Source organism: Colius striatus, chromosome Z, assembly GCF_028858725.1.
Source record: "Colius striatus isolate bColStr4 chromosome Z, bColStr4.1.hap1, whole genome shotgun sequence".
Taxonomy (NCBI): Eukaryota; Metazoa; Chordata; class Aves; order Coliiformes; family Coliidae; genus Colius; species Colius striatus.
The window spans coordinates 41,170,634-41,242,722 of NC_084790.1; positions in this window are offsets into that span (position 1 = coordinate 41,170,634).

The following is a 72,089-nucleotide window of genomic DNA, read 5'->3' on the forward strand; positions in this document are numbered from 1 at the left end:
AGATGAAACATTATGTTTGAAATGAAATATAATATTTTAGTATAGTAAAATACATCTAAAATCTTTTGAGTAATAGTGTTGTAGCATTGTAAACAACCATTTTAATCATTATCGGAATATTTCCTTTGTAGCATCGTAAACAACCATTTTAATCATTATCGGAATATTTCCTTATATGTATATAGTATGTGAAGCATCACTGTCATTTAATTATCCCATAAATTTTGATTTGAATTCTCCAAGCCCAGAAGAACTCAGGGGTAAGAATTTTCCATAACCATCCTGTTCTCAAACTCTGAACTACTTTGCTACTCTTATTTCTAGCAGTCCATAATAACAGCAGGTAACATTATTTTGTTGGCTTCTCACTTTGATTTTTAGTTCCAATCAAATGGTACCAGATTCTCTAAAAACACTTTTATGGTTATTTACTTTTCATTCATGTCACCTCATATATTAACAGTTCTGTGCAGCTCTTTCAAACTACAAAGCTTTGTCTACCTTGTATGTATTTTTGAAGTCCTACATTGTGTATAATTTATTAATGACTCTGCTTTTTGTATGCACAGAATGTATTCTCAGTGCAGGTCGTTCCTAAAGAGACCATATTTCAAAAACATTGATGAGCAATGCCTCCTTCTTATCAATACAGATCTTATATGAACTTCAGTATTAGCTGATTTAGCATAAGCTAATAGTATTCTGCAAATAGAAGAGTTTGAATGTGTTTTGTCACCAAGACAAGTTAACTGGATTGCTGCAAGTCAAGCACATGACTGGATCAAACGTAATTCAGAGAAGAATGAAACCTAGGGTGTGGAAACTGATCTCATCATCATCACGGTACGTCTAATGCTACCTCTAGCCTGGATGTTTTCTGCAGACATTTTCTGCACTAAGTACAACAATATGCTCTAATGCATCTCAGCAATAAAATGCTAGGACAAGAGACAATTTCAGATGAAAACTGCATTTTTACTCCTGTGGCAAAAAAAGGAAAATATATTAAATTATTAAATTATGGTATTTAATACCCAACTAGTAAAACCTTTTGGAAGAGACCACTATCACTATATGCCACTCAGACTCTTTACAGATATGCTAAGAACAATTCTATGGCACTCATGTGAGCTCTTGTTTGTTACTGAACTCTGCTTTGTTAATAGATTCTGTTTTTAATAGCTGTCATAGTTACCAGAATAATGGCATTTTCTCCTCATCCTGGTTTACTCCTGCTGGAGGTGAATGTGGTCTCAGTGTACATGAGGAAGCTTAACAGAGGTGCAATATTGACAAACATAACCTTTCTCATGTTATGATAATGAGAAAGAGCAACCAGTCTAGGAACAGGAACAGAATTCTGTAGAACTCACATGTCATCCCCTGATAAAAATATCTCCAAGAACCTGTTTCATTACTTGCATTATTCTCTCCATAACTTTGTAATCACTGAGCAGCCGTCTTATAGAAGTATTTCTTTTGTAACAAGACTAAAGTACTAGAGAAAAGAGATTATGATATACTCAATACCCTTTAAGTATGACATTTTGCCTAATAAAATGTCTCTATACCAGACAATTTCCTTAAGTGACCCCAAGTTGTGTTATGTCTCAATATGAATCTCTCAAACTTCCTTATTGTCTTGAAAAAGATATTCTACATTTTTTCTCTTCTGGGTTTTGACACCTCTGGAATTGTTTTGTAAGTATCCAGAGAAAATCTAAAATATGCAAAACTAGTAGTTTAGGTACTTTATTTTAACTGTTGTTAGGTTTGTGTCATGTAACAAATTATCTGATGAAACTGCTTCCTTTACTGTTTGTCTGTAAATTTTTAGTTTAATAAGAACTCCTAAGTCACAGAATAAACAGCTCACTAATCTAAGACATATTCTTGATTAATTATTACAGGCTTGCTATCCTTTAATCCAATTATCGTACAAAAATAAAACTGTAGGTCAGTATCTGCCTCTTATTGTGGAGTCTCAGTGAGTAATAGGAGCCATCCACATACATACTGAAGAACACAACTACTTTTAAGAATGAATCTATCTCAAAAATGTAACATGAACAAGTGGTAGAAATAACATCTCCATAAATTCTTCCTTGCTCAATATTTAACTTTCCAAGTCCTTAGAACCTGTAGTTTGTGCTTTTACTTGTCATCTCCTGAACAGAATAATATTATACTGTGCTAATAAAAAGGTACCTCAGGGAGTTTTGGTGAGTAATGCTTTGGATGAAATTGCACAATTTTTAGAAAAAACATGGATAATGCCAGGACATGGCGTGAACAAATTTGTTTTCAAAGAAAAGTACAAGGAAAATGTCTATGTCTCTTTTTATTTTAAATCTATAAAGACACTGATGGTTCTTACACACTATTAATGTCTCTGAGATTTCTTTATTCAATATTTCACAGAAAGACCTGAGTGCATCTCTGTGTCTACCTATGGTACAATACCACTAACTCCAGACACATTCAAGTCCTAAGTGAATAAAACAGTTGGAAGAGTAGTTAAAACTATATTAAAGGGACTACACTTTATTAATCAGTAATATTTATGACTCTAAGTCAGTGCTGCAAATTTTTATTCAACCACTTACCCTGTGCTTTAAAAAAAAAATTGACAAGATTATAAAACACCACTAGAGATTTTTAATTAGTATTAATCAAAATGGTAAAAGGTCAATCAGGTATGATAAATTTTAGTGACAGCTGTGTGAAGCTGAGTTAAGATGACTACTATTCAAAGATTATTTGCAAAATTACTTTTCAATGAATTTTCTCTGCTTTTTAATGAGCACATTAATTTGTGAATGTATTGTCTGGTTACCCTAGAGAGATAACATCAGTTAATATTCCTCTTTCCTAATTCTTGTGCTATTTTTCCTATCAAGTAGATTGATTAATTTCCTGCTTTTATGTAGTGTGTTCTGCCTTTTTTTGTTTTTTGTATGAAAATCGGAATCTGAGTTTATCATATACCACAGAGAAAGTATGTTATGTTTTCTCCATGTGCCATTGGCAACAATGTTTCAGATGGTTTTAGCAAATGCTAGTGAGTTTTAGGAGCTTCTGGCACCAGCAGTGTCACAGCCTGGCAGGGAGACAGCTTAGTCCTGGATTTGCTTAAGTAGCTGCATGGTTTCTCTTGTGTTCTGCAAAATACAGTGAAGAGAGTTTTCCTCTTCCTCTTCCTCTTCCTCTTCCTCTTCCTCTTCCTCTTCCTCTTCCTCTTCCTCTTCCTCTTCCTCTTCCTCTTCCTCTTCCTCTTCCTCTTCCTCTTCCTCTTCCTCTTCCTCTTCCTCCTCCTCCTCCTCCTCTTCCTCTTCCTTTTCCCTTTTCCTTTTCCTTTTCCTTTTCTCTTGTTCTTTTTCTTTTTCTCTTTTTTCTTTTTTTCTTATTCTTTATCATTTGTCTATTTTTTTTCCCCGATGAATAATTTATCCTACATTTAATGCTGTAAATTAGCCTCTAGGTCCCAGCCTGGCCCCCCTCAAAAGATACCGTTTCACTTCAACATAAACTGAAGACTCTTATCTTGTCATCTCCTAACATTCCAGTTTTAATTGGCCTCCCTTGACTTCTCTCCTGGATGGTGTTGATAAGATATGCAACTTACAGGTGGCTAATGCATAGTGAGAGATGAAGCTTGCCTCTGGAGTCTCTTAGAAATCATAAAAAGACATGTAACATGATGTAACTGGTTTTTAGCTTGCAACTGATTAATAATACAGTTCAAGTATGGCTTGAGTATAGCTTATCCTAATGAGATGTTCCAATGTTGTAACTATTTTCCTGGCTTTGGATTCCATTCTCACCTTCCCAAGCTGTAGTGGTCATCTCAGAACATAAAGGCAGTCAGTTCTCAAAAGGTGGTAGTGAAAACACTGAATTAAAAAGCTACAGGAATGTTTCTCAGGAAAACAAAATAATGGGAATAGTTTCTCTACTGTACAATAGCTTTAGTACAAGTTTACATGAGTTACCTGCATATCTGCTTTCATTTGGAGCAAATTCCTATTTATTGCCAAATTAATTTACCACGTCCCTCTCCCTCCCCTTCTCTTTCTCTCTTTCATTTCAGTGACACAGGGGCCATGAGTGACATCTCAGTGTGCACTCTCTCTGGGGCCTGGGGTCTGCTGTAGGCACAGGTGAAGCTTCCTGTGCTTGCATGACAGGCAGCTGCACTGCCTGTTTCATGATTCATTTTATCAGCATTATTTCTATCATTGCATAACACAGATGATATACCAAAAGCCACTGCATGTGATGGTGGCTTTTAGATCAGATGACTTGATCCTAGACAGAAGAGAGGTTGAAGCTTTCTAGTGAGCTGTTTGCTTTTCTTCTGATATTTTTTCCTTCTTTTCCATGTGATTGTACCTCAGCCACTTGTAGTACAGTTTCTGGTGTGAGTTAATATTGTTGAACTTCTGTTCTTGTACAGACGTTGATGAAATTTACTATTACTCTGGTCTATTCAAAATGAGGAATCTACATTATGAGTCATGTTAAAATCTCCTTTTCATATATAAAACTTTATGAAAAAAAAATCTTCATTACAGTTTTATTATGTTTGCTAAGTTATATGGAAACAGAAATGCACAGATAAGTGATACAATACATTAAAACAAATGACACATTGACTTTTAAAGCTGAAAGAATTAAAATAGAGAGATATAAAGTAGCTCTGAATGCAGCCTGATGCTGCAGGTGCTGTAGTGAGGGAGGTGAAATAAACACTTAAACACGCAGAGAAATTGTAAACTCTTTGAGAAAATAATCTCATCTTCCAGAATCTCACCTTCATTTTTCAGGGTCTCTTACTGTAGGTTTATTGTATTTTGTAGCAGTTGCAAGAGGGTGAAAATAAATCCAGTACAGACGAGAGATTACTTCTGAATGTGGTACAGTAGATCACAGTTCTATTTAAACTCCATTACTTACCATACACAATAAAGGGGATGTTTAAAAATGAGATGCTCATGGTTAGTCTATGCTTGGATTTCTCACATCTGCTCCATGTCACAAAGACACTCTACCCCTGGTTACACCTGAGTATTCCCTTTGAAATCACTGTGACAGTCACGTGTGTAATTGAGAATAGAATTTGGCCCCCTATGTTGAAGTTGCTCCTTTGAAAGCTGTTCCACCTCCTTTGGCTTAATCCTGCCCCATTAGGGGAATGTAATCCCATTCTTGTATAAGTGTAATGTGACTCGAGTTGCAGTCTGATAACTGAAGGGGGGAAACCAGAGGCAGTGTAGCTTAAATTCAAAGCCTCATTATATGTTTCTCCTATGGAAATTACATGAACAGTTGAGTCAGATAAAGAGCACGTTCTCATTTTTCTTTCACGTATCCCTTTCATACTTTTGCCAATCCAGTGGAAGGACTGAACATCAAGACAGCACACAAATTTACTTTCTCATGTACTTTAAATACTTTTTGGATTTTAGAAAACAAATGTAATTTTGGGAGAAAGATAAGGTTTTCAGAGTGGAGCAAGAATAACAAAGAAAAGAAAAACAGAATCATTCAACAGTCATTAAAAGTTTGGAAGGGACTGCTGGAGATCACCTAGTCCGACCTTCTGTTGAAAGCACAGTTTAGATTAGGTTTTCCAGGGCCTTGTTAAGTCATGTCTTCAATACTTCGGGCAAGGGAGTTTCCACTTCTTTGAGCAGCCTACTCCAAGGTTTAATTGTTCTCACATCAAGGACGAGAATTTATCCCTATGCAATTTCTTCCCATTGTCTTGTTGTCATGCTTCCTTGCAAAGAGAATCCATCTGTCTTCTCTATAAATATACTTAAGGTATTGGTGGATTAAGTTTCCCCTGAACTTTCTGTCCTTTAGGTTGAACAAATTCAATTTGATCAACAAATCTTTGTATGTCAAGTTACTGTTCTGTAACCATCTTGGTGTCCCTTCATTGGACTATCTCAATTTTTTCAATGACTGTCCTGAATTTAGGGATGAAAGCTGAATACTTTTCAAGGTGTGGCCTAAAATGCTGAGTGGAATGGAATAATCATATCCCTTGATCTAGTGATTCTCTTCCTACTGCACCACAGGATGTTGCTGGCCTTTGCTGCTGCCAAGCCCATAGTGGCTCCAGGGAAGCTTACTGTCTCCCAGCTATTATGGTTTTTTTTTTTTTAAATATGAATCATATAAACTGTGTTGGCCATACAAACCATGATAGATTTTTATTCACTAGCGATTCACACATAATTAAACGTTTGAATCTAGTGGAGAAAAGAAATTCCTTTTGTTCAAACCTGCTTCAGCTAACATTATTGGAAAAGATAGACAAAAATAATTTTTTACTAACTTGTAAGAAATTTAATTTTTATGGGATTTAGATGCCTTAGTCATTTCAGTACTAAAGGATGACCAGAATTACAGTAAAATGAGTGAATATGAACTCAATCTGGCTGCTTCAGGCTATGAAAACGTATGAAAATGGCATAATGATGTGTGGGTGTTCTTATGCACTTACGTTTTTTGCAAGTGAACATTACATCTCTGCAATTTTTTTTTTCTATACAAATTGTTTGCAACCAAATAATTTGATAGTAGATTTAAGGCAAAATACACCCAGGCTGAGGATTGGGAAGTCTTTTAAAAGTTTCAGTGACCTCACAAACAGGGTTGAATAGATCAATTAATAGGTATTATTATAACAGTAGGAACATGCATAACATTGTAAACATGTTTAAATATTCCCTTATGATTGGAGTGAATGGTAAAGAACAGGACCTGCATGGTTCAGAAGTAGGAACTCAGATCTCATCCCTTTTCTTCCGTCTGCTGTTCCCAGCTGATCACCTTATAAAGAACTGTTTTGTTGTTGAAACTGATTTAATTTGGCACAATGCCAGTTACTTTATTTGGTTTTATTCCATTTGTTATAGAAATTGTTCTTACTTGCTGTGACTTACCAAGCATCAGGGAATTTTAGTTATAGTTTTATCATGCTTTCTTCTTTATAAGCCGAAGGTGAATTAAAGAAAAAAAAATATTCCTTTTAGAAAAAGTATGTAAAAATTATTTACTTGTTTCACTGTTGCACTGTAAAAGCTGTTTTTCTAAGATTTTAATTTTGTTAGGTTAAGTGATTATTTCTGTCCACTTTTTTTTTTTTAAAGCAATATTTACTTTATGCAAATCATCATAAAGAATTTCTATAAAGATGAGGTTATGTTGTGTTATCAGAATCAAGCTGTGAAAGTAAAGGAACTTCTGTAATTGAATAAATTTAGAGGTATTTTTTTTTGTGGGGTTTCTCTGTGGGGATTTTTTGTTTTCTTTTTTTGTTAAAAAAAGGAATCTCTATCTTATTTTATCTGACTGATTTTTTGAAGGAGGAAATTATCTCTGTTCAAGGTGTTATATTTGACCCTTGCACAAGGCCAAAGGCAGGTCAGTATTATGACGTTCCTTTGTTTGAAATGAAATTTCGCTTGAGGCTATGTATGAAGGACAATACATCAGTGGTGGCATTGACAGAATCTGCAAAATGACCTGAGACCCGGGCTAAAGAATCCACTTTTTAAATTAGATTCAACCTGACCCATACGTTCTGCAGAATATAACTTTGTCTGGAAGACTGACATGTTTACTATCACTTGATTATCAGGGGACTATCAGCCCAATATTTTTAATATTTTGTCAGTTTAAAATGCTGCCAGTTAAGGCAGCACTTATGTGAATAACAGTTTTATGGACTTCAGGGGTGGAGCCTCACTAATCTTACAGTGATATCACGTCTTGCAAGATTCAAAGTTTTTTTTTAAACATCCAGGTGCTTTATGCAATTTCCCAAGTATTTACCACTCAGTCAATTAGTTGAGCAAACAGTCATAAAAGCTTCCAGTTTCTGGTACTTACGGCTGCAGAAAAAAAATCTAAACCAAAACAACATGTGATGTGTATAAACACAAAGAAAATAACTTCATTTGCTGAAAAAAAAAAAGGTGGTGATTTTTAATGGTAAGTCGAGACTTGAGAAGCTTAGGCTCATGTTTTCTGATGGTTTTGAGTTGGATGAGGTTAAACATTAATCGTATCCTGGATTAAACTTCAGATAAATGCACTCCAGAACTTGATATTTTGCGTATCTGAGTTCTTGAGGAATGTCAACGTATACAGAACACACTACTTGTTCTGTTATGAACAAGTTGTACCAGTGTTCTCTCCTGTATACACACCTCCCTTCCTCTTTGTTTTGTTCTTCACAAAGCTTTTATTAACAAATACTGTGCACAGTTAAAAAAAAAGCAAAATTGCAATTTTGTTTTGTTTTCCCCTAAATGTAACAGAACTCACAGATCTCCTTGTGTGTTTCTTTGTGAAAGTAATGACATTATTAAAGACTGGGAATCTCATGTATTCCAGGGAAAATGGCAAGACAAGAAAGCATAGAGGAAAATGTAACTGGTATGTAACTTTAAAAGTTCAACGAGGTTGTGAAATATATAATCATAGAATGGTTCATATTGGAAGTGATCTTAAAGATCATGTAGTTCCTACTCCCCTGCCATGGGCAGAGATATGTTCCTCTAGAGCATGTTGCACAAAGTCCCATCCCATCTGACTTGGAGCACTGCAAGGGATGGGGCATCCATGGCCCCCATGGACAACCGGTTCCAGTGCCTCTCCACTCTCACAGGGAAGAACTTCTTAACTTCTAATCTAAATCTGTTTTCTTTCAGATTGAAGTCATCATCCCTTGTCCTGTCATTACATCACAGGAGAGGTGAAAATAAAGAACTCTACCACTGACTGTCAAAATGACTGATTTTTGTTTTTAAAGGTAAACAGACTTCTGATTGCTTTACTGTATCAGTTGGTAGGAGACTGCCCTGAGAGCATTTGTTGTCTCCTACTTTTCACATGTATGCTCTGAACAGCAGGAAACTTACTGATTTCCAGTGCACACTTTATGGAAAATACAGGATTTTGCTCATTTTTGTATTCTCACTCCCATAATTTCCTTTCTTATTATTTGAAAAATGTCAAAGCAGATGTTGGCAAAGGGATGTTAGTTTTTGTAGTGCAGACAAAAAGAGAGCAGTTTAGATGGGAACCTGCAACTCGTCAGCTCACTGCATTTCCATTATGAAACATGAAGTTGGGAAAAAATCTTCATTGATCATGGAACCCAAAATAACTAAAGGAGATGAAGAAGTATGTTCACAATATCAATATCCTGATGCTTCAGCTTGCAGAATTAACAGCTGTATTACATATTAATTATTAGCACAGCAAGTGAATAGAACTGCCTATTACTGTCTAATGATGCCTGAATTTTAAAACAAGGGAGAGTTAGACTCATTCAGAAGAAACTGTCAGACTCTACAGTCAATGGCTATGGCAGAAATCCAGGTCTCTACAGCTACCATGCTGCTAGGGCAATATCCATGTGTAGAAATCATTACCTTCTTCTTATAATACAATGACAGTACTTTGGTTGAGTTTGCCTTCTTATATGAACACGTTGCCCATAGCCCGTGACTAGAAATATGTCTGTTTTGTGCTAAGAGTGAGGGAAACCTGTATTTGGTTATGTGTTGGTTGTAACTCCAGTCATTTGACAGAAGAAAAAAATGTAAACCAATGGGGGTGAAATCAAGAGGGTGGACATTCAGGACATGCTGTGAAAGAAGGCACCGAGGTGATAATCACAGCCTGTATATAGTGGTGGGTTCAGTCCACAAATCAGAAGTTCACTCCTTTAATAATGTAATTCAATATGTAATCTTCTTTTAAAAAATCACTAAGGTACGTACATTTTTTAAAACAAAACTTATTTTGAGGCCTTTTGGGTTTTTTCTTTCCTGTCATCTGCTTCCTTTCTTTTCATGGTTTTGTAAGTCTCCTTTTTTAAAAAAAATACCCTCTCTGTGAAAAAAAAAATTCTTCAACAAAGAATTTACTCCTAGGCCGGTCTAGACACAAGATTCAACATTCAACAACTATTCAACAGTTATGGTGAAAGTGAAGTGCAATGGCTGTGCCTCAAGGCTATTAAAAGTCACATCTCTGAGCTGCCGTTTCACACTGTCTTTAGGCTCAGAGGGACATCCCTTCCAACAAAAGAATAGATTGCCTCTGCAGTGGAAAGGGTTAGATGTCATTAGATTTTAGTGAGTCTGAAGGTAGGAAAAGCCAGAGAAATACATGATGTGGGTCAGCTGCAGCACATGTATGTTACACACTTGATTGAGCTTTTCAGTGAGATCTTGACTGACTCGAGAGCTGGGTAGAGAGAAACCTCATGAGGTTCAACAGGGGACAAACACAGAGTCCTGCATCTCAGAGGGAACAACCCCATGCACCAGTATCTGCTGGAGAGCAGCTCTGCTGAGAGGGACCTGGGAGCAAAACGAAACATGAGCCAACAGTGTGTCCTTATGGCCAAGAAGGCCGGTGGCAATCTGAGGGCATTAAGAACAGTGTGACCAGCAGGTTGAGGGAGGTTCTCCTCTCCCTCTGTGCTTCCCTGATGAGGCCTCATCTGGAGTCCTGTGCCTGATTCTGGGCTCCTCAGCTCAAGAGGGACAGGGAACTGTTGGGGAGCACAGGGCCCAGAGATGGTCAGGGGACTGGAGTATCTTTCTTATACTTAGTATCTTAGGGTGCGAGACTTGGGGCTATTTCACCTGCAAAATACTAAGAGGGGACCTTATCCATGCTTACAAATAGCTAAAAGGTAGGTGTCAAGAGGATGGGAACAGTCTTTTTTCTGCAGTGCAGTGGCAGGACAAGGGGTAACAGACACAAGCTGGAACACCAGAAATTCAACTTATACATAAGAAATTTCTTTACTGGGAGAGTGACAGAGCACTGGCAGAGGCTTCTCAGAGAAGTAGTGAAGACCCCTTCTCTGGAGATTTTCCAAACCTGCCTGGACACGTTCCAGTATGACCTGATTGAGATGAGCCTGCTTTAGCAGGAGGTTGGATTGGATGATCCCTGGAGGTCCCCTTGCAACTCCAACCATTCTGTGATCCTACAGAGGGTGGAAGCAAGAACAGGTAGCCTGCGAGGAATACAGAGAAATAGTCTGAGCTGACAGGGTTCAGGTTACAAAAGTTAAAGCCTTTATAGAATTAAATTTGGCCAAGGACATCAAGGGCAACAAGAAAAGCTTCTGAAAAGCTTCTGAAATAAGACTGAGGTACTCTCAATGACATTTGTTCTCAGTCTTCACTGGCAAGTGCTCCAGTCACACCACCCAAGTTACAGAAGGCAAAGGCAGGGACTGAGAGAATGAAGAACTGCTGACTATAGAAGATCAGTTTTGAGACAATCTATTGAACCTGAAGTTGCAGAAATCCATGGGATGTGATAAGATATCTCTCTGAGTCCTGAGGGAACTTGTGGATGAAGTGACTAAGCCATTATCCATCATATCTGAGAAGTCATGGCAGTCTGGTGAAGTTCCCAGTGACTGGAAAAAGAGAAACATAACTTCTATTTTTAAAAAGAGAACAAAGGAAGACATGGACAACTACAGGCTGACTGTTCTCACCTCTGTGTCCATCAAGATGATGGAGCAGATCCTCCTGGAAAGTATGTTAAGGCATATAAGAAAGAGATGTTTGGTGACAGCTGACATGGTGTCACTAAAGGTAAATTCTGCCTTACAAATTTGATGACTTCATACAATAGGGTTACAATGTTGTTGGATAAGGGAAAAGCAACTGATGTCATCTATCTGGACTTGTGCGAAGCATTTGACACTGTCCTGTGTGACTTCTTTGTCTCTAAACTGGGGAGACTTTGTCTCCAAACTGGACTTGATGTCCAAGTGGAGAGAGTGATGAGTGATGTTCCTCAGTGGTTGGTTCTATTTAACATCTTTGGTGGCAACATGGATGGTAAATTGAGTGCACCTTCAGTAAGTTTGCCATCAACACTGAGCTGTGTGGTGCAGTTGACACACGGGAGGGAAGGGACACGTGGGAGGGAAGGGAAGTGCTGGAGAGAGTCCAGCGCAGGGCCACCAAGATGATCAAGGGTATAGAACATCTTTCATACGAGGAAAGACTGCGGGAACTGGGCCTGTTTAGTCTGGAGAAGAGGAGATTGTGGGGAGATCTTATTAACATTTAAAAATATCTAAAGGGTGGGTGTCAGGAGGTTGGGACATTCCTCTTTTCTATAGCAGATAGTAACAGGACAGGGGGTAATGGGATGAAGCTGGAACACAAAAAGTTCCACTTAAACATAAGAAAAAACTATTTCACCATGAGAGTGATGGAGCAGTGGAACAGGCTGTCCAGAGGGGTTGTGGAGTCTCCTTCCTTGGAGTTCTTCAAGACCCACCTGGACATGTTCCTATGTGACCTGATCTAGGTGAACCGGCTTCTGCAGGGGTGTTGGACTAGATGATCTCTAAAGGTCCCTTCCAACCCCTACCATTCTATGATTCTGTGACACATCCAGATGGGCCTGGACAACCTTGAGTGGTGAGTTTGTGTAAACCTAATGAAGTTCAACAAGGCTAAGTGCAAGGTCCTGCAGGTGTGTTGGGATAATCTCAAGCACAGATACAGGTTGGACAATGAGTGGATTGAAAGTAGCCCTGCAGAGAATTTGGGGATATTGGTGGATGAAAGACTGATTATGAGCCAGCAATGGGAACTTGCAGCCCAGAAAACCAACTCTGTCCTGGGGTGCACCAAAACAAGCATGACCAGCAGGTTGTGTGAGGTTATTATCCTCCATTCCATTCTGGTGAGACTCTACCTGTGGTGCTGTGTTTAACTCTGTGTCTCCCAACAGAAGATGGATATCTCTAACCTGGGCCCCAGAGAGGCAGCAGACCTCTCTGTGAGATGGGTCCAGTCGACATATGGGGCCTTCAGTTCCCTTCAGAAGGGAATAATCTAGTACTATAACCTTACTTTTCTTTTTAACTGAGGCAGTCCTAAGGCACGATGGTGACTGGCTTACCCTGGGCACCTCAACTGGCCCTACATCTTCATATTCCCTTGCCTGGTTCTCAGCTTCCAAAGTCCCATACCTGTTTTACAAAGGCAACTAGGGAGGAGTGGGTGGCCAGGAAGAGATCCGCCTCCACCCCTGAGAAGGGATCTGTATTCATTCCCCTCCATCTCTTAGGTTCCCTCTGTTAACCTGGTTAGAAGCCAGTAGAGGATTGTGTACTTACTGTGAAGGCTTGACTTGTTGCTTACACCTCATAGACTGTAGATTCTCAGTTCACCAGTCTATCTCTCTCTCACACTCCCTGATGCTTCTGAGCATTTCCACTTCCTTCTTGAATTCAACCACCAGGCTAAGCAGGTCATTCACCTGGTCACATTGAACACAGGTGTTGTGCTTTACATTATCTGCTCAGAGCGCCAGATCCCGGCACTCCCTGCAGCCAGAGACCTTGACACTTATATGTTTACAAGAGACCTCTGTCTGGGTCACCACAATTCTTTGAAAAACATATTTTGCCCAGGTTGCTACCATAGCTGCCTACCACATCAACTGTGACTGCTTCCTGGATGACTCACCAGACGTGTCTTTGTGTTCAACTTTGCTCAGTGCGCAGGTGATGCTTGAGGCATTGAAAAAGCTGTGGCTGTGGCTGCAGCCTCAGGGGGCCCCGCCTCCCCCACAATGGCCGGATCAGTGGAGAGGCCAGAGCAGTGGAAAGGCCAGAGCAGTGGAGAGGCTGGAGCCACTTCGCCATGTATAGCTCAGCCTGATAAAAATGAACGCCTCAGCTACTGTTCTGCCGCTCCGCTGACTGTCTGGGAACAGTTCGCTCTGGCTTCAAAGGCTGATCGCAGTGAGTGAATATCGTCTGATGAAACCTTGGTTCATCAAATCAAGGTTTCAAACTTGAAAAATAACAATAAAAAGCTTAAGTGGTTCCATTTCTGTTTAACACAGTATGTGAATACCTTTCTATGCTTGAGGTTAGAGATGAGCCCTCTGTGAGCCCACTGTGTGGCAGCTCCTCACAGATCATCTCTCCCTTTCCCAGGCATTGCCCAGGCATTGCCCAGACATCACTGTCTGAAAGTGTGGGAGTTTATCTGTGTTCTGCAGTGAACTACTATAAGTAGAGTGTTTCCCACAGTTCTGGGTGAAGTTTGCCAACACCCTGTGGAAAGCTGGTGAAGAAGCCATGGTGATCTTGGGAAGGGTGTCTCAGTCATGTTTTAATGCCCTCTCTGTAAGTGGATGTTAGCTTTACTATCCTCACATTGATGCTGTGTAGAACAGAGTCATTAGATGTCTGGAAAAAGAACCTTTAATATTCTACCTATTAAGAAATTAGTTGAAGATAAGCAGTCCTTCATAGTAAAGATGTCCTCTTTAGTTTCACAAAAGGTAATTTTGTTTTCTACAACCTGTTCACTCTTCACAGAGACCTAAAAAAAAAACCCAGAGAGTTTTAGAACACCCAAGAGGCACCAATTAGTTTGATGAGTGAATCTAGTAATTTGGTTTTGTCTTGTCTTATTAGGCTTCAAAGAAGGACCATGCTATACTTTAGTAAAGACATGTTAGAATGTGGACAGAGTCCTCAAATTTTCAAAATTGTTGGATTTGTGGTAGCTTCTTATGCTGCTTTGCTGTGACTGCTAACACCAATGATTCGTTTATACAGATTTTTCAACAGAAAAGTTCTATATACAAGAAAACACACCTCTATGTGTCTTTTTGGTTCAGTATGAGATTGCATTAAGTATCTCTACCTTACATACATAGTAAAAATATGAATGTTTATGTTTTATTTGAAATAAATATATTTTTCTATTATTTACTTTAAAATAAAATACATTTTATAGTCTCTAAATTGAAAAAAAAATTGCCTCAAAAAAGTTTCTGGTGTTGCCTTTTAGTATGTTTATGTTTCTGGCAAGTACAATTTTATTTTCTGGACTGAGGGGTTAAAGTATGATGGACAGAGTTGATCTAGGGCTGCATTCAGAGAGAGAAAGAGAGAGGCTGATTTTTTTTTTTTCCCTTGAAATCTGGCTTCTTTCCTTCTTACTCTTGGTGTCTTTGGCTTAATTCATAGCCACCCACTCCAGAGATGAGGAAACCTGTGGTGTTTAGTCATGAAGGACCTGTTATCCCAACATGTTTTACAGAAAGAGACTTTTGCTGGAGAAAGGCGTATGGGAGTGGAGTAAACTGTGAAGACTTCAAACTGATCCTGCTGCTTGCTGGTTTAGGGAGAGGTTTGACTAGTTTTCTAGTTTATGAGCTTTACAAAAAACTTAAGAGTGGCCACAGCCAATTTTGCTGACAAAGCTGAGTAAAGGAAAGCCAGTGACTCCTGGACAGTAGTAAAAAGCTGGTGGACTACAGGTGCGGGCAGGTGATTAAATGGCACATAGAGAAGGGTTAAGGAGAATCTGGGAGGTGTATCCAGTCAGAGAGCCTCTCTGCAGCCTGTCCATATGCCACCAGGTGTCTCCACGTTGTGTCAGGCAGCTCAGGCTCTTCTGGAACTGGTGAACAGAGGAGAAAAAGCCGGAACTCTAATTCATATCTGTAGATTTTAGTTCAAGTTGCTTTAGTTTTGTTTAAAACATTTGCTCTTCAATGAAAGCTTATGTTGTGTGAATCTCTTTATGATAAAGTCGAGTTATAGATAAGGAAGCAAGGGTAGTAGGCCAAAAACCTTGCCAAAGCCCAAATAGCGTTGACATCACTAAAACTGGTTTCTACGACATTTTCAGCATAGGTCTTTAGGATTTTTCTTGTGTTAATTATGGTTTAAAGTACTAATATTATTTTAGAGAATTTTTGTCTGACTGTACATTGTATATTTAAAATATGTTGTTAAGAAAATGAAAGATATGTAATGTCAAAAATCTCCCACAGGTACTCAATATCATTATACTAAAAAACTCACAAGTTACAAAAATTTTTCTTTCAATGACTTTTGCATAAAATGCTGGATATTACTTATTGTTTTGCTTTTGAAACAGATTTTTTTCTTCCCCCCCCCCTTTTTCTATTGGTGCAAAGCCAACATTGTAAAAGGGTTGCAAATTGGCACCAAGCCTAAATACCAGTGGGAATATATTGTTTGTGTTGGATTTGTGTTCTTAAATACCACCTTAAAAGCTCTGCATAATGATTATTACAATGATCTTGAAAATATCAACCAGAAAAAGAGCTAATAATTACTAAGCCTGTAACAGAACATGAACTAATTAGGCTTAACTGCCGATTTTGTGTGTCTGTTTGTGTAATTGATGAAAATACTTTTCAGTGTCTTGCCTGGCATGAAGAAAAACTACTTGTTTCTGTTAATAAGTTCCTCAATGGAATATAGAAAGAAGGAGAAAAGAAAAAAGTGAACAAGACCAAGTAGTTATTTACATTTTGGAATCTATACTTATCATTGATTTCTTTTATTAGTACAAAACTTTTAGACATATACAGCTGTCCTGGAATACAAGATTGTTTCTCTCACATCAGTCAGGATTAAGACAAAGTAATTTCTTATGATTATGAATTATTTCATGATTATGACTCATTCCCCAAAATCTATATTTTCTGAAGAGTGTTTTCTGCTGTTATGTAGAACAATATATGTATTTCTCCAGCTAGGTTATAGTTTTTGTTTTACATTTCATTAGAAATGTTTCCAATTTTGGTGGTAAAATTATGATCTCAATCCCATTAATTCTTTGCTTTATTCTTAGATTGTATATTTGGTGATATGTATGGAGACTCACACAAAACTTGCCTATAGTTAGAAATGTGGAAATGAATGTTGATATAGATTTTTTTTCTGCAATGCCTCCAAGACTAAAAGAAGGAAAAAAACAGTAAGGCTTAAATTTTATTTCTGCAGGCAGCTGGCATGACTATAACTCTGAAAATGCACAATGAACAGATGTACAGAATAAGAAGGTGTCATTTTTACATCACCCTTTTTCAGAACTGAATGGTAGTTTAAGAATATTTATAGACCTGTTGGTAGGAGAATATTCTGAATCCTACTTGCCCTCTGGTTGTTTTGGACACAGTATTAAAACTAACAGCTGGTAAATGTCCTGTAACACTAAAAAAGTGACATGAATTCTTTTGGGCACATTTTCTGGCACTATGCTAAAGGTGCAGGTGATGTGTAAGTCCATGTGTTAAATTCTCTTGAGTTTGCTCAGGGTCTCCTACAGTTTTCTAGGCTCAAGGGGCCAAAGGCATAAGTGAATTTTAGATGAGAAGACATAAGAAACAAACTGCCAAGTCAGCTATGAGTCCTGTGCATGCTGGTTAGAGAAAGTATGGAGAGAATATGCAGAGCTGAGATTTTGTAGAGAAGATCCAAAGTGATGCAGGGACCATAACTTGAATGAGGTCAGGTTTCTGGAAGTACCTGCTCAGTATTTGTTTAAACAGATACCCAATTTTGAGTTTATGGTTATCAGAATACAGTTTATACATAAAGTACTGAGATTCTAGCTTCTGTCCTAAATCCAGTTTCAGACTCTGATATTACTCCACAGTGTGTAAGCTAAGGCTTGAAGTTACGCAAGAGTAATAATTAGTACCAAGATTGAATAAACAGCATTACAAATTAACATGGCATGTAGAAATTATCCCTGGTTGTCATTGTTTTGTGCAGGCAAATTACATACATGGCAATCAAACCAGCTTTGATCTGAAGGTATGTGGTGTATCCTATTGGGTGCAAGCAATGATGTCTCTTTGTCAAAGTGTTAAAAAAAATATATGTATAGTCCAGAAGTAACAGTAACAAATACATCACTCTTTTTCAACTAGGTACTTTTGTACATGCCAGGCATTAGTAGTCATCAAGCAGCATGGTCAATAGACTAAATTCACAGTTCTTCAATTTTAGTTAGGATTGGCTGGTAGTATGAAGTCTCAGACAGATAACATAACTTACACCAATATTTAAAATTGGATCCACAAGTAAGTTGTTTAAATCTTCATTTAGATCCCTAAATAAACAAGATCTGATTTTAAGTATTCAGGAAAAAATGCTTAGTGAGATCCATTTACAATTCCAATGCCTTTTGAAATTAAGTTTGAAGATAAATTTTCCTAAGTAGCTATAGTTGCAGACTTTAAGCTTGGCTAATTTTTATGTTTCCACCAGTAAAATATTTTATAATCTTAAACGGAATTTTATGGGCCACAGGTGGGTTCTTTAAAGGCCTTGTAGATTTATTTGTGAAAAAACAATTGAAGGCAATGTAATGTACTGAATTCTGTCCAGGTGAGGATGAGGAGCAAGTTGAGAATCTATGGGTTAGAACTAAGGGGCAGATTGGTATACGTTACACTGTTGTGGATGTCTATTACAGGCTACCTGATCAGGCTGGGAAAGTTGATGAGGCCTTCTACAGGCAGCTGTGAGCAGCCTCAACTTAGGATTTCAACTACACAGACATCTTCTGGAAGGTCTACACAGCTAGTCACAGTCCAGGAGGTTCCTTCAGTGCATTGATGGAAACTTTTTGATGCAAATGGTGGATGTGCCAAATAAGAGAGGAGCACTACTGGATCTTGTACTCACAAACAGGCAGAGTCTGATTGAAGCAGTGAAGATTGAGGGCAGCCTTGGCTGCAGTGACCATGAGATGGTGAATTTAGGATCTTGTGCAGTAGGAACTGATTACCAAGCAGGATCACAACCCCAGACTTTAACAAGGACAACTTTGGCCTTTTCAAGCAATTCCTAGTGGTCATCCAATGGTACAGGGTGCTAGAGGATAAAGGGGCCCAAGATGGTTGGTATCTGTTCAAAGGTCACTTCTTCCAGGCTCAGGATCTGAGCACCCCAGTGGGTAAGAAATCAAGCAAGGAAGTCAGGAGACTCACATGGTTAAACAGGGAACTGCTGGGCAAACTCAAGTGGAAGAAGAGAGTCTATAGATCATGGAAGAAAGGCATGGCCACTTGGCGTGAATATAAGGCTGTTATCAGAGGATGTAGGGAGGCAACTAGGAAAGCTGAAGTCTCATTGGAGTTGTACCTTGCAAGGGAAGTCAAGGATAACAAGAAGGGGTTCTTCAAATACATTGCAGGTAAAACTAATGCTAGAGGCAATGTACGCACACTGTTGAATAAGGTGGGTGCCATGGTGATAGAGGACCCAGAGAAGGCAGAGTTACTGAACGACTTCTTTGCCTCTGTCTATACTGCTGGAGACTGTCCTCAGGAGCTCCAGGATCCAGAGGAAGTCAGATTAAAGGAGGAGTTCTGTTTGGTTGATGAGAACTGGATTAAGGATTGGTTGAGCAATCTGGATGTACATTAATCCATGGGCCCCAGTGTGATGCACCCACGGATGCTGAGGGAGCTGGCAGAAGTCATTGCTAAACCACTCTCAATCATCTTCAGTAAGTCATGGAGAACAGGAGAGGTGCCTGAGGGCTGGGGGAAAGCAAATGTCACTCCAGTCTTCTAAAAGGGCGAGATGGAGGACCCAGATAACTATAGACCGATCAGCCCCACCTCCATCCCTGGAAAGGTGATGGAATGACTTATCCTGGGCACTGTCTCCAGGCATTTAAAGGATGAGAGGGTCATTAGGAGCAGTCAATGTGATTTTACCAAAGGGAAGTCATGTTTGATCAACCTGATAGCCTTTTTTGACAATATAACCAGGTGGATAGATGATGGTAGTGCAGTGGATGTGGCATTTGACACCATCTCCCACAGCATCCTGGCAGCAAAACTGAGAAACTGTGGGCTAGATGATCAGGTGGTGAGGTGGCTTGTTAACTGATTGAAGGGAAGGAGGCAGAGAGTGGTGATCAATGGGGCATGGTCTAGTTGGAGACCTGTATCTAGTGGAGTCCCTCAGGGGTCAGTGCTGGGAAGAGTACTGTTCAATATATTCATTAATGACTTTGCTGAGGGAACAGAGGGCACTGTCAACAATTTTGATGAAGATACTAAGCTGGGGGAGTGGCTGACACACCAGAAGGCTGTGCCACCATTTGATGAGACCCAGACAAGCTGAAGAGTTGGGCAGAGAGAAATCTAATGACATTCAACAAGGGAAAGTGTGGAGTCTTGCATCTGGGAAAGAATAACCCCATGTATCACTACAGACTGGGGAATGAAATGTTAGAGAGTAGTGTAGGGGAAAGGGACCTGGGGGTCTTGGTGGACAGCAGGATGAGAATGAGCCAGCAATGTGCCCTCATGGCCAAGAAGGCCAGTGACATCCTGGGGTGTATTAGAAAGGCTGTGGTGAGTACGTCAAGAGAGGTTCTCCTCCCCATCTACTCTGCCCTCGTGAGACCATGTCTGGAATATTGTGTCCATTTCTGGGCCCCTCAGTTCAAGAGGGACAGGGAGCTGCTGGAGAGAGTTCAATGTAGGGCCACAAAGATGATGAAGGGAGTGGAGTATCTCCCTTCTGCTGAAAGACTGAGGGAGCTGAGGCTCTTTAGATTGGAGAAGAGGATACTGAGGGGTAATCTATGTGAGGGTAGGTGTCAGGAGGATGGAGTCAGGCCGTTCTCAGTGATGTCCAGTGACAGGACAAAGGGGAAATGGGTACAAGGTGGAACATAAGAGATTCCAAAGAAATACAAGGAAGAATTTCTTCACTATGAGATTGTCAGAGCACTGGAACAGGCTGCCTAGATAGGCTGTTGAACGTCTCCTTCTCTGGAGACATTCAAAACTGACCTGGACGAGTTCCTGTGTGACCTAGTCTAGAAGGTCCTGCTCTGGTAGGGGGGTTGGACTAGATGATCTTTCAAGGTCTCTGCTGCCCCTTAAAATTCTGTAATTCTCTTAAAGTGAAGAGCATAGAATTATTAAGTCTTTTAGTAGTATATATCCTACCTGTTATTTACCATAGAAATATAATATATAAGTGAGATGCAATTTATTTTTAAGTATAGAAATATATTTATGGGCAATGTATGTACTCTGATATTTAAAAAATATTTTGAAGCTGATATTCTGAACACTTTCTTTAGGAAAGAAGTACAATTTTGTTAATATCATTAATTTAAGATTGCCCTAGGCCACTCCTGTGCTGCTAGAAAGTTAATTTTTTTCTGATAAGATTTTTGAAACTGATTCAAATCAGTCTGAAAAGTTTCCACAGGATATGCTGTTTTGTTCAAAACACATACCCAGAAAAAAATACACTCCCTAAAATATTAATTAGTTTTGTTTTACTGGAGTGTGCAAAAATCACACTGGTGAACAACTGGATATAACACATTATTGTCAAGTAGTGGTTGGCTTATATTGTAGAAACCAGAGTAGTTTTTCTTTTTTTTTTTTCTTTTTTCCTATCTGGGATAGCAAAATAAATTCTCTTTGTCTATATGAATGTCTAATCATCTATGGCTCTTATCCAGATACTTATTTTGGTAGTGTCTTGTAGAAATGATTTCTTTGAATCTGTCCAAATTTACTTAATAATATGCCTTTCTGCCTCTCCTCCCCACCCCCCCCCATATGTTTATTGATCATTATCTAGATCATTTGGTGTTGACTTATTTGCAAGAAATAATATTTTTTCATTTATTTTTGTTATATTGTGCATGTGGTCATGTACAAATTATCTATTTCCTTGTCTAATTCAACAATCCTAATCTCTGAACAGTAGTTTGTTTTTTTGGGTTTTTTTTTTGTTCTTTTTTTAATCAATATAACTTGGAATCTTTTCATGGAATTTTAAGCTCCAACTGAAGCTCCTGATTTTTCATGATCTCAGGCCCTGGTGCTCATGGGAGACTTCAGCCAACCTGATGCTTGCTGGCAAAGTGACACAACTGAGTACACACAGTCCAAGAGGTTCCTGCAGTGCAGTGATGACACTTCCAGTGTCATCACTGGAACACATCAGTGACACATCAGTGGTTCAGGAGTCAACGCGAATGGGTGTGCTGCTAGACCTTGTGCTTAACAGGTAAAGATGTGGTTGGGGATGTGAATGTTGGAGGCAGCCTTGGCTGCCGTGACCATGAGATGGTGGAGTTCAGGATCCTATGTGGAAGATGAGAGGCCACCAGATCAGGAAAGCTGACTTTGGTCTCTTCAAAGACCTGCTTGGAGAAATCTCATGGGCTAGGACTCTAGAAGGTACAAGTGCCCAGGAAAGGTAGTTGATCTTCAAGCGCCTCTTCCTCCAAGCCCAGGACAGGTATATCCTCATGAGTAAAAAATCAGGTAAAGAAGACAAGAGGCCTCTGTGGATGAAGAGGTTTCTGAAACAACTCAAATGGAAGAAGAAAAGCTATGGAATGTGGAAAAAGAGACTGGTTGTTTGGGAAGAGTATGGGAATGTCATTAGAGTATACAGGGATGAAACAAGGAAGGCTTAAGCCCTCTTGGAATTAAATCTGGGAATGGATGCAAAGTACAAGAAAAGTGACCTCTTCAAGCATATCATCAGCAAAAAAGAAGACTAGGAAGAGCTGCTGATGAATGAGGGGAGTACCCTGGTGACAGAGGGTACAGAGAAACCACAGCTACTGAATGCCTTCTTTACATCAATCTTTACTCCTAAGGCTAGCCCTCAGGAATCCCAATCCCTGGAGGATGGAGATAAAATCTGGAGGGTGGTTATCATCTTCAGCGGGTCTTTTGACACTGTCTCCTATAACATCCTCATAGGAAGGCTCAGGCAGTGTGGGTTGGATGAGTGCACGGTGAGGTGGATCGAGAAGTGGCTGAATGACAGAGCCCAGAGGATGGCGATCAATGGCACAGAATCGAATTAGAGGCCTGTGGCCAGTGGGATTCCACAGAGGTCAGTTCACATATCCATCAGTGACTTGGATGACGGGACAGAGCATATGCTCAGATAGAGCGTATCTAAGTTCACTGATGACATAAAACTGGCAAGAGTCATTGATTCATTGGAAGATTGTGCTGCTATTCAGTGAGATCTTGACTGGCTTGAGAGTTGGAAAGAGAGGAACCTCATAAAGTTCAACAAGTGACAAGTGCAGAGTCCTGCATCTGGGAGGGAACACACTCCTCCACCAGTATAGGCTGGGGGTGATTGGAGAGCAGTTCTCTGGGAGAGCATCTACCTGGAGATGGATCTGGGAGTTCTGGAGGAGAGCAAACTAAACATGAGCCAGCAATGTGCCCTCATGGCCAAGAAGGCCAATGGCATCCTGGGGGCCATTAAGAATAATATGACCAGCAGGTCAAGAGACGTTCTCCTTCCCCTCTACTCTGGCCTGGTGAGGCCTCATCTGGAGTACTGTGTCCAGTTCTGGGATTTCCAGTTCAAGAGTGATAGAGAACTTCTGGAGAGAGTCCAGGAAAGGGCTACCAAAATGATTAGGGTACTCAAGTATCTTTCTTATGAGGAACAGGTGCAATACCTGGGGCTGTTTAGCCTGGAGAAGACTGAGGAAACATCTTACAAACACTAGTAAATACCTAAAGGATGGATGTCAAAAAGTTGGAGTTGGTCTTTTTTCTTCAGTGCCCAGTGACAGCATAAAGAGTAGTGGACACAAGCTGGAATACCAGAAGTTCTTGAGGAAAAAATTCTTTCCTGTGAGGGGGAAGCACACAGTCTGGCATAGGCTGCCCAGGAAGGTGTGGAGTGTCCTTCTCTGGAAGTTTTCCAAACCTACTTGGAAATGTTCCTGTATGACCTAGTTGAGATGAACTTTCTTTAGCAGGGGGTTGGACTGGATGACCTCTTGAGGTCTCTTCCAAACCCCACTATTGTGGGATTCTCTCATTCTGTGATTCTGTGATTTAGGACCCACCTGACTGTAGATTCCTGTTATGTCAGGGCAAGGTCTTTGGAGGCACAGTTTTGTTTACAATGACTATAAAGAGAGCGAGGGATGACAAGTCTCCTAATCTGAGTGTCTTAAATAAGCATCTTAAGTTATGGATGTGGTCTTAAAGGTGAGAAAGCCCTTTTTTCATAACTGATCTATTGTCAGCAATGCTTGATAACCCGTTGCTCTATTGTAAGTGTTGTAGTGCTAATAACCAGCACTGCGTTCTGAGCAGAGTTGTTGAGCTGTTTGCAGAGACATCTATCGATGCTCATCAGGAACTCCAGTGCTTACTTCCATCTCCAAGGAAATATATCACCAATTTTTTATATTAAAATTTTGAGAAAAACCACTCAACATACAGGACCCTTAAATTTTGTTAACTTGTTTAGGTGTTCATTCTTCCTAGGCTCTACTAAAATGTTTGACCAATTGTTTTAATGAATTAGAATGAGTGACAGATTTGCAAACAGCTTTGGCTAATTCATCATCTTTCATAACATTAAATCAAGCCTACTTGAAGAAGTTACACTTTGCATCTTAATTATAAAATGATATGAATAAATGTCCATTAAAACCTAATTATTTTGACACTGGTGATTTCTTTTTGGTATTACTTCTTTTGGTGTTAGTATTACAATGTCAATAATTTGCTAAGTACTGCTCAGGGCAAGTTTTTAAAATGAAGGTATAAATACTACTTACAACACTTTCTTATTAAGCCTGAAGCAATTCCATCTAGGGAAATAAAAGATGCCAGCTGAGGAAAGAGCCCTTAAAGATAGGTCTAAATAAAATATCTGATGAATAAAAAAAGAGACCGAGGAACTTTTACTGGAAAGGCAATGCAAAAAGCAGGCATTACATCTGCATGAATCTTTTTTAGTCTTTTTGTATTTGCCCAGCTTCCTTGGATGGCAAGCAAATATTTTTTAGTTTTAGGGACGCTAACATTTTTAAGCTGAATACAAAAATTTAAATATTCAAGTGCACATACAAGCACTTATATATATATTTTACACCTCAAGGCCACTCGTGATTTTTAGTGAAGCCACATGAGGTTCTTAAGAGTCTGGGTAAAATACTCGTTATGCATTTAGGCAACTTTCTAGAGGTTCTGCTGCTACTCAATTTTAAAATCAATTTTAAAATAAAGCCTTTCCATTTGAGTAAAATTTTTTTTGCTTTTAATGAATGATGAAAACTTTTTATTGTCTGCTTGTTGTTTTGATGTTCTTTATTTCATATTCTTTTGTGCTTTCACTTGCTCTAGATAAACCTGGTATCTAAATTTTAATTATATCTATTCATTTTACCTGTCTCTTTAAAACACTTTTCAATCAGCCTATACTTCATCTGGAAGAATACTATGTTCAGATTCTTTTTAATAAATTTTATTGCCAAATCCTATTTGCATTACTTAGGAAAGTGTTCCTGCAGAAATCAACTGGACTAGTTGTATGAGAAAAGCAAGCAGTTCTTGCCTTTATTTGGTAAAGCAACAGACTTGAACAAAAGGAGTACTGTACCTGCTATGGGCAGCCAGAAACAATGACGAGCTCCTAGATAAGATTAGATGTAATTTTAAATGCAACTGTGACAAAGAAACCCTCCCACCAACCACAACTCCTAACTCTCTACAGTAATTCCACTGCAGCAAAGAAGTTGAAGAATTACTGACAAGTGCCAGACTGCCCAGTAAGCACCACCTAAGAGACACAGAAATACGATCTGCATAATTTTTAAGCTTGGCAGATATTTTGTGCTTCTTTCAAAAAAGGAAGAAAAAAATTCCCAAACCCACCTACAATATTTTAAACCAGATGGACGTGAACTTCATACACTCCTGGTTTTACTGTTGCAGGAAGACCTTAAAGTTGAAATATCTTTGTAGATAGACACTGAAAATATTTCTGGGAACCAGCTACTTGTGGCTGATTGTTTCAAAACAAACATATGTTCTGCATTGTCATTGCATATGAGCAAATCAATTTAACTTTAAAACAAAAAGGGTCTCTCCAGTCACCAGCTATTCATTGACATTTCACTCACAAAATTTATGCCAGCAACCTATTTACAACTATGAAATAGGTGCAGGGCTACATGTAATACAGATTCCCCGTCTGACTTCCTATTTGTACTTTGAAGTGATGTGTTTATTAACTCTGTCTTTAACGACCAAAAGAAACCTTTAACATAATGTCTACTTACATCTTTATTTACAGTCCTGAGATAAGCATTGTGCAAATCCACAGAGAGTGAGATTCAGACATGACTTGTTCTTCAGCAAAGCTTTTTTTTTCTTTTTTTCCCTTTTTTTCCCATTTTAACATATGAATTTATACATTGCTCAAATGTATTCCAACTGTAGCCTAAAAGGTTAATAACATATGTTTAGATGGCAATTCAGAAGTTTTCTGCAGAGCCCATTGAAGCCAGTGGAATAATAACCATAGGCTTTGGATCAAACTCAGATGGAAGATAACAGAGATAGATCAGAGAGTTCAAGCACTATGGGCATTGTTTTTGAATATCTGACAAAGGTGACTAGGCACAGCAGGACGAGGATGTTACACAAAGTATAACAAAGATAACAAAGTTGTCTTACTCCAGAATCTATACAATTTGTTAAATTAAAAACAAAACGTTTTGTATGCTATTCCCTAAAGAATATGAAGAAGCGTCCTCTGCAACTAGCCTTAAACAATGACGCTGGGCAGCCTGTATAGTACTTACTGCAAAGCAAATGTTGGAATATTAAAAGTAAACTAGTCTGACTATTACCTTCCTTAGTGCCAGTTAGCTGGGGCCCCCAAGGGGTGGAACGCACCAGCCTCCTGACAGCACCTTCTGAGAGCAGGTGTGCTCTAAGGCCATAGCAGACAACTACTGGTTTTACTGACAAAATGTCAGGCGGTGCTATAGCATTATATTAAGAAGTGGGTTTTTTCATTGCAGGGTTTCCCAGCATTTCCTAACAATTTTCAGGACTTGGATTTATCTGAAACTATGCTATCCTTGACCAAGAAGGCTTTGTCCTTGGCTGTCACATACTTTGTCCTAGACTTTGTGATCTGTGATGTTCTGAGAAGCATAAGAGCCTTTACTAGATAGACAGTCTTGGCACATGTTTCTGACACATTTGACACTGGTACAAATGTGTGATGTGACTCTGTTCTTGGTTAACCTGGACCTCACTTCTCCACCTGAATAACAAAGATAACACCAATCCTGCCCTATCTCAGAGAGGTAGTGGGAGAATAAAAACCATTAGTGATTGCTAAGTGCTAAGATATAATCGCAATGAGGGCCATGTAAGTGCCTCCTCGGATAGCAGGTCTTAAAAGTGTTCAAGGCATATATGACTCCAGTTACAAGTGATTTTGCAGATTTTCGTTTTATGAAACTTAAGAAATTCAAATTGGTTTAGGGCTGTCGAGAGTAAATATGTTAGAAGACAAATCAATGACAATTATTAAGCAATATTAATTAATATAGTTTGCAAAGCACCCAAACTCAGTGGTTTTATCCTCTACTAAAAAATGAAACTGAGCAACTAAAACATGAAGTGGTATGAACAAGGTCAGATAATTAGCTGATAATGTGGCTGAAACACACTGATGGGACTGAAATACAGCCCAAGAATAATCTTTTTCCTTTTCCTTTTGAGCAAGCAAAGCAAGTTCAGTTTTCATACAGCATTAATGAGGTATGAGTTTCCCAATACGTACATTTGAAACACAGATCATTTATTTTCTAAGATTTAGCTTTCATCATAGCATCCAATAACATGTAATAGTTTTTGATGCATAAAACTAAACTAAACAAACTAAAATCTGAAAGCAGTATGATTATCTGCTTTTGTTGGTTTGTTTCTTCTGGAAAATTTACTGTTAGTATGCAAGTGGGAATTAATGTATAGAAATATTCAAGACTTTCTATCTTTATTAGGGTTCTGACAAGAGGGAATTCTGCCCTCCATGTTCTGAACTGTTCATTCTGTTGGTGTCTGCCTTTTGTCATTGACTGTCCATGGAACAGAACATTGACTGCAAAAAAATGACTTCCCACTGCCACAAAACTTGTGGGAACCTCATATAGTAAGACAGTGCTGTTGTGGCTGTGTCTAGGTCACCTTCAGTAGCTGAACTTGCAATCACAGAGATCTAGCTCCCACAGAATGAACTGCTTCATTTCAGACTGGAGGAAAAGCAAAGAAATACCTGGGTGATCCTTCATTCCCTCTTGTAAGGTAAAATGACAATACACACTAAATGAGCAAACTGCTAAAATGACATTACAGATGTAGCCTGTCTATCTCAGTGACATAAATTTTTGTTACTCAGGTTTAGCTGGGTTTATAGAAATATTGAAGTCTTTTCAGCATGGGTTTAGATTCTCAATGTCAGATATTTAATAGCTAGCTGTTTTCAGAGGAAGGGCGCTTAGCATGTGCTGATAGTTAGCACATGCCTTTTTGTGGTAACAAAACCCAAAGGCATCTAAGACCATGAGTCATTCTGAAAGCATGAACTTGGATCCCTTTTCCCCCAGAGATATATGAACCCTTATTTGTGATAAACCTATATTTTGCACGCAGGCAATCTAGACTGCAGCAGTCACCAAGAGTTAAAACAGGGAGGAAAACTTAAAGTGCCAATGGCTTAAAAGTCATGCATTTCTGAACCATGCGTCGTTCTCCCATATCATTCTCCGACAGGGTTATCAGAGGAACTTTCTGCATTCAAAAGATCTGTGCTTCACAACTCTGCTAAAGTGACCACAGCACAGTGTGAGGTGACATGTCGCTCCCTTGTTTGTTTTCTTTTCTTTTCCCTTTAAAGCCTTGCTGGACGGATTTGAGTTGCCTGTCATCGGTCAGGAGCGAGGCTCTGTGAGGCGTGGCTGCCTGGGATATGTCGGTGAAGGGGACGCTCCAGGCAGACCCCTAGGCCTGTCGGCCACCCGGGTGTGAAGGTGAATGCTGAGAGCCCACAGTACCACCACTGTGGCGGGTGTCAGCTAGGGAGAGGAGGGCAGCCCTGCTGGGAATGAATCCTGGTGCTGAAAGGGTGCACTTCAACCTTTCAGTTTGTACACAAGTCTCCCTGTAATGGCATTATCTGGCAATTGGCCTTCTTAGGCCTAATTTTCATCCACAAGTAGGAGTTAGGTCATTGAGGATATCCTCACCAATAGAGTTATTCAGTTTGCATAAAGGCTCTACTTAGCACTTGAGGAAGAAGTGCTGATTTTCAGAGTGCTGATTTGCTCCTGAGCCACTGGTGTTTGTGCCACAAGGCAGCACAGCACTGGCAGCTGAAGGTTTGCTTATGATCAAGGAAAGGCTATGTCTATCTAGAAATGTCCAGCACTGTGGACAAAAGCCTGAAACTTTCATAAACTGGGATATAATACCTGCCTCACAGTTGAAGACTGTGTTCAGCCTAGTGATACAAAGAGTGCACAAAGTATCTTGTAACGGTCACTGTAGTCACCAGTTATAAATGTGAGTGAAAAAAACCCAAATGTAAATATCAAAATAAACTGGAAGAATGGAATGTATCAGATAAAATATTTCATATGTGTATATGAAGTAGAATTGCCTTTGAAATCATAAGGGCTTCTTGCAGTTTAAAAGTCCTTAGTTTTTAATAGACCTATAGTAGGTAAAAGGAGTCAGGAATGTTATTAGTGCTCTAAGGCAGTAACAATGCTGAAGCGGAAAGCATACAAGAATTAGATTTTCTCACCCAACTCCTCTTTCATCTTAAAGTCACAGCTCAGTTCAGTCAGTTTAAGTATGAAAACCTTAGAAAAATATCTTTTTTCCTCAGGTATGTTTTCATTTTTGAAGTTACTGATATAAAAACAGGAGAACCACTTGAATTCTACTTGTTATGTATTTATGAGTTTCAAGTTTGCTAAAAAATAAAGGAGATGCAACTCTAGTTGGAAAAATTCGCTGTTACAGAATACCATAGAAGTTTCACTTACTTGGGGAATCCAGTCTTGTTCACTTGCTACCAATCTTACCATTAGCAGAAAAGGGCTCTGCCAAAAAAGTGATTTATGATGGCTCAACATTAAAGACTATTTTTATCCCAGATTCAGATCTACACATTGTATTTGATATCTTTCATAGTAACCAAACAAGTTATACCCCACACAAAACCTCAGTACTTATCAGTTATGAAGGTAGCTCTGTTCATGTTTCAGCTCAGGCTTATTGCTAATGACTAACAGACAGACTACTGTTAACACTGCATTTTTACCTATCAGAGAGTATCTAACTGTTATGAGAGCAAGCACTGCTACCCTTAAAAGGACACCTTTGCTTACCTAAAAATAGATGTGATATCGTTCCACCATGTTTTAAAACTCTTGCTATTGACTGAAATGGCACATTCAAGAAACAGCAAGGATATTGCCTACTTTTCTCTATATAATTAAGCTATTATAAACAAAAATAAACTTGCATCCTTGAATTAATGCTCTACACAGAAGTCTTGATTTGCAGAAAGAGTTCAGTGTTGGAAGTCATGTAGATTCCTTTTTTATTTCATGATTGTTTCTTGTCTTAGAAAGTGAGCAACTTTATCATGGGCAAAAAAAGACAAACCCCATCAAATTCAAACAAAGAAGGGTAAATTTACAAATCAAAACACAGAAGCCATGGTTTCTCCATATTTGTCTGAGAACCACTATGTTTTGTTTCTTCAGTACAGATATGGAAGTCTTAATCCAGTTCATTCATCGGAGAACAGAAATTCCACCTAAGAATTTTTAATTTTTTTTTTTAAAGAACACCCTGAACAACTAATCATATGCAAGCAAAGGAAGAACTGCACTGTCATTACTGAATTCTGTAGCCTGAAGCAGAGGACCTACAGGTTGGTACTAATAACAAATGATAATTTCGAGCCTTTCTGAGATGTTCTCCCCTTTTCCAGCTATCTAGGAAGCCCACATTAAATACCAATGTATACCATGAATATACTAGGATACTGTGTTTAAATGTGTTGCTTTCATCAATGTTATTTCTAAAACAGGGGAAAAAATCAGTTTTTTTTTTTAAATTTTGAACTATTCTGGCTTGAATAAAACAAATTATTCCATTAAAATGCTAAAAATCAATCTCTACTTTTTATTCTTTGAAACTGCTTCATTGGTCACCAGATTCATCTGGGCTCTCTCTATATGTCACCATATAACCAGGAATGTTATATATATAACCCAGAGAAACTGTAAACCTGCTGTCTCACAAATGTGATTAGCCCTGAAATTATTTCTTTCTTTTGTCTTATTCTCTGTATCTATTTTAAGATGTACATATATACAGTCTGTAAAAAATGTCAGACTGTTGATGCTTTTTACACATTCATTAAAGCAATGAAAATAATGATATTTTGACCTCATCTACACATGTTTTCACTGAAGAAAGTGAAACTGCAAAGTCCGTGGAGGTGGTTTTTTACTCTTTACTAATCCACCTATGTGGTTAGATAAATAAGTACATTTGAGGCTAAGCATTGACCAGACTCGGTCTAACAGTACAACAGATTTGTTACTAGGATAGTTTAAAAGTTATTAATGGACTTTTAATAAAGCCATAAAACATTAACATATCTCACAAAGCCCTGTTTAGAGATATATTCTGTTTTGTGGGATAAGAAGAAATTTTACTCTCACTTCTCCCCTTTACTCACCCTCCAGCAAGGTGTCTCTGTTTTTAGGGATAGGAAGGATGAAGGAGATATAATTCCACTCTTAGAACTTGGGCTCACTCTCTTGTTTTTGATGGTTGAATGACTCTTTTATGTTTACTGTCAATAGGCAGAGACTGTGTGATCCATGTTCATGCTGCCCAGGTAAGGGTTATGGAGCATGATCCATATTTAACGGATTTAACGGATTTGATACTGTTAGAAGCAGAGGACTTCATCATCTTTAAAAAATGTACATCTTTCACTTTGCACTTAACTGAATTTCTTGAATCATAGTGTTAACATTATGTCTGGGCAAAAGACAACAGTAACAATAACAATAATAATATTAATTAGTAGCATTTGATAAAGTGAAAGGCAGAAATGAGTTTGGTGTTTGAGGATTGCCATGGCAATAGCACTTAGAGACACCAAAAGGTCTATGAGAGCTTCTGAACATACTACATTTATTGTTACTGATGAAATTTCTTTTTAAATTGTTCAAATGAAGTTAAAATGTTTCCTCCTTGGTTTCTGAAAGATTGGGATTTTGGATTGTGATTTTCTTTTTCTAAACATTGCTCTTATCTGACCTTGAATGCAAGATTGAACTGCCAGGAGCTTCTGATGTGCAGCTTGTTGGAGACTCTACATTTAGTTAAAAAGTCATTGTGGTTGTTCATGAAGTATTACAAAATACAAATATTTCTGTTTATTGCTATTCCGTAAGGACCTAATGAAATTTTGTTTGAATGAATGTGAAGTCCCTAGGTAATTTCATTCAAAAGGACTCAGTATATAGAAATTTTCTATTCTGTTTACAGATATGACCTGTGCAGTTTTGCAATAGCATGGGAACAATACAATCAATTTATCTGCACTGAAACATAACCCAGAGGTTTGCATCTACCATAGCAGGCAAAACTACTTCTTTTTCTGAACTAAATTTATATTCATTGTCAACAGTCTTGATAAATGAACTGCTTTATGTTAGACTTGTCCCTTGAATTCCATTCCGCCTGTTGATACAACTTAACAAATAATAGTTTTATAAGCACTTACTTTACAAATTCAGAGAAAAATATCAGAATAGAAATGCATATAAATTTGAAGTATTTTTCACAACAGTGAGGCACTCCAAGGGAGTTTAAGATTAAAATCTTTCAGACACCCAGTCCTATGCATAGGCCACAAGACCACTGATTGTGAAACCAATTTGGTTCTTGACTGTAGTGTTGCTGTTGATGTACTTCTAATGCTTCAGAATAATATATAGAATTCAACAGAAACTCTTTTCCTTGAAAACAATTCTTGTTTCTCTGGGCTGTCATAATTTATAAAGCCTTTAATGGAAGTTGACACTATGTGCCATTTATGTGTCAGACTGTTTAGCAAAATCTTTTGATACATAGACTTATTTGTCAGGTAGCAGATTCCCCATACTCCTTTTCACTTTTAAACTGTTATCTCCTTCTTTGGTCAAAAATATCTGAAAACGCTGCTTTGGTATGAATCTTGTCACATGAAGTTGGCATTTTCCTCTTTTTTTCTTTTTTAACAAGCAATTTATTTTTAAATACTTGTCATGTTCAGCTTGTTACTGCTGCTCTATTTCACCTGGAAAAAAGAAAATCACTAGATGTTTGTAATTCATAAAGTGATGTAGTAACTGGTTCTGGTTTTTAGGAGATCAACTGCTATGATTGGTTTATGTTAAAAATAAATGTTTGAAATATTTTTTTCATATGAAAATTATATTTGTCATGGCATATTTTAAATTATTTATTCTTTCATTTTTATAGTGCTACTAAAAGCCTTTATGAATAAGAACTATATTAACATAGCTAAGCATGCCACAGCAGACAGAGCTCAGCTCCATATGCTCATGGCAGAGTGCAAAATCAAATGTAAAAGATTAATTTCTAAACGCAAATGATTCAGCTTGTTCACAATACATCATACATGCACTACAGAGTTATGGCCTCATCCTGAATACTCAGAATGTGGACTTGATTTTTCTGTGTGTGTACACTCCCTGTGATTATCTTACTGTGATGATGTAACATATGCAGTACTGGGCAAAGATAGCAGAGAAGAGAAGCAGTTTGAGTCTGAGAAATTGATTTTTTGCTGTGTTGGGTCTTGATTTTGTAAAGTTCTGACTACAAAGACATCTTGTCCAAAGAATAATCAATCAGTGAGACAATTTTATTTTTAGTACTAACACCAGTCTATATTTTCATTGGTATTTTTATTTTGAGACAACAATACTATGTATAATTCTAAAATAACAAGCTGTGCTGCTGTCTTCATGCTATCTACATTTATCAACCATAATTTTGGTTTTAATTATTATCTCCTGTCTGGAACCTTGTGCCATAGTTTTGTCATACTGCATATGAATTTTTATTGCTGTTTTTTTTTTTTTCCCCAAGAATCACAGAATCTTAAGGGTTGGAAGGGAAATTGAAAGATCATCTAGTCCAACCCACCTGCCAGAGCAGGACCACCTAGAGTGGGTCACACAAGAACTCATCCAGGTGGGTTTTGAATGTCTCCAGAGAAGAGGACTCCACAACCCATCTGGGCAGCCTTTTGTAATACTCTGTCACCCTCAGAGTGAAGAAGATTTTCCTTATGTTTCTTTGGAAGAATACATCACAGCAGTAATTTTGATTTGGGTTTTCTTCTTTTCTGGCTGTATTGGACTTTCTTGTTTTGAACATACTAACTAGCAGGAAACCTGAGAATAACAAATATTTTTTAATTTAGAGTTATTAAATGATCAACAAATCAGCATATACTCAATAGCAAGTTAGTCATACAAAACTAGATATCCTTCTGTATTTTAAGATAAGATAAAAACTTTATGAAGACATAATAAACACAGAAGAGAAAAATACTTTTTCAATAAAAGCACAAATATATGCATATTTCCACAAGTAAATACAAACTCCACTGATCTGAAGTAATTTCTGTCTGCTAAGCAAGAAACAGATGAGTGAAAATTAAGCTGATGTTTGAGAAAATATTTATAAAGTTTCTTTGTTTTTTCTATACTGTTTCTATTGTTCTCAACAAGAGTCATTTCACTGACATAAGAGACTGGCTGGTAAAGGGTTACTAAATCAGAGGAGTTCAGAGATAGATTAGGGTTTCCCAGCGGCACATGTCTCTCGCAGTTAGTGTGGAAGCCAACTCGGAAGAGACACGTTTGAAGTGGCAGAACTAATCATGCAGAAGCAATTTGCGATTTTCTCTCTCTCAGCCTAGATAAAGCAGAGCATTATGACATTGGCTGCACAGAGCAAGGTCAATTTACTGTGAAAAGGCAGCTATAGACTCCAACTTCAAATAAACTTGCATCGGACAGGACAAGAAAGAGGATTTACTATAGTGCTTATACCAGAGAACAGGGAAATCCAAACAAACAATTCAATTAGGACATGCTAATTTGCATTCTTTTATTTTTTTTCTTCTGATTGTTTTAGCTAATCATAATCTAATTATATCCAAAGGTATTTCTCTAGATCTAACAAAAAGGGAGCTGCTCAGCTGCTGATAGACTTGACCTCGACTGAAGCTGTGAGCTGTTACGAGAGTAAAAGGATTAAACTGCAAAATTTCACATGGTTACTTCAAAAGAGGTTGGCTTTTTTTTTTTTTTTTACTTTTTTTTCCCATGTGTCAGAGTTTTAAAATGTCATTTGAAGCGAACTAGCTAAGACACAATATGAAACAATTTTTGTATCTATTATTTTAGTTTTCATTATTTCTCCATTGTGACCTAAAATTTTCCTATGCTAAGATCATCTGTCTGATGGAGTGATGTTGCTGTCTGCTGAAGCCTCAAAGATGCATCACTTGAACAAGGTGTCATTCCTTCTTCATGCCCTCCTTTCTTCAAGCCAGTGACTAGGAGTAAGGCTATCCTTTGGTAGGAGTGGAGATGCAATATACTTTCTGTATATTTTCTTCCTAGGGCATGGAGAAATGCAGCCAAAATTTCAGTCATTTCCCATTTTCCTTATCAATGGCTGATCCATAGATGTATACTCTTCTAATCTCCTCTAAATCTATAAAAGTACCTCTTAAGTGTTCTTTTATTTCCTCTGTGTCATGGTGATAGTATCAATCATACCTTACTCCTCAGAGTAAAAAGAATAGATGCTCACCCAATAAAAGTATCACCTTAGATATAGCACCTATTCTGTTAGTGAGACTGTGCAGTTATGTTGAATAATTTTGTGAGTTATATTCAGAGAACGGTCAAAGAAGTGTTTTTGGTGATGAGCTCTGTGATTCAGCACAAGCTATCCCCTGCACAATGGAAAAAAACACAAGCAAACCCTTACTTACCTATTGCTGGTAGATAGTCAAAGCAGATCATTCTTGGGAAAAATTAAACAAGACTTCACTTTAATTAGTTGCCCAGAGACTCAGCCAGCTGGGATGTTCATGTTTCAGTCTATTTATGTTTATTAGTTGTATCCAAAAGGCTTCTTCTCCTCCTTTGCCCTTCTGCAGTAGTTTCTATTTGTATTGATGGCAATAATCAGGATACGGAGATTCTTATATACGTTCTGAAATCATAGTTGGAAGGTAAATGAATATATGATTGAATGCCATTGCTGCTATAGTTCACCTTAAAAAAGTACAACCAGTCCAAGGGCAGAGAGGCTCAGTGAATTAATGCATTAGTCTATTAGTCTTCATGTGCCAGACTCTAGGTCTCCAGATTGAGTTCTGGAGAGCAATGGACCTCCATAGGGCTGACATTTGCTCCTGGAAAGGAGTAGAAAACAGTCCATTAACCTTCGCACTGGTAAAAAAATCAGCTACTGAATACTGCTGGCCAGTTGTATTCAGCAGAATAGCTATGTGAAATTGAACAGGTCTGTCCTTTAACAACTAATATAATTTCCATAGACAGTATTGTTAATATGTTTGGTACTTCACAGGAAAAAAAAAAGTAAAACATTCCCTCTAGTCCAAATAACATTTAATCAAAGAACACCCCCCTACTTACAGTGTTTCTGCATAAGCTAACAGAACATAGTTTTCAGTCTGCAGATTTCCAAAGGTCTTTCCAAAGCAATCTTTCCTGTTTCGCAGGCTTAGGAAAAAGGGATGTGAGACATTGAAAGACTTATCAGGGAGAAAAGATATAGCCATCTTGGTTTCCAGTTAGTGTAGTTCCTATGGAATAAGCCTCCAGCCTTGACCTCAACCCTGAGCCTTGCATTGGCTTCCTTTGGATTTTGGACAGGGAAGAATGTAAGAAAACTTGGCCACTGCTGCTTCATTTGAAAGCCTGACAAATTCACAGCCGTTGCCAAGAGTCTCTTGCCAAGACACTCTTGGCAAGGACTGGGAAGTGAAGTGGGAACGTGCTATGAAGGGCTTCCACCCACATTTCATGCTCACCACGCACAGACTCATGGGCACAGAAGCTTCCACACACAAATGGCAGAAGAATATTAGGTCCTGGCTGAAAAGTATGTCAGGGTATTAGGATTTCTATGGATGCTGAGAAAATTTGTACTTGCCCTGCAAAAGTTGATAGGAAAAACTAAATCTGCATGAAACATACCTAACTTTTCAGAAGTAACAAAAGAATTGCAGTTGGTTTAAAAAAAAAGCAAAAAAGCAAAAAAAAAAAAAGCAGCAGCATCATAGACATGCCCTGGCTTAAGAGGGGTTTAAGACTGGGATTTCTTCAGGACTAAGCCTTCCTTTTGACTGCTTTCAAGCATTTTAAATTAACATAAAGCACATAAATGGTCCCTTTCAAGGGCTTAATGCCAAGCTTTTACAGCTGTATAGAAATGAGACGCTATTTTAGATTTGTTGCAGGTTTCTTCAGTTGTTATTCTGAGTGCTCTCTTTATGCCATGCTCAGGGTGTGCTTTGCCCAGAGCACATAGTGGGATTCAGTTGAGATGAGCATGCCTGTTCAGTACTAGGAGTTAAACCTGTATTTATTTTTTCATTTGTTCACTATGTGGAACTGGAAGACTCTTGCTTGGAAACTGAGGAACTGCTAGGCAGATCCAACTTTTCACCTTAGGGTACTGACTGCTGGCTCACATCCATTTCTTAACCATAAAGTATTGCTTTGTTTCATTTCTGGAAACGCAACAAGATACGTCTAGGCTCCCTTTTGAAATGGATAATTTGTGACAGATCTCTTATACATCCAAGTTGTCAAGAACAACTTGTTTCTTCCAGAAACTCCCTTACTATATGGAAACCATATTAAGTTTCTGACAAGTATGTTCGGTACATTCCAAATGTCACCATTCTTGTCGTAAAACAGATACTGCATGATAAATTGACAGGTATATAGACAGACATACATGCAGTCATGTATTTTAGGTACAAAATTAGATTCATGTAACGTTCCAAAATGAAATTGCATATCAAGAGATCAGAGGCTTTAGCTTAAAATTTTAACAGATCACTGAAGTCATTGTACTAGCTTTCAAGGAATACAACCTTATAGATTTAAAAACTTGTTGCCAAGTCACTCCTTTAATACATTTGAGAGAGAAAATGACAAGATTTGGAAAATATGATTAGGTTTCTTTTCATCGATTTTTCTTGTAAACTGATATACTTTACTTTAGATATACAGGCAAAATGAAGGAAACATTGCTTAGTTATCTAAACCACATCATGCTAAATCCTTTGGTTTGTACCTGCTGCTCAGGTTTTACACCTTTACTCACAAATAGTTCCTTTGTTTAAAGAACAAGGTGTTAATAAACTGGAATAAAGGCAGGGTCTCAATTGTCCTGGCAAACTCACACTTCATTTCTTAGAGAGAGTTACAGCAAGATAGAATTTGAGAGAAAGTTAAAATCTTAGTTATTAAAATCTTAGTAATTTCTACCATATCCTCAAAGATTTAGGAACTATCCTTGAAATATCAGATTGGGATATGAATTTTTTTCTTTTTTTTTGGTCACAACAGTTTTGCACAGGATTCTAATACTAATAGGAACACATTAAGAGAATAGCAGTGTATTTGGCATTTCGTATCTAAAAACTACTCCTAATCTATCAGGATTAATTTTCTAAAAACAATATATGCTAGATCTGCATAAAAACTTGCACTGGCTTAATGGAAGATTATTTTATTCTAATATTGTTCCATACACTGACATACTATCTTAAACCTGATGTCTCCTCATTTTGACTGCATCCTTAAGTTTAGGTCTCTGACAACAGATCAATATTAGAAAGCTGAAGTTGTTACTGCCTCGGACATTGATCTTTGCCCTTTAATGATCCTGTAACAAAGTCAGCGGAAAAGAATATGGATCAACACCTCAGCACCACCGCTTGCATACCTGGCATATTTGTGAAAACCCAATGTCATTACTATTCTCAATTCCTACCAAGCAAACACTAGCAGAGAACAAAGCAGCAAGCTGTGAAGTATTACCATCTTCAGGCTGCCCCATCTGGTTTCTGAAAGACTTCTCTATCAAAACTTGAAGAAGTTTTCATTCAGTTTCCACTTAAAAGTACACTCATTGAAGAGGTAATCAGTTTAATAAATGTTACTTTGAGCTATGGCTGACAGGTGGGACTGGTTGGTGAAATTATCATGTATCTGCTGCAGTTTATGTATGCAGAGGGAGCTGGTCAGCTCATGAATGGCTACTTATCACAGGTTACAGCACAGTACTTCACGGTAGATTTTTGGGGATTCAAATGTCAACAATTCAGAAAGTAAATGGTTCAACTGTCATGTTGCAGAGTGGAGGTAGGCACCTGAGTAAGCAGCTCCAACTAAACCATTTTATGTGTCCCTCGTACAGTGTTATCTAGGTTATTTTCATGAAACTTAGTGCTTGAATTCTTAGTCATCAGAAAAAACCCTCCATTAAACTAAGGTTAAGTATAAAGTTTGATAGAATATAAACAAGTTTTCTTCATCTTAGTAAATAGTCACATAAGTTTAAAATAACACTACTAACTTTATTTCATGCTTTTTGCTGTTTCACTTTGAGTTTGTGTGCAGCCTTTATCAAGAGAGGCTGAATGTTTGCATTGTTTATTTACTTATTCTTCTTAATTGTTATTTAGTTTTAATATCAAAGCCTCACATATGAACACACTTTTATCTCCAGGATAAAATTCTTCTCAGAGTCAAGCAGACTCCAAACTTTTACTTAACTATTAGACTACTTTGGATATGAGACTGGGAAATGGGTGCAGAAGTGCCAATAACAGTTTTACTGCAGTGGCTTTAGCATTATTCCTGGCCAACTATATTAAGGTCTGTGAACAGTCTCAGTAATAGAAAGAGGGGTGGAAGCATGTTAGTGTAGAATAAAGCTGTACAGAAAGATACCTGAATTTAAATAACTTAATATCTTGAATTGATTTATACCTCTGGACTATGTGAGTCTAGTTTCAATACTCAAGGTCTAGACTTTACCACTAAAGATATCTGAAATGCAGCATCAGTTGACACAGAAATCAAAACTCTTCAGGACTCACAAAGAAGAGTTTGTAATTGCTGCCTGCTGCTAATCCTCTCAGCTAATATTAGTGAAACATGTTGTAGTGCTGCAGGTAAGTTGTCAGGATCTGGTTGCAGGACTCAGTCTTTAGGATAGGATTCAGGCTAAGCTTAGGCTATACATTGCCACCCATGAGTCAAAGTACCCCTATTCTACTGAGTGACAGGCCTCTGAGTGAGAACAATGTGCATGAAAAAGAACATACCTCTTTCACTGCAATGCTATTGTTACTTTGGTTTAACTTCTTAACCTCCTTCCTATTGAAGCATCATTCAGTCATAAAAAAGATTAAAAAAAATATACCTGTAGCTCTTTATTAAATCTCTGTTCTCAAAAAAATGTATGAAATAATGCGTAATTCCAGGTAATACACTTAAAACATAATGCATTGGTTTTTTTTGTTAGGTTTTATTGGCTTATTTAAAAAAAAAAAATAGGCTTGCTCTGAAAGAATGTGAAAGATAGATGGAAATAAAATTAGCCTTTTAACTTAATCAGACTATAAAATATGTTAAGTAGAATCTGCTAACATCTTCAACAGTTACATATTTTTTTGCATATGTATCAAAGAAACATGTTTAATCTTTTAGTTACTTTGTGATTTACAAATTTTCTTTCTTACTTTTTCTGTTTGGACCTAATAATGAAAATGTTTGCCTGTCCGGGTCCTGAACTACACATAATCTTAGTGTGAACGAAGAACAAAATAGAAATAGAATTAATCCTTTAAAAAAAAAAAATTAAAAAGCTCAAATATTCAATATCTGGGGATATGTGAAAAGTTTAAGTATTTGCTAACCATCACATTTCTCTGCTTGTGGACATGGTCATGAGGGTAATAAACTCTCATCTCAGGTAAGTTTTGTTGGGTAAAGCCACAATTTTATTTCTGTAGTTAATTTTTTAGGATTTTTTTTGGTACATATTAATAATGTAGATTTTTTTTCTGTTATATTCTACTCCCGTAATTATTACAGCATGTAATGGGTGGCATTCCTTCCTATCTTCAAGATCTTGTTGCTCTTCACACTGCCAATGAAAACACTAAACAGTGAAAACATCAGACCAGGACAAAATGTTTGGGACAAGGTAACTATGTGAGATGAAAATTTAACTTCATTTTAGTAATTTCTTCCTCAGCCTATGCTCTATGAAGTAATTTTTTTACTGTCTTGCATTAAAGGAAAGGTCCAACCCTGCAATGAGCTCCTGTTTGACTGTTGTCACATTTGGGTTGAGACATTCTGTGATTCTACCACAGCCTGCATAGGCTGCAAGGAAGGACACCTTGGGGCTTTGCTTTTAGGATTTTGGAAAGAGATTAAAAACCATATCCTGAACTCATTTATTCATTTTTTCATTGTCAAGAGGAAAATGTCTTTTTTTTTTTTTTCTTGTAAATTGTGTAATTGTGTTTTGAATGGTACGAAAACAGTTGTAGGGCTTCATAGAAATAAATATGTCATTTGGAAGATAAACAAACTATGTTTGGAAATGTGTGTGCCTATCTCCTTAAAAAAAAAACCCAAACATTCCACTAGAGAATTTTAAAGTTTTCATTCAGTGAAGTAACATAGGTTTTCTGTTTCCTTTATAATTGAGACTTGAGGTTTGGCATTTTTAATTTCATGGAGTGATCATGACAATAGTATTTGTGAACACTAGGTAGAGCCAGACAGAGTGCTGGCAATTATTAAACAAGCTTCTTAAAACAAGATTCTATGGCACCTTGGCCATGACAAGCAGCACCCACGTGAATGCAAAGCTGCATCTACTTGGAATTGAAACTGCAGATAGTCACAAATTCTAAGATTGTTTTGCAACATGCATACTTGTGGCCTACTTAAAATTGGAATTTCAATTATAAAGCCTGAACTACAGTTATATTCTGGTCTTCCTTTTCAGATTGACATAGTACTATATGCAGTGTAAATTTGATTAGATTTTTTCTTAATAATTCTAAAAGATGTTAGAGTGCAATACAAAAGGAACTACTTTTCTCCAAAATATCTTTCAAATCGCAGAGGGAAAAAGATCAAAATTGCTAAAGATTATATTTTTGCTTAAATTTAAGTATGCAAACAGTACCATTGCAATCAATGGACCTAATCACATGCTTAAAAGTAAGCACGTGCACAAATCTCTACAGGGTCATGAACCAGTTCTATATTCCTCCAGTTCACAAGAGGTCAACCTCCTTGACCTTGCAAGCCAAGATCTTCTTGTCATTGAAAGCTGCAATATGCATAGCTCACTGCTCTGAGAGCTTGTGTGTACATATCCCTACCCAGCTCCGTCTGTTAGAATGGACTAGACAAACGATTGGTATCTATGAACAAAAGCAGTCGTTTACTTATCTGCACATCAGTACAGCTTAAATATCTGCATATTCAAGACAGTACCACAGTCTTGAAGGAAGTGAGTAGTGTGGTAATTGAACAGGTCTAGATGAAGTTGAGTAGATGCTTAACTTCAGTCTCCACAAAGCACTTCTGGCCTTTATTTGAGGTGAACCCAGCATTTTACTATATCACCACAATAATTCTATGTTCCTTTGTTGGATGAGAACAAAGGATTTTTCGTTAAGAGAAAGGCAAGTAGGCTATACATTTTCCTAAAATAAGTGTAATTTAATTATTTTCTACTTTATGTACTTAACTGTTTTGTTTGGTGGAAGCTTATATACTTCTAGAGTGAGTGTTTAATTTCTTTCAGGCGACATCACTATTTTGATGTTCAAAAATTATTTCTTATTGTTGTACTGACAGGAATACTGTGAGAGATAAAAGAATAGATACTGAAAAGGCAGCTGCTTCTACATACTGTTTCTTTTTTTTTTTTTTAATAACATGACTTCAGCAATTGTTACTTATATTAAGCACATTATTATTATGTCTTGGAGTAACACCTGTAGACCTCAAGCATTTTTGCTGAACAAGAAGTTAAATCCAAATGCCAGACTAGAGACATACATACATGTGTGAACTCTTAAACAGAATGTTAAAAGTAAGATCACTATACCATGGCAGAATATCAAATGAAGCAGCATTGTATACTTTCAGTTGTTTTTCTGAATTAATTTAACAGCGACTAAGAAATAGATTAATAGTTAATAAACAGAACTAGGTGCACATTTTAAAAAAATATTATAATACTAGTCTATAATACTACTTGCATATGTATTGGAAATAAAATACTTATTATAATTGAGAATGAATGTAATATAAATGTGTTTTAAAATAGAATTATGTTAGCCATTTGATTTTACATCTTTTTAAACACAGTATCAAAATGGTATCAGCACAGTGCTACAGTAAGGCAGACACACACCAGGTATCAGTTCCATCTCATCCATGTACACTTGGTGTTTGTACAGTATTCATCTTGTTTGAGAAGCCAGTGAACAGAGTAAATATATTATAAGAAAAAATGGATGAAAAACCAGATTGACTTGATAAAAAACATGGAAAAAATATTCAGAATTATTTATTTAAAATGTGCAGATCCAGATTCTGCTGGTTTATATTGATGTGGATCCAGAGTATGGAAAAACAGTGGTATTACTTTGGATTTGCTTGTGCAGTTTAGGATTGAATCTGGCCTGCAAAATTTAACAAGCTGCATTTTGCATCAGATGTTAATGTATGTTTCCATAGGCAAGTACTTTATGGTTTATAAATAGCATATATGTTCTAAAAAGTGGTGCAGATATGATAGTTTGCATTTTTACTACTCATACTGCTACATTGTTCATTCTAACATTTAAGTAACTTAGGCAGACAGCTTTCAGTATGCACCTTTTTTAGAGTCTGGTTTTTTTTCTTTAATTTTTTTTTTTTAAATTATTTTTATGGTAGGACTCATTCAGTAGACAATGAAATAGCTGGTAAAGGCTATACTGGAGAAGAGACCAGCAGAGAAGGGTCTGATTGGAAACCATCTCACTTCATGAATAAAGTCTGCAACATCTCAATCCAGAGTACGCGGTATTTCAGGATCAAGAAAGAAAAGTGAAAAGTCTGTGACAGCTAGGCTACCTTGACTCTGTACTTCAACCATCATATGTACACTGAAGAGTACAAAACATCTTTCAAATCTCCATGTACTTTAGCCTCACTGGGACCAGCTGCTGAGAGCAAGGACCTTTGCTTTTCTGACTGTGACTCACTGGCAAATTATGTTTGAGGCTTTATGTTTAATCTGTAAATGCCTCCATGAAGCTGATCAGAGGAGCTCCCTTCAGCCATCTGAGTAGCTTCCACAGTCCAGGCTAGAGTTGGCTTTTTCTCTGCTTCCCACAGCTACTGTTGCCGAAGTGAAGAGACAGAAGAGGTAGAAGTGAACAAAATTGAGAAGAATGAGGAAAGCAAAGGAAATATGAAAAGAGGAGGAAGATTGAAGCTCATTGTTATTATTAATAATAATAGACTACAGTGTTCATAATTATATACTAATATAACTAATCATAGCAACAATAGCAACAATTCTGACTCTATTATGACAAATGGGGTGAAACTCAGACAAAAAGGCTCCTGTCATTCCACCATTGCTTGAAAGGTTATGCTGATGAGTATCTGAAACAGAACAATAGATAAAGACAATGTCTGCTTACACCTGTGTTGTTTTGCATTTGAAATATTTAAAAATATTTTACAAAATTATTAATGTTACTTAGCTTCACATAGACTTTCTAAGTGAGAGTCCCTGTTACAAAAATCCTCATTGTCATAATTAACTTTTCTGTTGCCATTTTTTATATTCTAAGTAAACCATATACAATTTCTGCATAAATAAATAGATGATACTAGTAATCTTCTTTCATGCTGACCCCAGACCCTAGCAATTGTGGAACTATCTGCATTTCTAAATTCTTATACAGCTGAACTCAAGCTGTATGACAACCTCTTCCCATTTTATTATCAGTTTCATATTAGGAGGCATTCATTTCACTCTGAAATCGGAAAGCTGAAATCAGAGACTGGACAAAAATTTGTGCATGCTTTATGGGACTCAGAAGACAAAGGCTAGAATAAACAAAACAAAAATGTCTTCCAAACAGTACTAAATATCAGCAACAAAGTAGCTTTTTCATTTTTGTTTTTCCTTACTCCTGTCTTTGTGAACTGAAGCTCTTCAGGATGGCAACAGCGGCAAACGTAAAAAACCCTACTAAACTCAACTTCTTCAGCTTCTGTTAACCAGGTAGATGGTTCATTGCTGCAAGGTTCAAACTTCATTTGACAGATAGATGAAAAGTCATTCCCTAGATCTTGATTTTGTGGTGAAAATTCATCCATATAAGAAGCACGTCACTGTAGGCAGAGAGCAGTTCTAGGGTTGCATTTCCAATTTTTCCAGCACATAATTTTATTTCCAGTTACAAAGCAATGAGTATTCTTTTAAAAGGTTGCACAATTAATACAAAGCATTGGAGTCTGCTCTATCATCTTTGTCATTTTCTGCTGGTAAGAAAACCAAAATGAAAAAGAGTGTTCTTCAGAGGCTCAACAATGAGAAGTTAAATGCAAAACATTCTTTAAAAAATCAAAGCAAATCATAAGGAAACAAAACCAAACCAAACATTTAGTGACACTAAAGAGATTTTCATGAGCAAAAGAGGCTCCTGATTGTTCTTAGAAGTTCTAGCAGGGGAACATAACATTTTAACTCTGCACACATGAACTAGAGTCACTAATGTGACTGCTACTATAATCATCAAAGCTCTCATACACTCATGTCAGTAAAAAATACACAGAAGATGATGCACTAATAAGAAATACTTTGGAAAAAGAAATCCATATTTAAATTATTGTACCACATCTTAAAACTTTAAAGTATCTTACTTAGAAATTCTGGGATTATAATTTTTAATAGTTCTTATTTTTGATTGCACATGATTTTGACACAGCAGTCAAGATACAGAATTTTTTCTGAAATTTAGAGAATGTTTGCAAACAATTTCAGTGAAAGTGGAAATAATGGAAAAGGGTTCAGAAAATACACAATATGTAATGCTTTGAAAAATAATTTTTCAAACAGACATTTCTAATACAAAACTGCCGATAACAAGTTATCAGGTAATGCAGAAAGTTTAAAAAGTCATCAAATAGAAGATTTCATTTTGAAGTACAAAACAGTTTGTTTAACCTGGGACACTTTGTTTTGTTTTGTTTTGGTTCTTTCTTCCATTTAACACCAGTTTAGGCTGAACTGAGAACATTTTGCTTTTCCTGATTAGGCAGGTGGCCTGAGAAAATAGCTATTCCTTTATCTACTGTTTTCTTTGGGCTATAATCTTCTTGATGAAAATACAAAACATTTAGTGCCTGTCTTTCCTGTGGAATAAGCATGAATTGATACTTCCCAATGTAACAGTGTCAGGTCTGGACCCAGCAGAGGGACTACTGCCACAGCAGAGAGACCTGCCTGAGTTATCATACGCTATTGATTCTCAGGAAACATTGCCTTGGAGGTGGCACCATGAATATGGGGAATGATACTTCTTAGCCTGTTTTATGTTGAAGTAGCACTGCATTTTTATGCCTAGAACTCCTGGCTTGGGTAGAAGTCAGATTGTACTTGTGTGTGCAGTCTTCTTGCATCTAGGTCATGTGTACCATCAGTGCATGTCATATACTTTTATGGCTTACCTTGGATTATTAGCTTCCAGATATTTACCTTGAGTATTCTCTGGAGGAGGTTAGCTCATTTGGTTTGGTGTCCTGATGTTTAATTCCAATCTAATTTGTGGGACATCACTCTTGAGAGCAGAACAGTTGTATTGCACATAAGTTAGTGGTGTATTCAAAGGCTCTGCCATGGTTTGTGCTCACCTCAGCCTCTTGATCTATGTGAAAGGTAAAAAACCTCTTGAAAACTCTTCCATCCTTGGTAAGGTTTTGTCTGAGATTAGCCGGAGAATTCAGAGCATATATTCTTCTCATAAAGAAGCCCAGGAGATGGTATTAAAAGCTGTTGGTATCCTTCTGTTGCCACTAGGATAAATCCTAGCCTTTCAAGCTAAATCTGCATTGCATGCAGCTGTGTTAGCTGTCTCCAAACACAAGATATGTTAAAGAGATGATGCAGGAGCATGCATGATGATCTGCTTAACTGATTAAACAAACTTTACCAATGGGTCTGACAGTAGCATTGCTGTAGATGGTAATAGTGCTAATGCAGACAGTAATAATACTACTGGAGACAGTAGCACTAATGCTAGTACATTAGTGTTTTGCATTTCAGTAGAAAAACATCCATTACCTGCCTGTTGCCACACCTGAATGAGTTGAGAGGAGGCTAAGCTATAGGCTTGTTCCTGTTTCTGGGGCTCTATTGCACAAATGCATCTGATCTTCTCTCTTTAGAGAAGACCTACCCAGTAAATGCCTTTTTATCTTATTACCTTCTTGTTTGTTGACCTCTGCTTTTCTGTAGAAAATGAAGACAAGGAGTCTCTTTCTGACAAATTTTCTATAATTAGAGTGCTTTTTATTAATATTAAAGCACATTAAGGTTGAGGACCATCCATCAAGTATACATATACATGCAGAACTTCTAAACAGAAAAATAGATCAACGGTTACTTTGCGACAATTCTCCTAAATGAGTTGGAATCAAACATGTAGCTTCAGATGAGGCTGCTGAAATGTTATAATTTAGTTTTTGTTTGATGCCTGGTGTTATATCTCTTTAGGCTGGGTACTTTGTTGCTGTCTGGAGTGTTGAGGACAGACCTATGGTGCTGTGCATGGCTGTGACACTTTGCAGAAAGGAAAGCAGCTACCTTCTGGGAGACACTGCAAACATCTGAACGCACAGACACATGCAATTATGCACAGCCAGAGATAAAGAAAGGAAGGCTAGTTTATGCCTTCTGTTTCTTTTGGTGGTAGAATGTGTAATGAATTACTTAAAAAAAATCATTTAATAAATAAAAACTTAATATTGATTCTGAACATGTCAATAGAGAAGATGAAAGCACTTGTTAATATAGACTATATCTGTAGGTAGATACATGAAATGTGTGAAAGAAAATGAAAAAATGTACATGTAGCTTACAGCTGTTCCAGGTGCTCAGCACTCAGCTGGGGTTTTAAAAGCCAAAAGAGACAAATCACTATGGTTTAACAGTAAAAAATTGTCTTTGAAATATTTTTTTCTTTGTAAGAACAGCTTTCAATTATTTACAAGCAAGAGAATGGTATCCAGAGAGAACTTGACAGACTTGAGACATTAGCCTGTGAGAATCTCATAGATTTTAGCAAGGCCAATTGCAAGATCCTGCACATGGATCAGGACAATTTCAGAAACAAACGCAGGCTGAGTGCTGAGTCAATTGAGAGCAGCCCTTCAGAGAAGGGCTTGGGGTTGTTGGTAGATGAAAAACTGAATATGAGTAATGTGCACTTGCAGCCCAGAAAGCCAACCCTTTGCTGGGCTGCACCAAAAGCAGTATGGACAGCAGGTTGTGCAAGGCAGTTCTTCCTCTCTTATCCGGCTATCATGAGACCCACCTTCAGTGCTGAGTCCAGCTCTGGGGTCTCCAACATAAGAAGGACGTGCACCCATTGGAACAAATCTAGAGGACTAGAAGATGATCAGAGGGCTGGAGTACTATGAGGACAGGCTGAGTGAGTTGGGACTGTGCATCTCAGGGATGTTCTTAACCATAAAGTAATAGCATATTGTTCTGTCACTATATTATAAACAGTCCTCAAATTGATGAATCCTATAAAACAGGGGAATGATGGGTACAGAAATGCCTGCTGACTCCCACCCTCTTTCTGGGAGCTTCAGCTTACCAGCCTTTTCTGTGCCATCTCACCATCTTGGTGAGATGTACTCTGTCATGCAGAAGAGAACATGAATTGTTTAAGAGGTGTGCACAACTCAGAGCCAAAAGCTCATCACCTTCTCCACTAACATTTTCTTCAAGTTCACCAACTAACAGTAAAGGAAAAAAGGTATCTGATACACAAGAAACACCAAGGTGTTTCCAATCTGTGTGCAGCTCTTTCTTCTGCTTCACCATGCACACTGAGTGTTTATGAAACACAGCAAATAACATATTTGATCGGTTTAACTTCTTGAAATATAATTTTTTGAGAAGTTAGGTAATTTTCTGTCAGAAAATGCTCTTTTGTTTTACATTTTAATAATTTTGAACACTTATTGTGCCCCAGGTTTCCAATTTAATTTCTTGTTAGCACTATGTTGATGTTAAGTTCTCTTATAAAACTTTATTTGTGTGCATGATACATCAAGATTGTATTTAGAAATGAGATTTTTTCAAAGTATTGTCAATGATAAGCCTTTTTGTGATGGTCCAGACAAACTCAGTGCAATTTTCCATGCACAAAGAAATACAAAAACTTGGTATTTCAGACAATTTAATAACTACTGTTACTGGTGTACTGACCATAAGTAAATTGTCCAAGTATGTAGGGAAAGAGAAGAACCCTTTAATGACAAATTACTGGTAGAAATGAGGAATTAAATTTACTGAAAGCAGTTTTTATGATCAAATCAGGGGCTGGCTGTGACTTCTACAGCTGATTCTTCCAGGCCAAACTGGGTGATGTCTCACTTGGCCTTGTATTTGGGGTAAATTATTTTTTTTCTCCAGAATCAGAATGTTAAAAATAGACAAAATCTGTATAAATGTAGCTATGCTACAAAGTTGATAACTGTTATTTCAGCTTGTGAGAGTGTGGTTACTGATCCTTATATTACTATCTATATCTGATTCAAGAAATCGACCGGCTTGAGAGTTGGGCAGGGAGGAACCTCATGAAGTTCAACAAGGACAAGTGCAGAGTCCTGTACCTGGGAAGGAACAACCTCATGCACCAGTACAGGCTGGGGGTCGAACTGCTGAAGAGCAGCTCTGCAGAGAGAGACCTGGGAGTCCTGATTGATAATAAACTAAACATGAGCCAGCAATGTGCCCTCGTGGGAAGGAAGGCCAATGGCATCCTGGGATGCATCAAGAAGAGTGTGGCCAGCAGGTCTAGGGAAGTTCTTCTCCCCCTCTACTCTGACCTGGTGAGGCTTCATCTGGAGTCCTGTGTCCAGTTCTGGGCTCCTCAGCTCAAGAGGGACAGGGAAGTGCTGGAGAGAATCCAGCGCAGGGCCACCAAGATGATCAAGGGTATAGAACATCTTTCATGTGAGGAAAGGCTGCAGGAACTGGGGCTGTTTAGTCTGGAGAAGAGGAGATTGAGGGGTGATCTTATTAACATTTATAAGTATCTAAAGGGTGGATGTCAGGAGGCTGGGACATCCCTCTTTTCTATAGTAGATAGTAACAGGACAAGGGGTAATGGGATGAAGCTGGAACACAAAAAGTTCCACTTAAACATAAGAAAAAACTATTTCACTGTGAGGGTGATGGAGCAGTGGCACAGGCTGCCCAGAGGGGTTGTGGAGTCTCCTTCCTTGGAGTTCTTCAAGACCCACCTGGACATGTTCCTATGCAACCTGATCTAGATGAACCTGCTTCTGCAAGGGGATTGGACTAGATGATTTCTAAAGGTCCCTTCCAACCCCACCATTCTATGATTCTATGATTCTATGATTCTATGATTCTATGAAATCTATACTTTTCCATATCTACCAATGGTTGTCATAGGAAATAAAGTTATGGAAGAAATATGTGTTTAAAAAAGTGTACATAAAAGGCTAAGTACTCTGTGGAAGAAAAATCAAGAGTGAAAAATAAAATAAAAAGACTAGAATATGGGAAAAGAGTTCGAATGAAATACAGCCACACATAGAAAGGTTTTTGAAGTTTTCATGGGACTTGCTGGAAAATATACATTGTTTCTATATGAAGATTTGGTTTATTAGTAAAAGTCTGGGTAAAATTTCGGGATTTAAGAGAATACCAATAAAGTGAAGACAGATATTAACCAGACCAAGTCATAAATACCACACAAAGAGACAAAACAAGCTCACAACTGAGAGACATGCTTAATGTTCTGCTTCACTGCCAGTCTGTAACAGTAGGAAGAAACCTGTTGTCTCTGTTAGAATTAATTCAGTTAAAGAAATTGCTTGAAATTCTATTGTTTAGGTCTGACAGCAGCTGCTTACTGTGGTTTCTGTTTATGCATGATCAGCTGATGCAGTTTAGAGTCTACTGCAGTGTGTCCATAGCACACTCAGGTTTTAAACTCTGCCTTTTGGCATATTTGAGTCACTTTGTGTTGCTCTGCATAAATTCCTTCTTTTTTTGTTCTCATCAAGTGGTAAGTATAGCTCAGGACGCTATGCAGTGCAAGTTGGTTCTTTAAGGAGACATTTTCAGAAATTCACTTCTCCAAAGGCGAATTTGCTTATACCTGCTGTTTAGTTGCATGTGACACTAGAAGCAACTACACTCTACATTTTTGTCTTCAAATGTAAACCTGAGATCAAATTGCAGTATAAAAATATATATTTAAAAATAATAAAATCTTCTTTCAGTATCAGTAAGGAGGCATGCTTTTTTTCCTGAATGACAGACACAAAGATTCCTAAAGAAGATAATATTTTTATAAGGAAACTGAATTTTGCTCTAATGATGAGTATCTCTACTGTTAAGAAGTGTGTGGATTTTTTTTTTTTTTTTAAAATGAACAAGACAGATTACATCCAACAGGTCGAGGGAGGTTCTTCTCCCCCTCTGCTCTGCCCTGGTGAGGTCTCATCAGGAGTACTGTGTCCAGTTCTGGGCTCCCCAGCTCAAGAGGGACAGGGAAGTGCTGGAGAGAGTCCAGCGCAGGGCCACCGAGATGATCAAGGGTATAGAACATCTTTCATATGAGGAAAGGCTGCGGGAACTGGAGCTGTTTAGTCTGGAGAAGAGGAGATCAGGGGACTGGAACATCTTTCATATGAGGAAAGACTGTTGCAACTGGGGCTGTTTAGTCTGGAGAAGAGGAGATTGAGGGGTGATCTTATTAACATTTAAAAATATCTAAAGGGTGGGTGTCAGGAGGTTGGGACATCCCTCTTTTCTATAGTAGATAGTAACAGGACAAGGGGTAATGGGATGAAACTGGAACACAAAAAGCATGATCTCTAAAGGTCCCTTCCAACCCCACCATTCTATGATTCTATGATTTCTGATAGGTCTTTCCTCCAAGTATCAAAAAATGCAGACATACCAACAGTACTTCAGTTAGCTGTTGGTTTCCCTTTAACTACCATAGTAGTGGACATGCGGAGCTGGGGGATAATACACCTAATGTTAATATGTTTGCTACACTATTTAGGCAATGCCATTCTGATTTTCCAGAACTGTAACCTATAATATTTTACTAATACAAACTTTATGCTCACTGGTAATCATGAGATAATAGTTCACTAAAGAGCTAGAAGAGAGCTTAGCTCAGGCTCCATACAGACATATGTCAGAAACAGATTATAGGCTAAGGGGCAGAGAAAATTAAATTTTAACTCCTTCTCCTCATACATAAACTCAAAAGACTCTCCAAACCAAACAAATGTGTCTCAGCTGAGAGGAAAGATATAAATCAGTTCTGAAAACTAGATTAGAGGGTTGGCTTCATGGGGACAGCAGGGAACAGAAGGCAAACTTCCTTTTAGCAGCTGACTCTCACTGAAAACATGATCTTCTAATCTAATGCAGAAAAAGTTTCTTCTGAAGTCAACATGGCTGGTCCCTTTAAAGTTCCTGAAGATTCCACAATTCATATTAAATGAGTAACTGCATAACTGAAAATTAATACTCACACTTAGACCGTTCTCTCTAGTATAAAAGAAAGAAAATGCAAGACCAATTTCATAGAGATTCCTATTTCTTCCAAATTATGTTAAGAAATGGAAATCTATCTTCTTAACTCTAACATATTTATGAGTTTAGTAGCAACGAATTGCAATAAATGTCATATTACTATGCAGAATGTATTTGTAGCTCATTTCTATGTTTATAGTAAATTTGGAGCACAAGAATCAGGTTTTTGACACTAGCAGTTTTCATGAATAAGGATTGCTAAATCAGGTTCTGAACTCTAAAAACTGACACAAAAGCAGATTTTGTGTAAGTTTTCAGGCTAGTCTGAATAAGATTCATAAACTGAGGAAGTATATAAGCTATCTAGTAGAATATCGCAGGTCAATGTTTACTTTATAGATTAACAAAAATAACCTTTATGGTGCCACAAGTCCTTTGTGATTTCTTTACAGTCATAACAATGACTTGATAAACAAAAATGATATGTAAAGCAGTATTATTTTTGGAGATGGAGGGACTTGGAGGTGAATGCCAGATTTAGTGCTTTGGAACCTGAAAGCAGGAAAGAATATAAAGGACTTTTTTAAAAAAAAAAAAACAACAAAACAACTTTGGTGGTAATTTGTAGTCTTCAACTGACAGTATGTTTCATTTAACATTACATTTACATGAACATACTGTTCAGTATCACTAGAAATTAAGAACAAATTTTTAAATGTGATTAGATTATCAAAATTCTAAACATGATATTTAGTTGAATTTAAATTCATTAAAATAAGATGAAAAGGCCTGAGAGCTGTGATGCCATCACGTAAGGCACAATAAGGCATAAGAAAGGGAGTCCACACAGTGTTCACAGGTAAATACGCTATACATGCAGGATGTAATATCATATAACTGACTTTATTCCATCCCAATACCTAAAAGCACAAAATATCACTACCTTTCTTCTGAAGTGAATTCAGACAGAATAAGGCCAAGTTCTTATCATGATAATCCCCATGAGCTTAGAGCAAGGAAGTTTTGGCCTATGTTTAATTAAAGCTGCATTTGACATCTGTTACATTTGTATATTGTGGGTCAAGGGCTCAGCTTGAGCTTCTCTTCTGAGATCTGTATGGCCACTGATGAATCTTTTTTTTCCTCATTATTTTTTTGTAGTTAAACCATTACATCAATGTCCTAGGACATTTTCCCCTTAGGGGAAAGGGGTATGATATGATCCTTAATTTTTAGTATTTTGGAGATTTGCAAAAGAATGTCTACAGAGCATTCTCCCAAAACCTCTTAAGAAGTTTGATGAGCCACAGTCTGCAAACTGTAACGGGAATGGATGTAAACTTCATCTTTAAGCATGACTCTTAGGACAATACGATTGGTGTCTAAACATTATAGTTAGCTGCATTACTGTGTTGTCTTTAATTGATGACTTGGAAACAGAGGTTTTCCTACATCATTCTTTGCTATTTCTGTTCTCTGTTTTCTATCAAACGCTGTGGCACTTTCCTTCGTCTCCCAAAACCCCCCATCCAAAACAACCTTAGTAACAAATTCAGCCCTCTTTATATAAACCTTTAGTTTCTTTCAATGAGACTACTAACACAAATAAAGATTTAGACAAGCAGTTCCTTAACAAACAGTCATGGTGGTTCTCCTATCACAGCTCTGTTGACAGAAGTGAATATCTGAGTGCTCTGTAGCCACCTCAGAGAGAAGTCCTGCAGTTTGTTAAGGAAAATTTTGCTTTGGATCCATGTACAAAGTCTGACATTGTATATGAAATATTTTGTTAAATTAGCTCCTCTCTGGCAAATTTATTGTGGTTCCCATAGCTGAATTCCTTTCATTCTTTCCCCACCTTCCAGTAAGTGGATGACAGTCAGAAGCAGCTGCTCATGTCTAACAAATTAAAAAGGAAAGATGTAACCTTTATCCTTCCACCATCCACAAAAAGGCTGGCCAAGGGTTTGCCACCACCTCAGCAAATGGGGAAAACATAAGCCTCTTGACCTTAGATAGCTCTTTAGAGCCAGGTAATTGTTGGAGGGTACAGGTGTGTGAAAGCTCAAGTTATTTACTGTCTGAGTCCAGAATTATCTTCTTGTCATTTATGTTGTCTTATGTTGGGTCTTAGTCAGGAATGGTGACTATTTTGTGGTATCAGTCCTTTTATAAAATAAATGTATATGTGTACAAGTGTACATATATTTATAGATACATATATAAAATAGGGACAAAATGACATTATGTGAACATAGTTCTTTCAGGAAAAAAAAAGATCACATATAAAGTCAATAATTTTCTTGTTTGTTGCCCTACCATGAGTTGAAATCTGGTTAGCGGCTTCCAAAAATTTGATGAAAGTTAGACTTTTGTTGGGAGAAATATGTCAGTAAAAGTAGTTTTCTGTTTTCTAGCTATTGATAGCACATATGTGAAATTCAACAGACTAGGCAATGAAGTTTCATCCTTGTGTCCATTTTGCACATTGAAGAGAAGAGATAAATTTCCATACCGATTCCAGGCAATGCTTTATCTATGGGAAAGTATCCTTGAAAATAACAAACAATGAAGCAACACCTATGAACATAAATAACTTTATTCAATAACAATTTCATCTGTAAGGGTTTGGGTCAGAAGTTTGACCTAATCCACAGGAGGATCAAACTCTGCATCGGAATGACAGAATGGTTGGGGATACTCTTCAGCAGCTTTTTCCCATGATTTTAGGAAAGTAATGTATTTTAACTCCGTGAAGAAAAAAATCTGAAAATTTCATAGTGTCAAGGTTTATATTCTAGAAGGGTGTAAAAGCAAAGATATATAGCCTAATCATATTGCTGAACAGCAAGTGTATTTCTTTCAAAGTAAATAGCTTCTGCAAAATATTATTTATATAGTTCCTGTAAATTGGTTTGAAGTGTTGTTTAGACAATCTTATTATGTATAAAGATAAAAACTTCCATCAAGAAATTATGCAAAGGAAAATGGACACACCAGCTGGATAAATCTATCATACATTGGCAAAAAGCAACAAGCACTTTTAATTAGCTGAGTGAATGCTAGTTTGCTGAATGCTGAAAGCACAGACTCACTCTTATTAAAATGTGCCTAATTTTCTGTGAAAAAGTCCCATCTGAACAACCCTGACCATAGTCAATCATACTAAAAGCCACTGGTGCTTAATTTGATTTACCAATATAAAATGCAAATGAGGTGATTAAGTGGAGTGGCAGACATAGTAGGGCCTCTTTCAAACCATCAAGTTAAATGCAAGCAGACAGCAAACTGGCTGTGCAAAGAAAATTTTAGCATATTCGTTTGATTAGTGCTACAAAAATTTAATTAGGTTGGCTAATTACTTGACAAATTGCTCTACACTAGAGAAAAGGCAGAGCATGTTTTATTCCTGCAAAAACCCTGTGTGTATTTTAGCCCAAATGCTATATGCCAATTTGCAAAAGCATTATTAAATGAATGAAAGATGGTACAACAGTCTCCAACAATGGCAAATTGTATAATGCATGTAATTAGACAAGGCACACACCACCGTATCCATATGTCCATGATCCCTCATGACTAAAAACATTTAACACAATATTTCTAGGAAAATACTGTCAAAACAGATTATTACAAGGCTGTCAGTTCTTCATAAGAAGCAATATATAGAAAATATTCATTAGTAGAAAGCACAGCTTATCCAAAGCAGAGCCTCTTCACCAAAATTAACCCTATCAAATGCAATAACAGGGATGCACTCTATCTATACCTTGCTGAAATCAAATAACACACTGTTCAGTTCAGGGCTATATCTCTATGTCTACTTAAATCTAAGCAATGCCAAGAACGCATTACCTGGGACAAGAAAGAAAGCAAACTTGGGTGTAATTTCATTAGTGTGAATAGGCCACAAAAGAAGAGCTTCAGGACTTTGATGTAGAAGAACATATTTCTCTTGTTTATTTGGATTCACATGCCATGAAAGCTGCCAATTTTTATTCAGGAGACTGCATTAGCTTTTGCTGGCATTCAGTGTAACTAATCAGACTCTACTGACTCAAACATCATGATAATATAATAGATACCCACTTTATCTACCTAAGTGGAAGAAATAAGTATCATATTATATAAACATAATGCATTGCAATTGGCAATTAGACACTGCATTTAACTTGCACTAAAACAGTATCTTAGGAAACCAAGGGATATGTGGGATCTCTTTTAACAATCATCATACATGTGCATGCACGCATAAAATATTATTTCATGCAATTAGTAATTCTCAACTTCTATTCTACCATGCCAATATATTTTTAAATGTATAGCCTTAGTGAAATGTCAAAAACCTTAAATCAAATATAATTTCATGTTACTTCAGTGTAATTACTACTGTGTGTGATCAGATTTATTTCAAATATACTCTGTATTAAACTAAATTTCAATTCCTTAGCTGTTTGTCTGAATAATTGCTAAGCTTGCATTAAATAAGAAGCTACACAAATTTCCTGTTGATGTTTAAAGGAGAATAGCCAAACCTGGTATTTCAGTCTTTGTTTATATTCTGATGCTTCAAAAATCCTGATTTTCAAAGGATGATGCTTATTGTTGCACTTATACCTCTTGCGACAAAAATTGCAAGATCTGAAATCTGCTTTCACTTCAAAAAAATCTCATTTATATTAAAATAATCCAGGAGGAATATAATAGCTGATAGGTTTAAAAATGAGCCAGATGATGTTAGATAAAAATGTGCTCAACTACACTGGTACAGTTTTCTCCCACAGAAGTGTTGGAGAGGCAACGCATGGGACTAGGCTCAGGAAAAGAGCTCCAGCATCAAGGCAACTAGCTTTGACATGTCCTAACAGTCAGTAGTCATCTGCACTGAGATAGATGTTAATATTACCTGCACATAGAATGAAGTATGCTACAAACTAATTATCCAAGATTGAGGTTTTTAAATATAGTGAAAGTACCAGGAAAAACTGAGGCTTAACTTCAATCCTGTTCTGTCATGTCCTCTGTAGGCATAAAAAATCCTCTTCAGTGAAGCAAGTTTTGTATGAGATGTTTCAATAAACTGGAGTTTTGTGATGAAGACTAGACTGAAAAATCACTATTTTTGGATGCAAAAATATGTAGACAGCTATTAAAAGCAGAGATTTTAATTTTTTTTTTCTTTTGGCCTTTGCTATGCCATGACCCCTACACATGCATGTTTTTTCCTTTATGCTTTGTGAGAGGTAAGGAACAATTGTGTTTAGAAACACTTCAAATAACTACGCAGGATAAAAAAATACATGAGGGTTGGACTACATTATCTTTTGAGGTCCCTTCCAACCCTTGAGATTCTGCGACTCTGTGATAACATAGGGAAGCCAGCAAGGTACAGAAAAGCTTCATTAGAAGATGTGCTGGAAGCTACAGATTTTTCTAGAGCCAGAGTAGGAAGTAGACTACGGTATCTTAATGATCTTATTAATACAGTATAACAACTCTCCTTCTTTAATGATAAATTTTTTCTCATCATAATTTAGGGCCCTCTCGATACAGGTGCATATAAGCACAGTCTGCAGCCATTCTTACTACTCTACATTTCAAACTCTTACCTTTCAGGTTCATGTAGTGCAAGAATTTGTCCTCCCAGTTCCTTTATACACTCAAAAGTCCTTGGTCTATCTATACTATCCTGATGACTTCTTGACCCATCCATGTACACTGAATCAGTGTAAATGAAGCCTCTTCTCTGTAGAAGAGTTTCTAAGAGAAAACTAGGGGTAGAAAAACGTGAGGAATGGACAGCTAGACTTGGTTTGGATATGATCTTATTTTCACATAATCATTGAATTATTTTTTTTGCCTACATGTTTTATGTTTTGTATTCTCTCTCCAGTATTAGTCCCTTGTCTGGGAGACAAGACACTGGACAAATCTGGTATGTCATTTCATTCTTGTGTATATAGTACAAGAGATGTGTATATAAAGACATAAGACTTAGGTAAAGAAGTAAAAACTCCACTTTATTTTCTGTAGGTCTCGGTCTTTTAAGGACATATTACTTTAGCTTTGTCAAAATGTCACTGTTACACTACACATAGCTAAGTTTTACATCATAAAATCAGATTTTTATTAGAGCTTTCTGAAATAAAATTTTGTGTCTTTTCAAACAAAAAATTTCTTAGTTTCAATTATTTGCATTAAGACTCACCCGACTTAGTACTTCAGTCATCTCATTGTGTATCATCCTAGACAAATGATGACTTCTCTGAAAGTAAAGTGTACTGGTATGTCAATTATATGTGAAGTTCTTATATCTTGACCCTCTTTTTAATCCCTTCTTTTTGTGTTCTTTTCTAGCAGTTGTGGCTTGCATATGATTCTTCCTTGCTGATTTATGTATTAACATAAAAACAATAGTGTTTAATCTTGAAAAGCAGTTTCAGCACACTGAATTCACAGCAGCAAAATCTGGTACTAGGTACACTTGTATTACTCTTTCAGAGTTAAAACATTTGAAAAGGGTAACGCTAACAAAGGACCACTTGTATTGAGAATCTGAAGGGAAAGAGCTAAGTTTTATGCTATCAACATAAACAACATACACTAATCAGTCTCTCTTTTCATGTGAATTTGAAAATCTTCCTTCCCTAGAAGTACTTGCTAAAGACAGTTATGCAAGACCAGTACCACATAGTGCTATTGCTGAAAATTGCAATAGATTCTGAGGTGTTGCAAAGAAAGATATATTAGATTGCCTGTGCACTTGTAAATTATAACAGAAGACAGTAGGCTGAAGAGAATAAACAAAAAGCTTCCTAAGCAATGTACCAAATAAAACATAATAATAAGTTTATTTTTCAAGGGTGATCTGCAGTTTAAATATACCTGAGAAGATGCCTGCTTTTTTTAAATTCTAAGTATCCCCTGAAGTATCAGATCCAGATTAGTGCAAAGTAGTCTGAGTTTTTTGTGATAACAGAAGGATTTAATTTCAACTTCTGCTCATCTTTGTAACAACAACAAATTCTACTGCACATACAAACAAAAGTATTCCATAAATGCTTTGATTTTACATTTTTTGCACTGTGACAGCAGCCAGAAGTATATAAGCAAGATCTGAACATTAAATTCCAAAGCACAGGTTGCTCCCCCTTTTACATTGGCACATATCTGAATAACCTTGATGAGAACAGAATATTTATTCCTGGCTCAAGCTAATGCAACTGAAAACAAAACTTTGGCTTAACAATCACTTTTTTTTTTTAACTACAAGGCTGATATTGTATAACTTGGGCACATATTTTCAATATCTGTGTTTCAGATGATGCAGTAAAAACAGGTGACCTGCTTTTCCCTGGTAGGAACTTATTGTGTCCTCAGAAACTTTGTATGTATTTGTCTATGATAAGCCTAGTCTTCACATATACTCTCTAGTTATTACTAATTATAGTAGTAATTGTAAAGTATAAGTAATACTTTCATTAAAATCTTGAATCATCCCAAACCCAGATAAAGTTTCTGGAATGAACATACCATATTACAATGACACATGTCAGTTAGGGTACACAATTTAGCTCTCTTTGACAGACTCATTTCAAAGTACTGATGATTCTGCTTGTTTTATATGTAGGGATTTAACAGAAGTTGCTGTTATTAGGCTATTATGCTTAATCAGATAAAAAGTCATTGTTCAGGTTATTTTTCCCAGATTGGCCTTCTCAATCTGATTGCATTTTAACCAGACCATCACTGAAAAGAAAGCGAACTTTTTTTTGCTTTGCTGTTCTTAATTACAATATTCCATCTTAGAGGACACATAGAGGCTTTTTGAAAGTTTGTGACTGAATTCAAGATCAGATTTTAAAGCAAGGAATTTTGACATTTTGGCTTAAAAGCAGAACAGGCATTCAAGTCCAGCACTGGATCACTGACAAACACTGAAGTCTAGTTACTAATCATAAGGATGGCCACGCTCTATAGGTGCCTGAGGCTTCCAGAATCTGCAAAGTTCTGCTTCTGTACATGTCCAAATATCTGAATTATGACAGTTCTGAGCAGAAAAAGAGAGAAGTGATATTTATCTACATGAAATCCTGAATCATTTACTGTAAATGTATTTAGAGAGCCATTTGTGTTTTGAACTAACACACCATGTGTGATGTGTGTAAGATACTGAAGTGTATGAAAGACAGTAAATGATATAAGTATTATTTGAAAAATTGTTGAGCATGTTTTAAAAAAAGTATGTGCATGTGTATATGTGCTTGTATTCTTCTGCCAAAATAAGAAGCTGATGGATTTGAAATGTAACAATTTGGTACATTAGTGTGAAGATGCTCAGAAGACTAAGGAGCTGTTACATTCTCTTTCATCTAGAGCATGGTGTGTGCAAGACTGAGAACAGGAATAAAATGAAACAAACTGAAAAGTGGTTTTGTGTGAGCACGCTTTCACCACTGACAGAATTAAACCAAAGACAAAATCGAGAGTCAGTACTGAGCATCAAGTCATCTACCTGTAAAAATGAGGAAGGGGTTCTGCTAGAGTAAGGAAAATAATAACAATATTGGAGCATTCAGTGTGTGGCTTTACTTCCTTCCACAGTTTCTACACTTTCCTTCTGCTTTTCACTGACTTAACAATTGACTTAGAGAAGTAGTTCAATGTACACAGGAAGGCAGAGTGGTTTGTAACCTATACACTGTACTGCCTGCTGGTGATAGCACTGTCTTGAGAAGGAGGAGGTGGCCTAAGTGAGGCCTGCATTGGATTGCTATGGCAAGGTGGCGTTTCCAGCAGGGCTTTACATGGGTGGCATCTGTGGGAAGAGGTCAGGTGTATCCCACAACAGACATAGACTATTCTAGCTGATTCCAAAGGACCCACCATGGGACATAGCTGAGCCCAACAACCATGTATGTGGTGCCCCTGGGAAAACATACTTAAGAAAGTCTAAAAATGGCATACAGGCAGAAAAGTGAGAAAAAAAAAAAACAGTGAGAAACACCCCTGAGAACAGAAAAGTCAGTGATAAAGGAGGGGGAGTCAGTGCTCTAGTTGTTTAGAGCATACAGTTCCCTGAGACCCTTGTGACACAATGTTGAGACATTAGAAAAGTGTGAGGATGAAGGAGTGGCAGAGAGGAGCTGTTATGGAATGTTTGCAAGGCTCATTCCACATCCCACTGTGCCTCTTGTTCAGAGGAGGCAGAAGACTTAAGATCAAAGAAGTGAAGTTGAGCATGTGAAGAGGGGTGGGAGTTGTTCAGTTTTGTACTTCCCAGCTCAAGAGGGACAGAGAACTTCTAAAGAGATTTCAGCACAGGGCCAGCAAGTTGATCAGGGGACTGGATCATCTTATGAGGAAAGTCTGTGGGAGCTGATACTGTTTAGTGTAGAAAAGAGAAAACTGAGGGAGGGACCTCATTAATACTTACAAATATTCAAAAGGCGCATGTAAAGAGGATAGGATGCCATTTTTTTCTGTAGTGTCAAGTGGTTAGATAAGGGGTAATGGACATAAGCTGGAACACAAAAAGTTCCACTTAAACTTAAGGAAAAACTTCTTTAAACTGTAGGGGTGAAGGAGCCCTGGCACAGGCTGCCCAGGGAGGGTGTGGAGTCTCTTTCTCTGGAGGTTTTCAAAACTCATCTGAACCTGTGCCTGTATGACCTGATAGAGGTGAACCTGCTTTAGCAGAGGGATTGGACTAGCTGACCCCTGGAAGTCCTTTCCAACCCCTACCATTCTGTGATTCTGTGTGGGTTTTTTTTTAATTTTTTTCCTCTATTCTCTCCATCCAGATCTATTGGTAATAAATTGAATTAATTTTCCCCTGATTGAGTCTGTTTTGCCCATGATGGTAATTGATAAGCAATCTCTCTGATTTTATCTCATCCCATCAGCTTTCTAATCTTATTTTCTTCCTCTGCCCTGCTGAGAAGGGACAGTGAGAGAGCATCCGGGTGGGCATTTGACCATTAGCCAAAGTTAACCCTCCACTGAGGTACAAGTGTGAACCTGCTGAGGCTGGTGGGGGCTTGAAGCCATAGTTCCTGGTTGAATATAAAACTGTAACTTAGAAGGTAAACTGTAGTGTGTTTAATATAAGCCATTAAATGAGTGAATTTAGCAAAGGGTCTAAACATCATGCTTTTGGTTGGATTTTGTCAACTGAGCACACAAGTGTATTGTAGCAATTCTTAAGTCCTGCAAAAATATGCTTATCTGTAAAGAGAAGATCATAATTTACCTGAATTCAATCCTTTTCATTCCACTTATATGGCACCTAAGTGGTGTGTTGAATGTCTGCTCTGCAACACTGCGCAGTTCCTACTGTCCTGAAAGTGTTGATCATCCGAGTGCTGTGCTGGCACAAGTAGAATAGAGGATGTGCAGGAAGGGCTGTGGCTCCTCAGTGGTCTCAGACACACTGACCCCATTGCTGGGCCTCTTGTGGGCTGTGCTCTGGCTGTTCTCCCCTGTCCTCTTTACTCAGGAGTCTGTTGCACAAGTGATAGGCATTAGACAATGAAATTATTTGGTATATGTTTTATTCCTCTCTACCTAAATCCCAAATCTATCTTTCTCCCGAATAGACTGGAAGTAATATAGCATTTGAACAACCTTGTCACTTTGTCCTGTAAGAAACCTGGTCAAGTGCCAGTCATTTTATTATTCATCCTGTGTGTTGCTTTCTTGAGGGTAAGAGCCAAGGTCTGTTCTCCACAGACCCAACACATATGATAAAATTAAATAAAAAATCCTCGTTTTTCCCTCTCACCCGGTGAAGGTTTACTTCCCACTAAATGATGCCTTACTATTAAAATTACTAATTGATAAAAACTGGGTTCTGTAATTTAAACATAAATGTGAAAAATAATGCCCTAAAGGGTTTTTTTTAGTTGAAAAAGCTGAGATAGCTGGAGAAGAGGCAAAAATGGTTAGCCTTATCCAGCTGCCTAAGTGGTTCTTGATTAGTAACTGCAGACCTCTGCCTAATAAAATATACATTAAAATTTAATAGAAGACAATTTATATAACGTGACTTTTCTATTGTAACCTCACAAATTGTGTAAAGATACAGTAAAGCTTTATTCACGTCACCTCTGTACTCTAAGTATCTTATCCATAATACTGACATTCAGTGTGGGTGGTGTAATTCTACCCAAGACCATCTGAGGACTCAAAATGTACAAATGTCACCTTTGACATTGTAGTCTTGTTATTTCTGAACCTACTTCAAAGATGCTAGCAATTAAGTAAGTGTGGCTCACTGAAAACAATTTTGGTTCTGAGATTGTTTTGAGGCAGTCCAAAAGGTACTGGACTGACAGCTACTGAAATGTGTGGAAATGAAGTTCCACCTAACTACTCATCATCAAGCAGAGACTGAAAGCTTCTGGCTCATCAAACATAACTTAGTAATGATTTTACCAGATGTATTTTATTCTAGGGATTATGGTAGCCCCCGTTGTGCTTTCATAAGGAAAATAAACCATTTTAAGTAGGAAATTCATAACCACTTTCAGTTGTGTATAGAGCTGCATATAGTTCCTGCTCTGGAAGGAGAACAGAAAAGCTCTTATTCTGATATAAAGGGTCATTATTTTTTTCTGAACTTCAGGAACAAAGATATTACTAGAGAGAATAGGAGTCGGCTCTATTTTGCTTGGAGAAGTAGGAATCTCCAGCGAAATGTACACTCTTAAAGGAGATACAACATATGTCCATACATCACATGTGGATGCCTGTTTCTTCAAATACAAAAGCACATGTCCAGTTAGAACTATCAGGTGTTTAGCATTTCAGAAAATCGGGAAACTCACAGAATCACAGAATGGTAGGAGTTGGAAGGGACCTCTAGAAATCAGCTAGTCTAAACCCCCTGTTAAAGCAGACTCACCTAGATCACGTCACACAAGAACATGTCCAGGTGGATTTTGAAAGCCTCCAGAGAAGGAGACTGCACACTCTCCCTGGGCAGCCTGTGCCGGTGCTCAATTACCCTCACAGTGTAAAGAAGTTTTTCCTTAAGTGCAATTTTTGTGTTCCAGCTTACTTCCATTACCCCTTGTCTAACCACTTGACACTACAGAAAAAAATGGCATCCTATCCTCTTTACATGCGCCTTTTGAATATTTGTAAGTATTAATGAGGTCCCTCCCTCAGTCTTCTCTTTTCTAGGCTAATCCCAGATCCTGCAGCCATTCCTCATAAGGAAGATGCTCCAGTTCCCTGATCATCTTGGTGACCCTGTGCTGGACTCACTCCAGAAGTTCTCTGTCCCTCTTGAGCTGAGGAGCCCAGAACTGGACACAGGACTCCAGATGAGGCCTCACCAGGGCAGAGTAGAGGGAGAGCAGGACCTGCCTCAACCTGCTGGCCACGCTTTTCTTGATGCATCTCAGAATGCCATTGGCCTTCTTGGCCACGAGGGCACATTGCTGGCTCACGGTTAGTTTGCTGCCCACCAGGACTCCCAAGTTTCTCTCTACAGAGCTGCTCTCCAGCAGGTCACCCCCAGTCTGTCCTGGTGCACGGGGTTGTTCCTCCCCAGGTGCAGGAATCTGCTCTTGTCCTGTTGAACCTCATGAGGTTCCTCTCTGCCCAGTCGAGATCCCACTGAATGGCAGCACAGCCTTCTGGGGAATCAGCCAGTCCTCCCAGTTTGGTGTCATCAGCCAATTTTCTGAGGGTACACTCTGCCCCCTCATCCAGGTCGCTGATGAAGATGTTGAATATGACTGGTCCAGGAATTGACCTCTATGGGATCCGACTGGCCACAGGCTTCCAACTCGATTTGGCTCTGTTGATCACCACCCTCTGGCCATTCAGCCAGCTCTCGATCCACCTCCCCGTCCACTCATCCAACTCCTACTGTCTCAGCTTCTCAATGAGGATGTTGTGGGAGACAGTGTCAAAAGACTTGCTGAAGTTAAGGTAGATGACATCCACTACTCTTCCATCAGCGAGCAAGTTATACCCTCATTGAAGGCTATCAGGTTGATCAAGCAGGATTTCCCCTTGGTGAACCTGTGTTGAGTCCCGCCTGATAACCACCTTTTCTTTTATTTGATGATATCCAGGAAGAGTTATTCCATGACCTTTCCAGGGCTGGAGGTGAGGCTGACTGGCTTGTAGTTTCCCACATTGCCCTTCTTGCCTTTTTTGAAGACTGGAGAGACATTGGTCTTTCTCCAGTCCTCAGGCACCTCACCAGCCTTCCATGATCATTCATGGAGAATGATGGAGACTGGTTGGCTTAATAGTAACATGAGCCAGATCCCTCAGCACTCGTGGTTGCATCCATCAGGTCCCATATTTCTGTGAGTGTCCAGCTTGCCTAATTGGTCTATAGCCTCATCCTCATCCATCACCAGAAAGTCTGCCATTCTCCAGACTATTCTACTGTTTTCCAGTGACTGGGTTTCCTGAGGGATAGCTTTGGCAGTGAAGACTGAGACACAGAGGCATTCAGTTGTCCCACCTTCTCTGCAGCCTCTGTCAACAGGACGCTCCTTGTTCAACGGTGGACTTTCTTTCTTAACATTCTTTCCCTTATCTTCCTTTTGCTGCTGATGCATTTGAGAAAGCCTTTCTGGTTTCCCTTTATTTCTTTTGCAGGCTCAACTCCAACAGGGCTTTGGCCTCTCTGGTTTTGCCCCTGCATACTCATTCTGCTTCTCAAGAAAGACTTTTAAAATGTAATGTCACTCATTTATTAATTCTTCCTTTCTTGAGCCTGATTAGAGTGATCAAGCACACAAGGGTCTTTAACGTCAATGTATAAATGATTTAAGAAACATAACTTGGATCCCTTCTGTAACTATTTCCTTTTGAGAGGCAGCTTCCTGTACTAGTTTATGTTCTCTATGCTATGATGGATAAGGCACTCCCACACCAAATCACAATGGCTCGGAGAAACAGAACAAATAATCTCATGAGAGACATAGCTTACCCAAAAGTAAAACCTGGAGAAAAAGCCTAACACTAACTTCCCTGGTATTGGATAGGTTAAGATTACAGCTGAATTAATATAAAAATGAAGATTTTTACTTTGGCAAACCGAAAGATAGCAGTTACTTGTTTCACCTCACATATAAACAATGTCCTTTTTAGCAGCTTTACCATTTATTTGTGTAAATTTTAAATTGTAGAGAAAATAAGTTTCCATTGAAGCAGTTCAAGTGAATGCTTTTCAAGTGGAAACAAGTGTCTATATATACATTTTCTAAGTGTGTATCTGTTATATATCCTATGTTAACAAACAATCTCAAAATTGTTCACAAACACTATTGAACTTTGAACCCTAGATTTCTTCTGGTGGCACATATTGCCTCCCTATACAATAAGTAAGGAAATGTATGCTATTCAATACATTCAGATACTTTTATGAGGTGATTTTGATTTTAGATTATTTATATTGCTCTTGAGCTGATCATCTCTTTCCACCAGCTCCAAAGGACTTACTTACACTCTTGCATAAGGCAACCAAACTTAGTTGAGATAAACTCACATCAACATCTCATTAATATATCCCCAGTTGTCCAGTTTTTTAACTCAGGAAAACAATAAATGCTTCCATGTCAAACTTATAGATTCTTTTAAAGATATACAACTCTGATTCACACGGTAAGGATTTAAAAATTTCCAGTACAAAAAGTTTGTAATTTCATGGTTTTCCTTCATAGTGTCATTAATGACAATGACCTTTACATATATTAAAATTAACTTAGATATATTTAGATATTTTTTAAAAAAGCGATTGACCAAATATTTAGATGGTGTGACAGACTAGCTTTACTGAATACTTTCAAAACGTCTCTGCACCTTTAAAGAGCTTTATTAAAGATATGTCTTCACTCAAACCTCCCCTATTTAAAACAAAAATAGTTGAATTAGTTTCTTTTGTCTCCTGACAAGTATTTTTCTATGGGGCCACCAGGCTGAACAAATCTCTACCAGGAGCAGTATTTCCTTTGTTAAGGTAATGTAATAGATGAATTTATTTGGCCATGAAGGTTGCTCTTTTTGGAGTGCTTTGAAAGCGTAAGCAGAGGAGAGAATGCCTGAAAGAGCCTGAAATTTGATTTACACCTTTAGAACAAAGAAATAAATGAGAATGTGACTATTGTCTTTATCTTCACTGTTATTGTATGTGGTATCCTTGTATAATCTTTTATTGTAATGATACTTAATAGCTGCCTTTAAGATATTAATGGAAATTGTCACCGGCAAGGGAGATATTACTGCATCTAATGAAGTAAAATAGGACTAAAAGGAAAAAAAAGAACAGTAAGTAAAATCTGAACAAATAAAAGAATTCAAATTATGTCTAACGTTTAACCCTATATGTAGTTAATTGTCATAAAATAAAAATAAGTGAAGCAGCTACTATTCAGCATATTGATACACTCTTCATGAAAGCTTACAGAACAGTTACAGTAGATAGATTTTGAATTCCAATGTCTCTGATTTATCATCCCTCAGCACATCCGTATAACAATAATACTAAAAAATATGTCCATCTTAAACTATATTAAGTAAATTTCTGTCGAATAAAGATTATGTACACTTTAAATCACTCATAACTAGAAAGATAAACCCAATATTTTCTAAGCAAAAAATATAACTTCAATAGAAACTACAACTCTCCCAGAGTAAAAATAGAAACATAGCTGTCATATTTAAATGTATTTCACACTATGTCTCCACTTATCTGAAGTCTAGAAATATGACCGTATTAATTTCAAGCTTTCGCCCATGCCAGTTAAACATGAGAAGTAAGTGAAAAGAGGCTCTAAAATAGAAATGAATGACCTAATAAATATATTAGTAAACAAGTTTTCAACTACGTTCATCTTCTGGTAATGAAACAATTCGTGAAAGACAAAGAGGTAATACCATCCAAATAGAAGCTCTGTAACATGGCAAACAGTTTGCTCAATACTTGTTTGTCTGACCCAGAGAAACAGACATTTGAAAACAGTGTAGTTTTAATCAGAATGCATTTTATTTGCAAAATAAAGTAGGCCTCAATAACTTGAGTTAAAAAACAAATAAATGAAAATTGCATTAAATCTACATGTAGCCCTGAATTTGTTGCAATTGATGAGTAATTCCTATTAATGGAAAAAATGGATTGAATATCATACATTTTTCCACAGTTTTGAAGAACCTGTGTAGAAGTTATTGACTAAAACCCTGAGAAAACATTTGTTGAAATGATAAATCTACTTCCAGAAACAACAGATAATTCTGCAGATAAATATATTATTAAAAATTCTTGTTATTCAGTGCTTGCAATTGAGGAAATTGAGGAAAGCTAAAGTTAAAATATAATTTTTGTGTATATTAATTGAATTTTATTACTCAGTCACTAAAAAAGAAAATTACCATATGCCTTTCTGACAAGAAAAACGAAGTTACCAAATTTTATTTATGGAAGTTGCTGGTTTTTCAAATGCATTTACTTAGACATAATATATCCCTTTAAAGTTAAAGAAATGCCAAACTTGGTGTGAAGATTATAATTATGACACTTAGTAGCTGTTAAAATCAAGAAATGGAAATATAAATCCAAAGAACAAAGCATCTACTATAATATAATCTACAAATGCTGCAGCTATATTTATGCATATAAACATAGGCAACTTTCATAGGCAGATTAGAATGCAGTTGGTTAGGCATGATCAAGAAGAACAAAAGTTAAAAAAGAAAAATCAAGATAGGAAAGACTAAACCAGTATAACAAGATTCAAGATTGCTTCATTAGTTATTCAAAAGATTTATATTAAATGTATTGGCTAAAATCACCTTGATTTAAATATGCACTCAGCAATGCAACTACTGGAATACTTCTAATGAGTGCACCTGGAGCTGATCTAGGATTGAAATAAATAAAATAGCAATGCACTTCCTTTTACATCATATCAATTTGGTCATATGCTTTCAGAGAAAAGCATGATTTAGCCATTTGTATGTGATTCTCTCAGACAAGCTGTCTATATATTGCTGTGATAAACCTGAGATTTCCATCAGAAATCTTCAGGGATACATATGAAGTGTGAATAGGAAGACCTTAGGAAGTATTTATTAAGTCTAGAATATTCATACACAGGTTTAGATGAAAAATAAAAATCTCAACCATTTATAAATGAAAATCTGGGGAAAAAAGAGATCCACCCTTTTTTTGCCAACTTCAATTTTTTCACTTTCCCTGACTTTGAGTCAAGACTTTCTCTATAATTGTTTTCCATGTGATGTTGTAAAGTTACTAAATTTTGAAGAATTAAGCCTGTAATTAAAAAATTGCTAAGCCATTCTAGTAAGCATGTATTATAATCTGTACCTGAAAATTGTAGTATGCTAACATTCTATGTAAAGATGATGAATCATGAACCCAGCAATCTTAAAAACAATGTTCCATTTAAATCACCTGTGCTATCACAGAAGAAAGAAAAATACATATCTTCCTGGGCTTTGCAGGGAGATATTTGCTGACTCTTAAAAGTAAGTTGCAGAACAGTCTCTTCATTTTCAGACTGTTAATGCTTATCCATGGCTTAAGTAAGAATACTTACTTTTTCTCTTCAATTGTGCACATTACAAACAAAGATTAGTGGCCTTTCACTTCAGAGCTGTCAGAGTTAAAGTGACATGAAGCTATTAACATTCTGTTGTAAGTGGCCAGAATCTTCTGTTTTTTTTGGGGGGGAGTTTTATTTGTTTTCTTTTTTTTTTTTTTCATCAAAAGACCATTAAAACCCCTAGCTTGCAATGTTTTCATGAAGATCATCTACTCTTTTTGCTGTTGTTGGACACTGCCACTGAGAAACTTAAAATTATGTGCTCCTTTGCTGCTGCCAGATATTTTACACTTCAAAAAGTAAGATCATCCCACATAAACTATTCCATTATATTCCCTGTGGAAGACTTTGAAAGCAATAATAATAGGGTATCAATCAGATTGATGAGATGACCAGTTATAAAAGATGAATCTTAGCCATACAAGAGTCCTGTTGGATTTATATTTCACTAGCTCAACAGTGCAGCAAAAATACCCTGTAAGTATATGTCTCTAAATACCACATAAAATTCAAACACAAAGAGTAAAGATAGACAGGAATCTGAAGCATAAGAAAGGAAGCACATGTTGTGTTTATTCTTTTGTATCTTGTTATTGTTTTCCTCCTCAGTACTACAGAGTCTCACACCTTTTGTTATGATCAATGAGAAAATAAAGGCACCTTTCATTTATAAAATGTTTCAGGACACTCTCCAGAATCTCAAACAACTGCCTTAGTATATCTTAAAAAGGATAAAATATAACCTGTCTCAAAATTTGCCCTCTTTCTAGTAAGCAAAATGAACTACTTATATGTTATAGAGATCTAGAAATAGAGAAAACAGCCTCTGAGATGTCTGGGATGGAAAATATTTTCCACTGTGTAAACTCTTGACAAGGAGCCTTTTTGCTGTTGTGAAGACCTGAGGCAAAACTTTTGCCTTAGTGATTATATTGGAAGTTTTGATATCAACTTTAACCACAGTAACTCATCAAGTCTTACGACTTGGGTGTCAAACACCCCTTCCTTTAGAAATAAACCTGAGGAATCCTATGCACATACACATTCCTCTCCTTTTCTTGTCTTTTAATTCTTATTTCACTCAGTTTGTTCCTTCTTTGAATAAGATTTCCCATTGTTTTCTTAAAACTGTAGAATAAGAGTTTCAATGTTGCTATGGTTTTTTTAACATCTCTTATAAATTATGTTAAAGTCACGCTGTTTTGCTGTGATGTTTTCACGTGCAGCACAGCTAAAGGTTGTGCTTTTAAAAGGCTCAAAAAAGGTCAAAGAAACAGTAACTTAATGTATTGGCTTGTAGATAATGTTACTATGAGAACATAAGAATGTCTACAATAGCAATCCTAATGAGAAAATAAAGATGGTTTGTTGGGTTTTTTCAAACTGTTGAAAAGTAAATGACACTTTTCAACTTGCAGAAACAGCATTTCACTGCATTTCACTCAGGAAATTATGGGTTTAGTGACTTACAGGTAGCAAGTTTTAGTGACCTTGAGCTACTGATCAGAACCTTCATTTACCAGTGTCTTCCAATGCTGGATGTATCAGTAATTAGTTTATTACTTTTAATCTGCCTTAAAAAAAATAGACAAAATCTGAAGACATATGTACAAAGTACAAACAAGCACATCACCGGAGATTTGTCTCTAAAACTGAACACACTTTAATTGCAAAGAATTTGATTGTTATACGCAGAAATAACAATGATCCCTTCCATCCTTAAATGGCAGCTTTTGAAGAGCTGGAAAA